This window comes from Nicotiana tabacum, chromosome 21, assembly GCF_000715075.1.
Source record: "Nicotiana tabacum cultivar K326 chromosome 21, ASM71507v2, whole genome shotgun sequence".
In the NCBI taxonomy this organism is placed as follows: domain Eukaryota; kingdom Viridiplantae; phylum Streptophyta; class Magnoliopsida; order Solanales; family Solanaceae; genus Nicotiana; species Nicotiana tabacum.
Genome location: NC_134100.1, coordinates 75,275,895 through 75,347,983, shown reverse-complemented (window position 1 = coordinate 75,347,983; position 72,089 = coordinate 75,275,895). Strand labels below are relative to the sequence as shown.

At 36.0% G+C, this 72,089-nt stretch overlaps 3 protein-coding genes and 1 non-coding gene across 11 annotated transcripts; 2 read left to right on the top strand and 2 right to left on the bottom strand.

Annotated features, from left to right (window-relative positions):
• Nucleotides 1-16,358: 16,358 nt before the first annotated feature.
• LOC142175645 (small nucleolar RNA R71) lies at nt 16,359-16,465 on the bottom strand. Its single transcript, XR_012704740.1, has one exon. It is a non-coding gene; the product is annotated as a small nucleolar RNA R71 (small nucleolar RNA).
• Nucleotides 16,466-20,311: 3,846 nt separating this feature from the next.
• LOC107770726 (putative disease resistance protein At1g59780) lies at nt 20,312-41,698 on the top strand. Of its 5 annotated transcripts, none has more exons than XM_075241553.1 (4): nt 20,312-22,368; nt 26,982-27,195; nt 27,530-30,062; nt 41,426-41,698. In XM_075241553.1, the coding sequence occupies exons 1-3, from the start codon at nt 21,011-21,013 to the stop codon at nt 30,023-30,025; spliced, it is 4,068 nt and encodes a 1,355-aa protein (XP_075097654.1). In that variant the 5' UTR covers nt 20,312-21,010; the 3' UTR covers nt 30,026-30,062; nt 41,426-41,698. The 5 variants fall into 5 exon arrangements, with proteins under 5 accessions (XP_075097654.1, XP_075097656.1, XP_075097655.1 ...); XM_075241555.1 differs by lacking the exon at nt 41,426-41,698 and adding an exon at nt 40,044-40,061; XM_075241554.1 differs by lacking the exon at nt 41,426-41,698 and adding an exon at nt 30,448-38,751.
• Nucleotides 41,699-42,475: 777 nt separating this feature from the next.
• Nucleotides 42,476-55,397, top strand: LOC107770723 (putative E3 ubiquitin-protein ligase ZFP1). Of its 2 annotated transcripts, none has more exons than XM_016590053.2 (7): nt 42,476-42,628; nt 42,881-42,974; nt 48,468-49,333; nt 49,763-50,130; nt 50,257-50,358; nt 50,541-50,708; nt 54,887-55,397. In XM_016590053.2, the coding sequence occupies exons 3-7, from the start codon at nt 48,514-48,516 to the stop codon at nt 55,031-55,033; spliced, it is 1,605 nt and encodes a 534-aa protein (XP_016445539.1). In that variant the 5' UTR covers nt 42,476-42,628; nt 42,881-42,974; nt 48,468-48,513; the 3' UTR covers nt 55,034-55,397. The 2 variants fall into 2 exon arrangements, with proteins under 2 accessions (XP_016445539.1, XP_016445540.1); XM_016590054.2 differs by having other exon boundaries at nt 48,468-49,276; nt 54,887-55,271.
• A 10,410-nt stretch (nt 55,398-65,807) lies between these two features.
• On the bottom strand, nt 65,808-69,174 carry LOC107770722 (ras-related protein Rab11B). Of its 3 annotated transcripts, none has more exons than XM_016590051.2 (3): nt 68,717-69,174; nt 66,302-66,750; nt 65,808-66,007 (listed from the first exon to the last, which is right to left on the bottom strand). In XM_016590051.2, the coding sequence occupies exons 1-2, from the start codon at nt 68,938-68,940 to the stop codon at nt 66,321-66,323; spliced, it is 654 nt and encodes a 217-aa protein (XP_016445537.1). In that variant the 5' UTR covers nt 68,941-69,174; the 3' UTR covers nt 65,808-66,007; nt 66,302-66,320.
• Nucleotides 69,175-72,089: the final 2,915 nt, after the last annotated feature.

The following is a 72,089-nucleotide window of genomic DNA, read 5'->3' as shown; positions in this document are numbered from 1 at the left end:
CAAGTCAAGCCTCACATCCACGCCCACTTTCCCTGGCTCAGCGCTGAACTTACACTCCAGGTATTCCGTCTTCGTCCTGCTCAGCTTGAAATCCTTAGACTCAAGAGCATGTCTCCAAACCTCCAGCCTCTCATTAACACCGGCTCGCGACTCCTCAATTAGAACTATGTCATCGGCGAATAGCATGCACCATGGCACATCCCCTTGAATATGGTGTGTTAACGCGTCCATCACCAGGGAGAATAAGAACGGACTGAGCGCAGAACCTTGGTGTAGCCCCATTACAACAGGAAAATGCTCAGAGTCGCATCCTACTGTCCTAACCCGAGTCTTAATCCCATCATACATGTCCTTAATCGCCATAATGTAGGGAACCGACACACCTTTTGCCTCCAGACATCTCCAGAGAATTTCTCTAGGAACCTTGTCATACGCTTTCTCTAGGTCAATAAACACCATGTGTAGATCCTTCTTCTTCTCTCTGTATAGTTCCACCAACCTTCTAACAAGGTGTATAGCTTCTGTAGTCGAACGACCCGGCATGAATCCGAACTGGTTGTCGGATACAGACACCGTCATCCTCACCCTCGCTTCAACTACCCTCTCCCACACTTTCATGGTATGACTCAGTAATTTGATACCCCTATAATTGTTACAACTCCGGATATCCCCTTTGTTCTTATACAATGGAACCACCGTACTCCACCTCCACTCATCCGGCATCCTTTCCCCCTTAAAAATAATATTAAACAACCTAGTCAACCACTCCAAACCTGCTCTCCCTACACACTTCCAAAATTCCACCGGAATCCCATCTGGCCCGGTCGCTCTGCCCCTACTCATCTTACGCATAGCTCCCACGACCTCCTCAACCTCGATACGCCTGCAGTACCCAAAGTCACGGTGACTCTCGGAATGCTCCAATTCGCCTAGCACAATATCTCGATCCCCTTCTTCATTCAGAAGTTTATGAAAGTAAGTCTGCCATCTCCTCTTAATCTGGGCATCTTCCATCAATACTCTACCATCTTCGTCCTTGATGCATCTCACTTGATCCAAATCCCGAGCCTTCCTCTCTCTCAACTTGGCCAGCCGAAATAACTTCTTCTCTCCACCTTTTTCCCCCAATTCCTCGTACATACGACCATAAGCTGCAGTCTTAGCCTCTGTGACCGCCAGCTTAGCCTCCTTCCTAGTTGCCTTATACCTATCCATGCACACTCGCCTCTCCTCCTCACCTATGCTCCCCACTAACTTCAGGTACGCCGCCTTCTTTGCTTCCACTTTACCTTGGACCACTTCATTCCACCACCAGTCTCCTTTGTGCCCACCCGAGACGCCCGTCGATACCCCTAACACCTCTCTCGCAACCTCCCTAATACAGTCTGCTGTCGTTGACCACATAGTGCTCGCGTCACCACTGCTCCTCCAAGCTCCCATAACCGACAACCCCCCCTCCAACGCTTGGGCTTTATCCTTAGTTAAGGCTCCCCACCTGATTCTCGGTCTTCCTCGAGTAGACCTTTTCCTCCTCTTTAACATAATACCAACGTCCATCACCAAGAGCCTATGCTGCGTCGCGAGTATCTCACCCGGAATCACCTTGAAATCCTTGCACAACCCTCTGTCACACCTCCTGAGGAGGAGATAGTCAATCTGGGTCTTCGCCACCGCATTTTGAAAAGTAACCAAATGCCCCTCCCTCTTCTGAAAGCTAGAGTTCGCAATTTGGTCCAAAACTAAGATAAAAGAAAAAGAATATCAAAAAGAATATCAAGTTTGGGTGGTGTATTTGTAGTCTCACGGCAAAGTCCACTATTGCCACGCGACTATTTAAAAAACTTCCACTCCTTCCGTTCCCATAGTCAAATCCCCAACTTCAAGTCTTGGATTTCTTTTTTTGGATTCATTATTTATTAGTCATCCAACTATTTAAAATTATCTACTAATGTTACTTTTTAGTTTGTAAGAGTAAAATCACTTAACTATGTCTATAATACTCAGAAAGTTACTCAACTAAATTTCTTAATCTTTTAATTGCCAAATAACTATTTTACCCTCTAAATTATCAACTTTTGTCTTCTCTTTATTTTATTTTAACTTTTTAATATTATGATTGTTTTCTATTTTTAATTTATATTATGAACTTACCTATAGAATAAATAAATTTTATTTATAAATTAAAAAATAAAAATAGTATTTAAGAATATATAATGCTGGAATAATAAAATATTGAGCATAGTAAAAATAAATTAGTTAAATAATTTATTCGTAATAATAATTTTGATATTAACAAAAAAACTCAAAAATCTATTTAAATTTTGAGAATGAAAGAAAATTTTTTTTTTTATAATATAGATTCCATGCACTTAATAAAAATAATTATTTAAAATAAAGGTAATTTCATAACATACATTATATATTCTTAAATATTATACTCAATTATCTTATTATTTCGACATTATATATGCTAGAAAATTAATTTTTTATTGTTTATGTTATAAATAAAATTTATTTGTTTTCCATGTAAGACCATAATGTAGATTACAACAACAACAACCTAGTATAATCCCATTAGTGGGGTCTGGGGAGGGTAGTGTGTACGCAGACCTTACCCCTACCCTGAGGTAGAGAGGTTGTTTCCGATAGACCCTCGACTCCCTCCCTCCAAGAACTCCCCACCTTACTCTTGGGGTGACTCGAACTCACAACCTCTTGGTTGGAAGTGGAGGGCGCTCACCACTAGAGCAACCCATCATAATGTAGTTAAAAAAAAGAAAAATATTATAATATTTAAAAAGTAAAAAACAAAAGAAGGTAAAAATTGATAATTTAGAGGGTAAAATAGGTATTTGACAATCAAGAGTTTGAGAAATCTGGTTGATTGACCTTCTAAGTGCTATAGACATAGTTAAGTGACTTTTCTGTTACAAATGAAAGAAATATGACTTTACTAGATAATTTCGGACAGTTGAGTGACTATTAAGTATTGCACTCTCCAAGAAAGCAAAGGGAACTTTGTTTGTGTGTGTCCCGGAGGAAATAAAAAGCTTTCTTCTATTTATCTTCGTTACTAATTTCTCGTGAATAATACTAATATATATAACAAAAAAAATAAAAATAATATATATATATATATATATATATATATATATATATATATATATATATATATATATATTGATGGTGGTTAGAAATTCGTATTTTAGACGTAGTTTACACTCTAATTACTGCATTCTATGTGTGTTTGAGCTTAAATGATGGTGATTGACACTTATTACGTGTTTTATGCATTGCAGAAAATGATTTCGAGTTAAAAAGATAAATTGGAGCTAAGTCAAATAATTTGGAGCTTTGAAGTCAAAGTAAAAGCCAAAGAATAAAACTGGGATCGCATCCGGGGCTCGTGAACCTGCGTTGCATACGAAAGTTGGAAGGAAGTGCATGGGCCGGAGAAAAATGCACTAGTGCATCACATAAGGCGTGGCATTAAGCGTCGAATTAGTACAAAAGTTCGTTAGAAGTTTGAAAAGTTCAGAGACTTGGAGTTTTTGGGTTTGACAAAAAAATACACTAATACGACACAGAGCGCGTGGCATAGTGTGACGCATTGGTACAAAAGTCTGTCAGACAAGCGGAGTTCAGAGAGTTTGCAACTTAATAAATTACACTAATGCGACACATGAAGTGTAAAAAGTTTATAGGTTTTTCCACTTCGACTAAAAGAGAGTGGCTTCGTCGATATTCGTTCCTACATGATATAAATACACTAGAAACATATTTTTTGAAGAGAGTTTGACCTTGGAAACTTTGGGAGAGTATTGGAGGCTACAAGGCACAGGATTTCATTATCTTTCCGTCAATTTAATACAGGAGTTTGGATTGTAACGTTGGATTGTTGTTTGTCTCACTCTTAATTATATTTGTGGTGACTTTCTCCATAATTATGAAGTAGTTTACCTTAGGGTTTGACATGATTTGGTGACTTGGTTGTTGTCTTTGGATTTGATTACTATTTAATTTCTTGAATTTAATGAAGGAGCTTTAGTAGAGTTGTGATTTTATTCTTTATAAAGTTTAATCGAAAGAGGAACATCTTATTGAATATCATTGCAGAGTATGCCTTAGTTTATTTTGATGATTATTTGAAGTAATCGAGAGAGTTTTTTGAGTTACTGTTTAAATTAAGATTGAGAAATATTCACGAGAAGTTTCTCTTTTATCAGTCCTACCAGTAGATTCTTTCACGTTTGTGAGAATCGATAGAATCTCAAGAGTAAAATATAACAGTATCACATCCAGAATAACAATCTTGCACCTATCATGTCAAAACCCTTATTTCTCACATTGATAAGAAACCAACTCTCCTAATCTCTAGTTATTTGCAGTTAGTTGTCAATTGTTTTACCTTTAGTAGTTAATCGTAGTTCGTAATAATTCCAAATCAAGTTTTGATCATCCTGAATAACAGTTAAACCATAAATTATTAGAGCATTGTTTAAATTCAATCTATATAGAGATAATAATTTAACAATACTATCTTTGGCTAGCGAGCATCAATCTCGTGTTGTGTTTGCGCTCGCCAAATTTTAGCGTTATTGCCGGGGATTGACAATCAATAGTGTTCAAAATAATTTTTGGTGCTAATTCAGGAAGCTATTTGTCACGACCCCAATTTCCCTCTGTAGGATGCCGTAATGGCATCTAGTCTATAAGAATAGGTAAGCCTAACAAAACATGCAGAATATAACATAAATGACAATAACTCTCAAATACTCAACAATTAAATATAAAAAAACTCCACGACTCGGTATATACAACTTCCCAAAACCCGGAAAATACAAGTCACAAGCTATGTAAGATGAAACTGAACATCCCTATACATCAAAATCTATAAAAGGATAAGAAAATAAAATAGTCTAGGTAGAGGGGGACTCCGAGGCCTGCGAACGCTGGCAGGTATACCTTGAAGTCTCTGCAGCTGAGCTCTCGCTAATGCCTGGGCTAGTAGGAGGTACCTGGATCTACACAAAAGGATTTGAAAAACTATAGCGTGAGTTCATCACAACGGTACCCAGCAAGTGCCAAGCCTAACCTCGGCAGAGTAGTGACGAGGTCAGATCAAGGCCCTACTAGAATAAATAAGAAATATTGTACAAGTGTATGGCAGTGTAGTAATGATAGAAATAAAATTGAAGCAACAAATAACATATCAAGGTTAGCTACCTTGAACAAAAGCAAATAATGCAATACGGAGAAAACAAGGAATGATATACTAAGAAAACAAAACAACCAAACACAAGTGAGGCAATAGAGAAATACCAACAAGAGTCACTACTGAGGTACTGCCTCGTAGTCTCAAATTTCAAGAATAATTCACAATCTTTCCTTATATCACCGTGGGAGCATTGCATTTAGTTTTGAAAATTATTTTTCCCGAAATAGCATCCTGCGTTTTAGCACACCTTATGACATCGCGTGGCTTCTAGTAGTTCCCCTACTAGCCACACGTATCAAGCCCACCTTATCTCACCGCATGCGTTTCAACCCCAAAACCGTATACCAATGCATGAGTATCAATATCACAACATATTACAAATCGCACCTCAAGTGCCCAATGTTACAATTTGCCAAAAAACCAACAACAATAGTATTTTCACAACAAGCGACCCGTGGCTAAATCACAATATGCACAAGAGTAACAACATTGACAAACGGAAGTGAATAACTCAACAAGAATAGTATTTGACCACTTAACACTTGGACTCAATGTGAATCACGATCTTTATAACTCGATGCCTCTTTCAACGACAAGATATTCTAAGAATAACAACTTCAAGTAAATAATTCAACGGTTATATAATGAATATAGAATAAAGGAAACAAGAACTTCAACTAAACATGTAGAGCAATCAACAAGTAAGAGATAAGGTAAGTAGAGCATGTGAAAATTGATTAATGATGATGAAGATAACATGTTAAAATAACTCAATTAAGGCATGAAAGGAGTCTATATAGCTAAACCGGTATATTTCGATATTTAGCCTGTGTACTCACTCGTCACCTTGTGTACACGACTTTCACACATCACATTAATCACAAACAACACCAATCCTAAGGGGTAATTCCACCACACAGTATTAGGTAAGATACTTACCTCAAAACACGCTAACTCAATTCACTAGTAGGCATTTCCCTGGATTATACAACACCGAATGGATCAAATCTATCCAAAACAACTTCATACCATAAATTTAAACTATATGAAGCTATTTCGAACAATAAAGTTATGATCTTTGCAAAGAAATAAAAAGTCAACTCAAAAGGTCAACTCGGGCTCGCATTTCAGAACCAGACCAAAATTATGAAATACGAACACTCATTCGACAACGAGTCCAACCATACAAGAATTACTCAAATCCGACCTCAAACCACCTTTCAAATCCCCAAATTTTAGCCTAAGAAGTTTTTACAATTTTTCCTCAAATTTCTAACTCATATCACTAATTAAATGATGAAATAAAAAATAGATTTGCATAATTTAACCAAAACCTAGTTATGATTTCTTACCCCAACGATTTTCGTACAAATATTTCAAAATATCACCACAAACCGAGCTCTTTAGGTCCAAAAATGGATTACGAAACTCAAACCCTTGAATACCCCCTTTCTGCCCAGCGATCCTCGCTTTTGCGGGCCTGGGGTCGTATCTGCGACGCCGCACCTGTGAAAAATCCATCGCAGGTGCTGTTCCAATTTAACTCAGGAGATTCCGCTTCTGCAGCCAAATCATGCACCTGCGTGTCCGCTACTGCGGAGAATATGCACATCTGCGCTCTCGCGCCTGCGGAAGGGTTCCGCTGCTTGGCCAGCCATTTCCTCACTCGCTCCTGCGAGTCCGATTCTGTGAGACTTTGACCGCATCTGCGGTCCCAGCTGGGTAAGGCCACAATTCTCTTCTGTGGCTCAAGGGCCGCTCCTGCAGTACTGCACCTGCGGCCCAAAGTACGCAGGTACGATTGCACCAGACACAACCCAGCTTCAGCAATCACACAAATCCAAATTTGATTTGGATTCAATCCGAATCACACCCGGGGCCCCCGGGACCCCCTCCGAATGTACCAACCAGTTCCAAAATAAATAACGGACCTACTCGAGGCCAAAAAACACATCAAACAGCATTGATTCTATGAATCGCAACCCAATTCAACCCTATGAAACTATGAACTTCTGAATTCCAAAACAAATGTTGATTCATACGAAAACAACTCCGATTGACTTCAAACTTTGCACACAAGTTATAAATGACATGATGGACCTATTCCAACACCCAGAATCAGAATCTGACTCCAATATCAATAAAGTCAACCCCCGGTCAAACTTTCCCATTTTCCAAACCTTAAATTTTCTAACTTTCGCCAATTCACGTCGTAATTACCTACGGACCTCCAAATCAACATCCGGACACGCTCCTAAGTTCAAAATCACCATACATAGCTATTAGACTGTCAAAATTCCATTCCGGAGTCGTCTACTCAAAAGTTAAACTACGGTCAACTCTAACAACTTAAGACTCTAACTTAGGGACTATGTGTCCCATTTCACTCCGAAACTCACCCGAAACCAAAACCAAACACCCCGACAAGTCACAAAACCACAATATAACTTAGAGGAGGGAATAAATAGGGATTAGGGCTAAAATACTCAAAACGACCAGCCGGGTCGCTACATCTTCCCCCCTAAAAACACACACTCGTCCTCGAACGAGTATAGAGACATACCTAAAGTGGTGAAAAGATAAGGATAATGGCTACGCATATCATGCTCGGTCTCCCAAGTCACCTCCTCGACTAGTTGACCCCTCCACCGAAACTTCACTAAAGCAATATTCTTCGATCTCAACTTTCGAACCTGTCTATCCAAAATGGCCTCCGGCTCCTCAACAAAAGACAACATATGAGACGGATTACCGTAATACTTCCGGAGCATAGAAACATAGAATACTGGATGAACTACAACTAGACTAGGTGGTAGTGAAAGCTTGTTGGCCACCTCTCCAGTCCTCTCAAGAATATCAAAAGGTCTGATATACCTAGGGCTCAACTTGCCCATCTTTACAAACATCATAACACCCTTCATGGATGAAACTCGGAACAAGACCCGCTTCCCAACCATGAACGCAACGTTGCGAGCCTTCCGATTCGCATAACTCTTCTGTCTAGATTGGGTTGTGCGAAGCCAATCTTTAATCCATTTAACCTTTTTTCTAAAGCATCCTGAACCAAGTCTGTGCCCAATAGCCTAGCCTCACCTGGCTCGAACCAACCCACTGGATACCGACACCGCCTCCCATACAAGGCCTTAAATGGAGCCATATGAATGCTCAACTGGTAGCTGTTGTTGTAGGCAAACTCCGCAAGTGGCAAGACCTGATCACAAGAACCCCCCAAACTTTATTACACATACGCGAAGTATATCCTCCAATATCTGAATAGTGTGTTCGGACTGTTCATCCTTCTGAGGGTGGAATGATGTACTCAACTCAACCCCTGTGCCCAACTCATGTTGTACAACCTTCCAAAATTGTGATGTGAACTACGTATCCCGATTAGATATGATGTATACTGGCACACCATGAAGTTGAACAATCTCACGAATATAGACCTGAGTCAGCTGCTCTGAAGAATAAGTTGTCACCACTGGAATGAAATGAGCCGACATGGCCAACCTATCCACAATCACCCATACTACATAGAACTTCTTCTAAGTTCATGGGAGACCAACAACAAAATCCATAGTAACCCGCTCCAATATCCACTCTTGAATCTCTAGCCTATGAAGCAATCCACCTGGCCACTGATGCTCATAGTTCACATGTTGGCAATTTAGGCATCGAGATACATACCCCACTATGTCCTTCTTCATTCTCCTCTACCAATAGTGTTTCCTCAAGTCCTGATACATCTTGGCGGCACCCGGATGAATCAAGTACCGTGAACTGTGGGCCTCCTAAAGAATCAACTCAGGCAAACCATCTACATTGGTCACACACAACTTGCCTTGCATCTGTTACACAACGTCATCTCCAATATTGACCTCATTGGCATCGTTGTGCTGAATCGTGTTCTTGAGGACAAGAAAATAGGGGTCGTCATACTGACGCTCTCTAATACGATCATAAAGAGAAGACTGGAAAATCACACAAGCCAAAACTTGACTTGACTCCGAAACATCCAATCTAACAAACTGGTTGGCCAAAGCTCAAACATCCAATGCTAATGGCCTCTCCGCTGCCAGTAGATATGCTAAACTGCCCAAGCTCTCTGCCTTACGACTCAAGGAATTGGACACCATATTGTCCTTCCCGGGATGATATAGAATAGTGATATCATAGTCCTTAAGTAAGTCTAACAACCTCTACTGCCGCAAGTTAAGATCCTTCTGTTTGAACAGATATTGCAGACTCCGGTGGTCGGTATAGACCTCACAAGGGACACCGTACAAATAGTGCCGCCAAATCTTCAAGGCATGAACAATAAGTACTAACTTGAGGTCATGGACATGATAGTTCTTCGCATGCACCTTCAGATGTCTAGGCGCATAGGAAATCACCCTACCCACTTGCATTAACATCGTGTCGAGGCCAACACGCGATGCATTACAATACACCGTGTAAGACCCCGAACTCGTAGGCAACACAAACACTCAGGTTGTAGTTAAAGCATTCTTGAGCTTTTGAAAGATCTCCTCACACTCCTCGGTCCATCTGAACGCAACACCCTTCTGGGTCAATCTGGTCATAGGAGCAACATTGGATGAGAAACCCTCTATGAAACGACGGTAATACCCTGCCAAACCAAGAAAAGTCCAAATCTCAATAGCCGAAGACAGCCTGGGCCAACTTTGCATTGCTTCAATCTTATTCGGATCAACCTTGATCTCCTCACTCGACACTACATGACCCAAAAATGCCACCGAATCAAGCTAGAATTCACACTTTGAAAATTTTCCATACAACTTCTTTTTTCTCAAGGTCTGAAGCAAGGTCCTCAGGTGCTGCTCATGATCCTCTCGGCTCTGGGAGTACACCAAGAAATTGTCTATAAACACAATGACGAATAAATCAAGATAGGGTTGCAATACACTGTTCATCAAGTGCATGAATGTTGCTGGGGCGTTGGTCAGCCCAAATGACATCACAAGGAACTCGTATTGACCATACTGAGTCCTGAAGGCAGTCTTCGGAATATCTGACTCCCAAATCTTCAACTGAAGATAGCCTGACTGCAAATCAATCTTTGAGAATACTCTGGCACCCTAAAGCTGATCAAATAGGTCATAAATGCGTGGAAATAAATACATGTTCTTCATTGTAACCTTGTTCAACTGTCGAAAATCAATACACATGCGCATAAAACCATCTTTCTTTTTTACAAACAAGACTGGAGCACCCCAAGGTGATACACTGGCCCGAATGAAGCCCTTATCAAGTAAATCTTGTTATTGCTTCTTTAATTCCTTCAACTCCGCTGGGGCCATACGATATGGTGGAATAGAAATGGGTTGAGTTCCCGGTAACAAATTAATACCAAAAGCAATATCCATGTAGAGCGGCATGCCCGGAAGATGCAGTGAAAATACATCTGGATAATCCTTCACTACTGGAACTGACTCAACGGTAGGAGTATCAACATTAACATATCTCACAAAGGCTTGATATGCCTCACATCCCTTACCAACCATCCGATGTGCCTTAAGGAATGATACCACCCTGTTAAGAACATAATCCAAAGTACCCCTCCACTCCAACCACGTCAAACCTGGAATGGCCAACGTCACCGTCTTGGCATGACAATCAAGAATAGCATGATAGGGCGACAACCAGTCCATGCCTAAAATAACATCAAAATCTTTCATACTAAGCAACAATAGGTCAACTCTAATCTCAAAACCACCAAGAACCACTAAACACGACTGATACACACAGTCAACAATAATGAAATCCCCCATAGGCGTGGACACATAAAATTCACGGGATATACCCAAATACGGAGCAAAGTAAGACGATACATAAGATAAGTAGAACCTGGATCAAATAAGACTGATGCATCTCTTTCACAAACCATAATAATACTTATGATAACTTAGTCTGATGCAACCACCTTTGTCCTAGTAGGAAGAGCATAACATTTGGCTTGGCCTCCCCCTCTAGGGCGACCTCTACCCAGCCGACCTCCACCTCTAGCTGACTGTGTAGGTGGAGTGGCATCTGGTGTGGTAACCACGGCCCGAGGATCCCGCAGAATACGTTGGGCATGAGTAGTCTATCGAGGTGAACCCCTCCTGAGTCTAGGGAAGTCCCTCACCATGTGACGAGTGTCACCACACTCAAAACAAGCTCTTAGAGGATGTGGCTTCTGAAACTGGCTCGGGCCTGGTCAACTAGACTGACCGCTGAAAGTACCCTATGCAGGTGGTGCACTAGATAGTGGCGGTGCATAATGGGCGACCTGAGACCTCGGAGTGGACGGAACACCCCTAGAATCTGGGAGTGCTAAATGAAGAGGACGACTCACATAGCCTCTACCATGATGGGTTGCAACTGGGGCACGAGCACCACTATGTGTGCCAGAATCTAGAGGCCTCTTGGCCTCCCTCTCCTCTCTCCCAGGTCCATATAACCTCCAATTTACGAGCAATCTCCACAGCCTGCTGGTATGAGATGTCAGTCTCCAACCCTCGAGCCATGCTAAATCTAATACTAGGGTTGAGCCCCTTGATAGATCAACGAACTCGCTCTCTGACAGCGAAAACTAATGTTGTTGCATGTTTGGAAAACTCGCTGAACTGGACTACATACTCTGATATGGTCATAGAACCCTAGCGTAACTCCCTAAGACTCTAGGGAATAAACTCTCTCATTAACATCTCTGAGAACTAAGCCTAGGTGAGTGAAGCTACCTCGGCCACGCTACCCAACTCATAAGCTTGCCACCACTGATAAGCCACTCCCTTAAGCTGAAACGTAGTGAAAGCAACCCCACTCGACTCCACAATACCCATAGTATGGAGGATACGGTGGCACTCCTCAAGAAAACCTTGTGCGTCCTCTGAAGCCAAATCGCTGAAAGTAGGAGCTTTTCCCCCTCAAAAGTTGCTGCCCTAACCTCGGGCTGAACTGGAACAACCGACTGCACTGGTATGACTTATGGGACCTGGTCAACCTAGACCCGCTGTGCTAGGGTACGGGCATCAGGAGTCTGTACTCCTCCCCCAACCTGAGATGTGGCAGGAGCAAGTGGAATCAACCCCGCTTGAGCTAAAGTGCCAAACATGCTCAAAACGTGGGTGAGAGTCTCTTGAAGTGCAGGGGTAGTAACAGGCGTCTCACGTGCATGCCCTCTAACTGGAGCTATCGGTTTCTCCACTGAAGAAGCTCGGGCCGTGCTTTGGCTACACCATATGCCCGTCCTCGGCCTCTGCCTCTGCCCCAGCCCCTACATCTCATTGCTCTAGCAGGGGCGTAGGTATCTGATCATCCGATCCAGCTGTGTGTGTCCTCACCATCTATGAGAGAATAGAAAGATAGAGATTTAGAATTTCGAAGTCAACAAATTCGCACGATAAGAAATCAAATAAGTGAAGCTTTTCCTAACAGTTCCATAGCCTCCCAAAGATAAGTACAGATGTCTCTGTACCGATATGTGAGACTCTACTAAACTTGTTTGTAATTCATAGCACCTATGAATCTAGAGCTCCGATACCAACTTGTCATGACCCCAATTTCCCTCTGTAGGATGTCGTGATGGAACCTAGTCTATAAAACTAGGTAAGTCTAACAAAACATGCAGAATATAGCAGAAATCACAAATAACTCTCAAATACTCAATAATTTAATATAAAGAAACTCTGCGACTCAGTATATACAACTTCCCAAAACCTGGCGAATACACTTCACAAGCTCTATAAGATGAAACTAAACATCCCTATACATCAGAGTCTATAAAAGTATAAGGAAATAAAATAGTCTAGGTAGAGGGAAACTTCGAGTCCTGCGGACGCCGGCAAGTATACCTTGAAGTCTCCGTAGCTAAGCTTTGGCTAATGCGTGGGTAGCTGAAGGTAACTGGATCTAAACAAAATGATGTACAGAAGTGTGGCATGAGTACCTCACAACGGTACCCAATAAGTGCCAAGCCTAATTTCGGTAGCGTAGTGACGAGGTCAGGTCAAGGCCCTACTGGAATAAATAAGAAAAACTGTACAAGTGTATGGCAGTGTAGTAATGAAAGCAATGAAATTGAAGAAACAAATAACATATCAAGGTTAGCTACACGGAACTAAAGCAAATAATGCAACACGGAGAAAATAAGGGGTGATTTGCCAAGGAAACAAAATAACCAAACACAAGTGAAGCAACAGAGAAATACCAACAAGAGTCACTACCGAGGTACCGCCTCGTAGTCTCAAATCACAAGAATAATACACAATATTTTCTTATATCACCACGGGAGCCTTGCATTTAGTTTTGAAAATTATTTTTCCCAAAATAGCATCGCGCGTTTTAGCCCACCTTATCAAACCGCGTGACTTCTAGTAGTTTTCCTACTATCCACGCGTATCAATCCCACCTTATCTCACCGCAGGCATTTCAACCCCAAAATCTTATACCACTGCATGTGTATCAATATCATAAAGTATCACAAATCGCACCTCAAGTGCCCAATATCACAACTTGCCAAGAAACCAACAACAATAGTATTTTCACAACAAGTGGCCCGTGGCTAAATCACAATATGCACAAGAGTAACAACAATGACAACCGAAAGTGAATAACTCAACAAGAATAGTATTTCACCACTTAACACTTGGCCTCAATGTGAATCACGGCCTTTATAACTCAATGCCTCTTTCAACAACAAGATATTCCAAGGATAACAACTACAAATAAAGAATTCAACGGTTACATAATAAATATGGAATAAAGGAAACAAGAACTTCAACTAAACATGTAGAGCAATTAACAAGTAAGAGATAAGATGAGTAGATCATGTTAAAATAGACTAATGATGATGAAGATAACATGTTAAGATAACTCAATTAAGGCGTGAAAGGAATCTACATAGCTAAAATCGGTAAATTTCCACATTTAGCCCGTGTACACACTCATCACTTTGCATACATGGCTTTCCCATATCACTATTAACGCAAACCAATACCAATCCTAAGGGGTAATTTCCCCCCACAAAGTTAGGAAAAATACTTACCTCAAAACATACTAACTCAATCCACTAGTAGGCCTTTCTCTCTATTATCCAGCTCCGAACGGCTCGAATCCAGTCAAAATAACATCATACCATAAATATAAACTATGTGAAGCTATTTCGAACAATAAAGTTATGATCGTTGCAAAGAAATAAAAAGTCAACTCAAAAACTCAACTCGGGCCAGCGTCTCGGAACCCCACCAAAATTATAAAATCCGAACAACGAGTCCAACCATACAAGAACTACTCAAATCAAACCTCAAATCGCCTTTCAAATCCCTAAGTTTTAGGCTAAGAAGTTTTCACAATATTTCTCCAAATTTCCAACTCAAATCCCTAATTAAATGATGGAATTAACAATAGATTCATGTAATTTAACCAAAGCAGAGTTAGGATTTCTTACCTCAATGATTTCCTTGCAAATATCCCAAAACATCTCCAGAAACTGAGCTCTCTAGGTCCGAAAATGGATTATGAAACTCAAACCCTCGAAAACTCCTTTTCTGCCCAGCGATCCTCGCTTCTATGGGCCTGGGGTAGCACCTGCGACGCCACACCTATGAAAAATCCATCGCAGGTACGGTTCTAACATAACTTAGGAGATTCCGATTTTGCGGCCAAATCGTGCACCTGCACGTCCGCTCGTGCAGAGAATATGCACTGTCGCTCCTGCGGAAGGGTTCCGCTTTTGCGACCCTAGGCTTGGCCAACCATTTTTGCTTCTGCGCTTCCTCACTCTCTCCTACGAGTCTGCTTCTGCGCGATTCTGCCAAAAATCACATCAAACAACATTGATTCTATGAATCGCAAACCAATTCAAGCCTATGAAACTATGAATTTCCGACTTCAAAAACAAATGTCAATTCATACGAAAACAACTCTGATTGACTTTAAACTTTGCACACAAGTCATAAATGACATGATAGACCTATTCCAACACCCGGAATAGGAATCCGACCCCGATATCAATAAAGTCAACTCCCGGTCAAACTTACCCATCTTCCAATCCTTAAATTTTATAACTTTCGTCAATTCACGTCGAAACAACCTACGGACCTCCAAATCAACATCCGGACATGCTCTAAAGTCAAAAATTACCATACGGAGCTATTGAGAGTGTCAAAACGCCATTCTAGATTTGCTACTCAAAAGTCAAACTACGGTCAACTCTAACAACTTAAGCCTCTAACTTAGGGACTATGTGTCCCATTTCACTCTGAAACTCACCCGAGACCAAAACCAAACACCCCCAACAAGTCACATAACCACAATATAACTTAGAGGAGGCTATAAATAGGGGATCAGGACTAAAATACTCAAAATGATCTACTGGGTAGTTACACTATTTTATTTTATTCTTCACAGGCTTTCTCTTCCGTGTGCAAGCAAAATGTTGAATTCTCTGGTGTATGACTCGATCTTATTCAAAAGAATTGATTCCATACAATCCAGAGGTAGAAAATATTCTGCAACAGTTGAGGAAAGAGAAAGAACTCACCGAAAAGTTCTTGGGGCAACCTTCAACCCAAGAACATATGGCTAATAACGGTGACGACAGAGTAGACTTAGTTGCAAGAGAGGCAAAACAACAAGAAGCTACACGGATAGAAGTTGAGGTAGCCCGTAGAGTTGCTGATGAGACTATTGAAGATGGTGGGGGTCGAAGATTCAATCTAAATCGACCCTTGGTTGAAGATCAATTCGAAAATATGGGACCCAGTCCTAGTAGAGCATTGGGTGATTATGCCATACCAATCTACAATAGGGGACTGTCCAGTGTCAGACCTCCACCCGTAGCAGCAAATAATTTTGAGTTGAAGCAAGGTTTGCTTCAAACTATCCAGAACAACTGTGTTTTCAGAGGTAAGGTGAATGAAGATCCTAACACTCACTTGATGGATTTTGAGGAAATCATGAACACCTTCCAGAACAACGGAGTGTCAAAAGATGCAGTTTACTTAAGGGAATTCCTTTTTTACTGAAGGATGACGTAAAACATTGGCTTCAAAGTTTACCAATTGGTTCGAACAGGACATGGGAAGATATGACTAAAGAGTTCCTTGACAAATATTTCTCAGCTGCAAAAATAATGAATTTCAGAAGGGAAATTCACAACTTCTGCCAGAAGGACACTGAAACAATTTTTGAGGCTTGGGAAAGATTCAAGGAGATAATGAGAAACTGTCACCATAATGGGATTGAATTGTGGATGGAACTCCAGGACTTTTGGGATAGACTGACACCTTCCTCACGACGAACTCTGAGTACTGCAGTTAGAGGTTCTTTAATGAAAAAGACTCCTCAGGAGATTGTTATAATTCTTGATGAGCTCTCTGAAGATGCTAACCAATGGTCTGCTGAGAGTAATGATAGAAGAAAATTAGCTGGGGTTCAGGAGGTAGACTCGAACATATCAGTGCAAGCCCAGCTAGACACCATGGCTAAAAAAATAAGAAAGTTAACATTGGACAAGGTATAGAGTGACCCGCAAGCAACATGTGACTTTTGAGGAATGAGACACTCTACACATGAGTGTCAAGCTTTAGCTTAAGTAGTAAATATTTTTAACTCCATGTGGATCATGCACATGGGTCTTTCTTGGAGTTCACCAGGTGGTAGTGCAAACGATGGCAACACTGCTGCAAATCCAGACCCTAGGGACAGGGAGCTCCAGGTTTTCAAAATCAACAGAGGTAGAAATATCATCCTCCACAGCCTAATCAGTCTAGTATGGAAGATCTGATGAATGCCTTTATTATTAAGACAAATAAGAGGCTTGAAACCCATGGCGCAACTATCAAAGAACATGGCACGACCATTCGAAATTGGAAAGACAGGTGAGGCAACTAGCTAATATATTGTCTGAGAGGGTTCCATTAACTCTCCTTGTTGATACTGAAAGAAATCCAAAAAATACAATAAATGCAGTGTCTTTGAGGAGTGGGCATGTATTGGAGGATCCCAAGGACAAACAAAAGGATGAGCTGATTGAAAGACAGGTGGAGATTGTGGAGGAGCAGAAAAATGACAACATTCAAGAAGGTGCAGGGATGGTAGATGATGGTCTGGTGAAAAAGGGGAAGACTAGAGCTCAAAAGAAGAAGAAAGATGATAATGCAATAAATGAGGAGATTGAAGAAAGTAAATATATGCATGCTCTACCTTTCCCAGAGAAGCAGAGAAGAGAGAAGTTGGACAAACAATTCAGGCACTTTCAAGAAGTGCTCAAGCGGGTGCATGTGAATATGCCTTTCACATAAATGCTTTCACAGATGCCAGCTTATGCTAAATGTTTTAAGGATATATTGTCCAAAAGGCGGAAAGTGGAAGAGACATCGGTTATCAAGCTCACAAAGCATTCTAGTGCCATTCTGCAAAACAAGCTCTCTCAAAAGTGTTAAAATCGAGGGAGTTTTACTATACCTTGCTCTTTAGGAAGTACTAAGTTTGGAAAATCTTTGTGTGATTCAGGTGCTTCTATTAATCTTATTCCTCTATCTATTTTCAGGAAATTAGAGAGATAGATTAGAGAAATCAGGTCGATACTTGTGTCCTTGCAACTGGCGGATCAGACCATAATCATACTTGAAGGAATAGTGGAGGATGTGCTATTTTGGGAGGGCAAATTTGTTTTCATTGTGATGAACATATAAGATAATAGGGAGGTCTCTCTGATTCTAGGGAGACCCTTCTTGGCTACTGGCAGAGCAATTCTAGAAATTCAAGCAAGGCAGCTCATGCTCAGAGTTGGGAAAGACATGGTGGTCTTTAGAGATATAACATGCGGATGTAACTATCATGACTGTACAGTATGACTACGGCTAAGGCAAATAGCTCAATATGGCGAAAATAGCCCTATCATGTCTCAAACAATTGAACAGGTAGCCTAGGCATGATTTTTAGAATGAATAATATCCCACGTAGTCAAATAAATGGAGCAAACATGATAGTAACACAAGGAATATAATAGCCTAAGAACTACCCGTATCATGAATATCTCGATGCACGTACCCGCGCCCGTAACCTAGCACATGTGTCACCCCAATACATCTCTTATAACATAGTTCCGAGGGTTAAATAACCTCAAATCTAATTTTAGATATGTTACTTATCTCGAACAAGCCAAATCCAATATTGAGCAAGCCAAACAATACTATAAAAATACCATCTCGCGCGTATCAACCTCCGAAAGGCTCGAAACTAGCCAAAGTAACTCAAAAATATTAAATAATGCCATAGGAGATAAACCCAATCGATAAAGGTCTAATCTTTAATAAAAAAACTCAAAGTCAACCAAAAGGTTAAAATCGAGCCCGCAACTTGGAACCCGACAAAATTCACAAAATCCAATAACTCATTCAATTACGAGTCCAACCATACTAATTTCACTCAGATTCGACTCCGAATCGATGTTCAAAATTCAAACAATCACTTTAAGAAAGTTTACACAAAAACCCCACAATTTATCTTTAAAATTCATAATCCAAATGCCAAAATCAAAGATAGATTAATGAAATATAGTCAAAACCGAGTAGAAAATACTTACCCCAATTTATGTGGTGAAAATTACTTTTACAATCACTCAATCCGAGCTCTCCAACTCAAAATGCGTTAAAATGAACAAAAACCTCGATATTTATGCTTCTGCCCAGTACTTTCGCATTTGCGGACAAAATACTGCACTTGCGGCCTCGCATTTGCGATCACAAATGCCGCATCTGCGACTACATCTTAAAGGACCTAGACCGCACCTGCGCAAATATTTTCCGCACCTACGACTCTGCATAAGCGCATGCACAACCCTCCGCAGAAGCGATCCAAACCTCGCAGAAGCCCTTACGCATTTGCACTTAACCCTCCGCAGAAGCGGAACTCACCAAAGCACCTCCTCTTCGCAGAAGCGACCATTTCATCGCATAAACGCGTCCGCACCTGCGGCCAAATATACGCAGGTGCGAAGAACCAGCACCAGAACTGCCAACATGACCAAATTAATCTGAAATTCGTCCCAAAGACACCTCGAGCCCCTTCAGGACCCCATCCAAACATGCCAACAAGTCCCAAAACATAACACGGACCTACTCGAGGCCTCAAATCACGCATAACAACATCAAAACCACGAATCGCACCTCAAATCAAACTTAATGAACTTTTGAACTTTCAACTACTAAAACTCGTGCCGAACTATATCAAATCAACCCGCAATGACCTCAAACTTTGTACACAAGTCCCAAATGACATAACGAAGCTGTTTTAATTCCTGAAATCATAATCCGAACACGATATCATCAAAGTCAAATCCTGATCAAACCTTCGAATTTTCCAAAAATTCAAATTGCCAACTTTCGCCAATTAACACCAAAACCTTCAAGAAACATCTAAATGCAAATCCGGGCATACGGCAAAGTCCAAAATCACCATCCGGACCTAATAAAATTATCAAAACTCCGATCTGGGATCAAATACACAAATACACAAAAGTCAAACTTGATCAACTCTTCCAACTTAAAGCTTTCTAGTTGAGAATCATTCTTCCAAATCAATCCCGAATCACCTGAAAATCAAAATCGACGATTCACACAAGTCATAATACATCATAATAAGCTACTCAAGGTTTCAAACCGCTGAACTGAACGCAAATGCTCAAAACGACCGGTTGAGTCGTTCAAGATTTTGTTAGTTCAAATAAATCTAATTGATTTTATATTATAGAGCAAGGTTAGGTTTTTCAGATTGAATTAAATTGACGGTTTGTTTTCAAATGTTGTAATGGATCGCACATTTAGAATCAAAGTTTTCTTGTTTCAATGAGTTGATTTAAGGTAATTTACACTTCATGTTGATTGGTTATAATAAGGATAGCGACTTGATTCAAGTTGTGAATAAAATATATAACGTCTAATTATTAGTTTAATTGCGGTTGGTGTGTCTGATCATAAGTGAGTTTACAGTTGACTAATTGGATTGTAATGGGTAGGCTTTTGGGTAAATGAAGACCAACATCCTGGTATTTTCCTGGCATCTCTATCAATTGTCCCGCGTTGACAAAGTGTGATAACTAGCAGTTGTGGAGGCTGGTTCTCTTCTCCTTCTCTTCGAATTCCTCTACCCTTCTATTTAAGAAGTAGATTCTCCGCCGTACTCATTAACTAAGAAAAGAGAACATAATTCTCTCTCTTCACACATTAACTAAAGTGGGAGAAGAGATTTTCTTTTTCTCTCATGTCTAAAATGTTTTAAGGACGCAATCCCCTTCCATTTCCCAAAATTTTATTATTTGGTGAGCTTAAAAATTGCCAAGACTCACAATGCGCAATGTAAATATTACGGCGGTACTTTGCAGCTCATATGTAGCCCCAGGAGAGACGACCCAAGTAGCTCAATTACTCTGTGTGGTTTAGCTTTAATCAACTAAAAGAAGAAACATGGCATCTTCTCTTGTGATGATATTGGCAGACCTGGTTGTTAAAGAATCAGAACTAATTACAGGAATAGAGGAGGAGGTGGAATGGATAGAAAGGGAACTCAGACTAATGGAAACTGTTCTGGAATCTGTTCGGGCCAGGGACGAACAGGACCCTTGTGCTATAGAGTGGGAAAAGGAGACTGAAGAAGTGGCTCGGAGAGCTGAGGATCTAATCGCAACTTACACAAAGAGATTTCAAAAACAAGGCACAATAGACTTGAGAAGAAAGTACAGACTGGCCATAGAGACGCGGACTGGCCATAGAGCTAAAAGAGCTCATGACTCAGATCCATAGTGTTTCTGAGAAGGGGAAGAAGATTATTATCAGAAATAGTGCTGATAAGGATCAGGATGGACAAATCACGGTCGTAACGGAAACGCTGGCTACTGAAAGAGGGTGCAGATCCAACAACACTGTCGCTTCTGCGATGGAGCAGCTCAATACTGTATTGAGTCAAAAATGGCTTCTTGATGCAAGAGATCTTAAGGTGATTAAGTCCGTGAGAGATGAACTAACTCCTTTGCAGGATCTTCTAGATGAAGTGGAAGGATTAGAAGATCAACAGTTATACCAAGTTTGGGTGCACCAGATAGAAGGTGTTTTTCAGTTGGTTTATGAAACCTTTGCATCCCGGGGCGTGAAACAGGGCAATGGTTTTAGATCTCTTATTGCGCCATTATACAACGTACCTCTATCTCGGCTAGATCAGAAAATTCTGAAGATCAGGAAGCAAATCTCTGAAATATGCAGAAGATACCATACATATGAAATTGGTGAATTCAGAGGAAGGGAGACATGGAGGAGGGTGTTTGTCCCCAAACTAATAAGTCCGGATATTTATACCTCAGTGTCTGCAGTTTCCTCAACCAAAGATATAACAGAGTGGCTTAGAGTGGAGATGGAGCTAATGAAGTATTTCATTGAACATGCCCAAATTAGAGAAGATTCAGACGAGAGACATAAGGTTTGGTTCCGGCAAATGGAAGAAATCTATCCTGATCTTGAGGCTAAGGCTGTTTTTGCTCAAGGAATCATAGAAGAAAGGGGTAATTTATTCAATCCACTGAGTTGGATAAGGTTTGAAAATAGAGTTAAGAAAATACAAAAACAGATTTATTACATGTCGAACAGGAAAATAGCATACGATATCAGCAGCAGCATCATGCAACAAGCAGCTAGTACTGTTATCCCGCAACCACCACCCCCGGACATACTTCCAGGAGATGATGAAGAGCACACTTTGAGAGAATCAAATCCAAGGCGACCCCAGTGGTGGTCGCTGTTTTGTTTAACATGGAGAAGCTTAATTATTAGTTGCTCTAGATATAGTCTTTCTGAATTAGAGCGCACCTTCTTTAGTGAGTGCTGGTTTTGTTTTATCCCATGCAGCACTCCCATTTTGCTGTATTTGATCATCTGTAGAAGTATTCTTTCTACCATTGGCAACACTTCAGACCTACGGCATTCAGTTGAAAGAGAGTTGCAGCTAATGGATGCTTTGCTAAAAGATATTCGGACAATGATGGAGCTGGATGCAAGGCTAAATATTTGGGCGGAGGAAGTGCAAGCTGTCGTCGAAGAAGCACGTCATGTTTTAGAGCAGGGAGCTGGTCCAGCCATTCTCCTCCATAAAAGGTTCGACTTCTCCAACTTAGCCATCATTCTCTTCAAAGTTCAACCCCATTTGAAACTTGTTGCACTGTTTAGTCCCACTACGGCATACTTCCCTTTCTATTTTTTCTAAAAAAGAAGGGTTACCACCCTAAAATCCCCCTAAAAGGATCCTCAAAACCCCTTAGAACTATATTGTACTTCATATTAAAAATTCCCCATCGCATTTTTGGAGGTGCGTCTAGTACACGCTCCTAATTATCTAAAAATACGTGTCATGTAGCACTACACGTGGCTATTTAACTCAGCCTAAGACCCGCCTAAACTATTACTTTTTTGTCAATTACCTACTTAAACTATTGTTGTCGCCAAAACCCCCTTAACTATATTTTCCTATATATTAAAACCCCATGTTGAACTTTTAAAGGTGCACCTGTCTAACTATATTAACTTATAGTTTGTACAATTATTTTATATATATTTACTCACAACGTATTACTCTCGGATGATTGATTAATTTGAGGAGTTTTGGCCAAAAATAATATTTAATGTACTGTGTTAATTTTAGGTTTAATTATGATTGTGCTTTATGTTAAACTCCAATTGAATAAGTCCTTATTTATATTCACGTTGTAGTACAATAAAAACATAAATAAAGGCATATAGTGTTGCATTTCTTAAAAATCATCTTATATTACATAAAAAAAATTTTATACAAAATAAAATTTCGCAAACAAAAAATCAATTTGCCAACAATTATATTCTCTAATTCCAGATTACATAAAGAACGTTCAAGAAATTCAACTTTATTCTACAAGGTGTTGAGTTAAATAAGAAGATTTAAATTGATATTCTTTCAACACTACGTGTAAGACATGAAGGAAGACTAAAACAAGAAAGAGAATAAATCATTTAAGAGGAAACAAGAGAGGGAGAATTTTTTTTAGAGGAAACTCATATGGAGAATTGAAAAAAAAATGTTAAAAAATAAAGAAGAAAGGTGAAAAAATAAAGAAGAAAGGTGAAAAAATGAGGAAGAAAGATGGATATAACTGAAATAAGGAGAACATTTATTAAAAAAAAATTAAAAGAGGGTTAGGCTAAATAGCCATTATTTTCTGTCATGTGAGCCATTTTTATGGCTTTTTCCCGACACGCGCTGCCAAGAAAGTATTTACATATGTTATGTCAGGTCAGCAGCAAGGGTTTTTTAATATGAAGTTCAATATAGTTCAGGGGGATTTATGGACACCGAATAATTTAAATTGAAAACTGACAAAAATATGATAGTTTAAGGAGGTTTTAGGATATAACATCTTGTTTATATTTAGAAACAATTTAACTTTAGATAAAATGATTTATAACCATAAAATATTTATAATATTTTTAGACCACAAAATCTCAAAATTCTTGCTTTCTTTGTTAAACTCCACGCAATACCACATAAAATATGATGAAGGGAGTATTAATCCTTTGAATTTTCCTTTAAAAGCTTATATATTCCAGCTATATCAGTGCCTAGATTTGAAAATACACTTTCTGCGTCTTCTTTTTAGCACATTTACAAAGAACTAGTTGTTGAACACGTTACGTGTGTTCCATGTCGATCAGTATATACTTGTTAGAACAGTAATATCAAAATATCATGTTACCCTATAAATATGTCCCAACATAGTAAGTAGTTAGTAGAAAATGAACTTGTCTAATAGGCCAAAGAAAGATCTACCTGTCGCTTGCAAGTGTTGCTAAGTGAAATATCGAAATAAAAAAGCACAACTTTTATGAGAAAAGAGAATTTCCAACAGAAACAAGAGAAATAGGATAATGTAATTAGACACCTTGCTATTCATTCTTATAAGATGTAATAAGAATGTGAAAAGGATATCCAAAAATACTACTATTACCACAAAAGCTAAAAGGAACAAACAGCAATCAAATGTAATAATTCATATATATAGGGCAAAAGAGAAGAAGAAATCAATAGAAGCATAGGCTTGCAACTTGCAAAAAAGAAGAAATAAAATACAAGTAAAGGCTCTGCAACTAATTTAAGAAAAAAAAAACTATATCATGCCTCCACTTGCTTATGTAAACTAAGATTCCCCGATTTATGATTTTGAAACTCTATTTTCGAAGGTGGGATCATGTCTCATGTTTTATCTTCCACTACAGTGTCAATGGAGTACTATTCAGTGTCCCAATATAGTTTGCAAGATTATCAATTTATCATGATCCTTCGTTTAATGACATTCAATAAACCAGTTGGCCATTCCAAGCCCGCCCTACCCGTGCTTTTCCAAAATTCCACCGGAATCTCGTTTGGTCCTGTCGCTTTTTTCTGCTCATCTTACTCATAGCCCCTCTATCTCCTCAACTTTTATACGCCTACAATACCCAAAGTTCCGACGACTCTTGGAATGTTCTAAGTCACCCAACACAATGTTTCTATCCCCTCTTCGTTTTATGAAAGTAAGTCTGTCATCTCCGACGAATAAGTGCCTCGTCCAACAATACTCTATCGTCCTCGTCCTTTATGAACTTCACTTGGTCCAGATCACGGGCTTTCCTCTCACGCGCCTTGGCTAGCCTGTACAACTTCTTATCCCATCCCTTGCCTCCAAGTTCTTCATACATGCGTTCAAACGCGACTTTCTTAGCCGCAGTTACTACTAATTCCGCTTCCTTCTTGGCCACCTTATACCTCTCCTTGTTCGTCCTCTTCTTCTCCTCGTCCCCGCTCTCCAAAAGCTTCAAATATGCCGCCTTCTTGGCTTCCACTTTACCTTGAACCTCAGCGCTCTACCACCAATCTCTTTTGCGGCCACCGGGGATCCCTTCGATACCCTCCAATACCTCCCTAGCATCCTCCCTAATGCAATTCGTTATCACGGTCCACATACTTCAGGTCAAGCATGTGAGAAGTTAATTAATTTAATTGCTTGAAATTGCTGTCTATTGGCCACGTGGCAGTCCTATTGACTTACGTCGAAAGTTCTTCTCTAAATTCATTCGAGTCATTTGAAGCTCTATCACAAACCCTTCTGCCAGGTTAATTCTTCTTTTTGTAAAAAAAAATGAATAAAATGATAAAGGCCGCAGGAAATGATAGAACAAACGACAAACCTAAAACAATAAATAGCAGAGGTGTAAAGCTAAAGGCAGTAAGGCATCTTAGCTTCCTTCATTCGTCGATTTTTACTCCTAGTTTCACTTGCACAGTGCCCACTTTGCCTGCATATTCTTGCAAGTTGCAAACCCTTACATTTTCTATCTAAAGTAACCTCCCAAGTCCAAATACATTAAACATGATATTGCTTCTCCTTTTCCTTCTCCTCTTTCAACACTGCTTCTATTAATTTACTCCATTCTAAGAATATTGTCAGCAAACCCACAAAATCTTTATACTCTCTTTTCTATAAGTGGGACGAAATGAGCTTTGAAGACCTTGAATCAGGGAGGTCTTTTTATGTTCAAGGAGGAGAAGGATCATGGGAACGACAAGTGAAACTATTACGATCCAAAATCCCATCAAGCAATCGTGATAATGTTTGCTTGGCAAGCCAACATTTCAATAATGACAAGAAATACTGAACTAATATTAAACAGCATAATATCATAAATAAGGGGGAAACTCAGAAATAACATAATAAGTCAAAGACAACGCTACCGGCTAATAAGTCCTGGGAGGTTGTTAGTTAGTTACAACCTCCCAGGACTGGTGTTACTGAGTACATGAGCGTCTAAGAGTACTAAATACAACATCTGAAAAGAAATACAATATTGTTTGATACAATGATACAATAACAGAATAAAGGTGACTCCAGAGTATATGCGAACGGAGATGCAACACTATCTTGAGTCTCTTCAGTTGTCCAAGCTATTGGCTTCTCTGAATATCGCTGGGACCAATACCAGGATTTGCACAAGAAGTGTAAAAGTATAGTATGAGTACAACCGATCCAATGTACTTAGTAAGTGTCGAGTCTAACCCCGACGAGATAATGACGTGGCTAGGACATGATACCTATTGTATAAACATGTGCAGTTAATAAGCAAAGAAAATAACAAGGGAACAACAAGAGTAATGGCAGGGGAAATAACAGGAAAAATAAAGAGACATTGCATGGAATAATGATATAATCAACTATGTGAAATAACGACCGTGAGTTCTTTAACACAATCAAGCCTTTTGGTAGAGAAGTATTTTCTTCCGATTAAAGAAAAATAAGTTTACGAGGAAAATATTTTTTAAAATATTTAAGTCAACTAAACATGAGAAAATTAAAAAATATTTTCCATAAAACGTTTTCCTTCGTACCAAACACACCCTTAATACAATTAGATAGGTGAATGAAATTAACGTCATATAAGATTAAGCTGGTAAGCTTGAAAAGTCAAATCAATTTTAACAACTGAGCTGATTACAAAATTTTAACTCCCTAGCTCTGTCCCTTTCTGCTATTGATTAATACATTTTTGTTTCTTTAATTATCTAGATTGGGGAGATGACCGAAGCCTGAATACTCTGTTAGAGTTCAGAAGTTTCAAGTCTTTATGTTGTGTTTATATTAGAGTACTTCTGAAGAAAGTTTTGAAGTAATGCGCTTTGGTCGTTGCTTTTCTTTCGACATGAACAGATACCGATTTGCAAAGAAGCTTTCATGGATCATGAATCGGATTGACCAGGTCCATGAATGGAAGATGACATATGACATAACCATCAAAGGAAGAAAAGGCTCAGGTGCTGTCATCCAAGAGCGAGAACCATACCCTTCGGGTTTTCTCTCGAGCAAAATTCAATCAATCAAAAGAGAGATGAATCTGATGCAAGCTTTAATGGAAGATGTTAAGGTGATATCATACTTTCAAGCTTTTCACATTTCTACCAAGTCACATAAAACCTTTTAAACTTTGAAAATGACAGGAAGAAATTTGCCTGTACGTAGTTTCAAGAAATTCTTGCACTATGTTTCACATTACATTGGTTTTAAGAAATTATTGCACTTTTTCTACTTCTTGCAAACTTTCGAAACAAGAATAATCTTTAATTTTGTGTTTTTGGTCCTAACATTCCTGCTGCTTATCCGATAAACAGGGGTTGTAATGTAGCTACCTTTTGTTGTATTTTCAAATTATCTCCACTTAACTAATTTTGTGAAGTTTATAATCACTTTGAGCCATTCAGATGATGGATAGAGTGGATGCCAAAGTGCAAGTTTGGGTGGAAGAAATTAGCGGCATTGCTTTAGAAGTCAAGAATTTGATTGATTTGTACTGCAAAGAGAATAAGCTGGTCATTGCATTTATCGATGCATTTAATGTGTCAGATCTAAAGTGGATAGCGCATGTTAATCGACTGAAGAAAAAGATTCAGAGGCTCCATAATAGAAGGCTCGACTACGGAATTGAACATATAGCTGGAACTCCTCCTTACTTTGTTGAGGAAATAAAGGCAAGGCTGCTTATGAACTGTCAAGACCTCTGCATCTTTCCAATTTTAGGTGTAAAGGATAATGATAAGGCAAAACTTCAACAACTACTCAATGACGATTACACCATCATCTGTCATTTTGATGTTCGCGTGTATATAAGGATGCCTCAAGAATTAAATGTCATTGCTATCCTGAAAGAAATGGCAAATCAAGTTATCGAGCAATTACAGCCAGCGGAACATAATAATGATCAGGGCAGTATAGTCGAAGATCAAGAAGGAATGTCATGGTCTGTGCCCAAACTGCAAGATGCTTTACACAAAGACAAATGGTCAAGGCATGAGGTAATAGCTCAAGCACTTAAAGAACTTTTATACCCCATAAGATACCTCGTTGTCTTCCATGATATTCAGATCATTCGTGGAATCTGGAGTGACCTTCGACAAGCTTTTCCAAACGCTTCCAGTGGCAGCCGTGTTGTACTTTTCACTGCACATGAAGCAGTTGAGAACACCTCGGAGCTTCTTAGCCTCTATCACAACTCAGAGCTGAATGATACGGCCGATCCAAGGAACGAGGAGATAGATGAAATTAGCAACTTCCCACTACAAGCACCTATCAGAGTAAGAGACTCCAGCAGAGAAAGAGCTATGTCAAAGTGGGAGAAGGTACTAGAACGGCTAAACCGTAAAACACCTCATTTAGAAGCTGCAGATGTGATTTACGGAAAGGTCCCTGGGTATCTGAGGCAATGCCTATATTGCTTCCTACTATTTCCAAAAGATTTTAAAATCCCTGCCAGGAGACTAATCGCGCTGTGGGTAGCAGAAGGCATAGCGAAGCAAAAGAGGGGTGAAGAGGAGTCAGCTGAGGACATTGCTGAAAGCTATCTGAATGAACTGATTGACCAAAATGTGGTGCAAGCCACAAAGACAAAGCTCAATGGAAAAGTAAAAGTGTGTCAGCTCCGCGATGGCACACGAAAGTGGCTAGAAAAAGTTGTGGAGGCAAATTTTTTCAAAGATTCTGCAGGTAGGATTTGTCGACTCGTTGATCATCTCCATGAAGATGACGTAACTCATCGTCAAATCCATGGCAATGATCATCCCATTTCTTCAAATTCATTCCGGCGTCTATATGGAAATGTCCTATCTTTCTTGTCATTTGATACACAAGAAGGAAGTAAACCAGGAGAGAATATCGGATGCTTCCTCAGTAAATGCATTTCAAATCGGTGCTTTCGGTCCCTGCGGGTACTTGACCTGGAGAAAGTATTCAGACCCCAGTTGCCAAGGGAACTATCGGCACTCAGTTGCTTAAGATATCTAGGGCTAAGGTGGACTTACCTAGAAGAACTCCCGAGCAGCATAAGCAAAATGTTAAACCTCCAACTGCTGGATTTGAAACACACCTACATAAGCGCTCTGCCAGAATCAATATGGAAAATGCATTATCTTCGACATTTATACATGAGTGAAACCTATAGAAGCAAATTCCCTAGTGTGCCAAAGCGAATCGCTCTTAGTGAGCTGCAGACATTGTGGGGTGCTTTCATAGATGAAGATAGTCCAGTGCTAGAGGGGCTTAACACCCTGAAAGAAGTTAAAAAATTGGGTTTGTCTTGTAGGGCCATGACATCTCAACAACTCATGAATTCACAACTGGAGGCTGTTGGTGACTGGATTTTGGAACTGAAACAACTTGAATCTTTAAGATTGAAATCATTTGATGAGCATGGCAATCCTTCCACTCTTTATCTGAAACCATTGTCAAGCCTAACAAGTCTTTCGACCATCTATTTACTCGGAAAGCTCAAGTATCCATCAGTTATTTCCGGATTTCCCACAAATCTCATCGACCTAACATTGTCTGCTTCAGAATTACAGGATGACCCGATGCCTGCATTAGAGAACCTTCGCAAACTGATCATTCTAAGGTTTTACTCTAAATCTTCGACATGTAAGAGCATGCATTGCTCTTCAGGTGGTTTTCCTGAGCTTCGGTTTCTTCAACTCTGGCTATTAGAACAACTTGAAACCCTGAAAATTGTAAAAGGAGCAATGCCTAATCTCGAAAGCTTGGAAATTAGATCATGCACAAGATTAGAAATGCTTCCTTCTCAGTTGCAACATATGCCAGCTCTCAAGAGGTTGAAGTTGTCACCACAGGAATTCCAAAATAAGATCAAAGAAAATCAAAGGCAGCTTTGGAGTAACCTTGAGCATTTGGTGGAAGATCCTTTCGAATGATTTGATGCATACTGTGGATAATTATCTGGCTTTCCAAGTACGTTTCATTCCTTCCCTTCTTTTATTTGTCCTCTTGTCATTTTTCTTTTTTTAGTTTTGGGTAGAAATGGGAAGTGCGATTAGGGGCGGACCTAGAGCATTGGCTACAGGTTTTCGAGAATCCAGTAATTTTTGTGTAGACCTGTATTTATATTAAGAAATTTACTAAATATTTATAAATATCTAACTGTGAACCCAGATATTATTACATATTAATTTGAAATTCCGGTAGGAACACATAAGCTTCAAATCCTGGATCCGCCTCTGAGTGCGATCTATTTTTTTTCCTGCATCTCGAAGCGATATTAATTTCAGACTTCTAACTTAACTACTATTGACATCTTTCGGCAGTTCTTTTCAGCTATCTTGGTTGTTTCTTGCAGCAGCTAGCATTGATGATAAAAGAACTAGTAACAATTTACGTCCCTTCTCTGCCACTGCAAAATTGTCACAGTTTGAATTATTTCTCTTCTGTAATAGAGTTCCCCATTTTCCCGGGTGTATCTTTCTTTCTTTCCTATGATTGGAAATCATTAAGCAAAACCCATTTAATAGAGCCAAATTTGTTCCGCGGATTTATTTGAATCAACGGGATGCTTATTTATGGACTCTTTTTTGTTGGTGCCACGCCACCCGTTCCTTCGCTAAAATCCCTACTATGTACATAATATCTCTGTGAAGCAACGTATATATGGATAGAGTGGCACCCCAAAAGTCATAAAGTGGAAGCAAGTGCCATTGGTTCACCCTTCTCTTCGAAGACTTTCCTTTGCCTCATGAATGCAAGTTCGATTCCCTGTTGGAACAACTGTTTTGATTTTTCCTTTTTTTACTTATTAAGATTTCCTTTATTTTCAGTTGAGCCCTACGGCCTCACCTCATTTCCTTCTTTTTTGTTCTTTCCCACCTTTTCTTTCTTTTATTACTTGCTAAGTCTCTCTTCTTCCTTTTTCACTTTCAATCCTCATTTTGTTTCTATCATTATACCTTACTTTATGAATAATTATTTTCTATAGGTAATTTGAATTGATTTTAATTAGCATATAATTTCTTTATTTTTAATGAAACGATATTAATTTATATATTGAAATATAATTTGAGCAATATCTTCTACTGAATTTTGAAAAATAATTAAATGGCTTGATTGATAGTCGTTTTGAGTCGAATATCATAGGTTCAATGTTGAAGTTTTTCTTTGAAAATATTTGTCGTATAACTCAACAATTAAGATGAAAAAATAAATAAAGAATAATACAAGTAAATTAATCTAGTCAAACAAAGAATATATAGTGTAGTTAAACTACTCTTTAAGCAAATATTTATATTGGAGGTGCTCTTTAATCAAAATGTTATTTTTCTTTTGAATTTTTATTTAGAATGTGTTTAAATTAAGCGTTAAAAATTTGAACTAAAATCTAACTTATTTGCTTTGTGAATGAAAGGCCTATTCAAATTAACCAAAAACTAACTGAATCGACCCATTATTCCTAATATGTCTTTGTAGCTATTGACATGTATATTGTATGCATAACATGGTGGCACCCGCAACCTTCGAATCCTGGATCCGCCTCTGCTTGTCATGCATGGCCATTTCTTTGAACAATAGGCTCTAATATGTGTTGCATTATTTTTTTCATTATGTTTATAAGAGCATTGTACATAATTTGAACAGAGGTGGTGTTATTGTTTACCTGTAAAACGGTATAATTGAATTTGTAACGTGATTTATAGACACGTGAATTAATTTGATCCAACAATATGAAATAAATAAGAATGAAATCAAGAACCTAAAAATAACTTAAAGAAATACAAGCCTGCTAGTATAAAGAGCTTCTCTGAAAGCAGTAGTATGAACAATCTTAAGAACAAAAGAAAGCAAGTAATTTTCTAGTTTGAGAGCAGAATATAGCTTTTGTATACAGAATGTTTCGTGTCCTACAATGGATAACAGTTTCCCTATTTAGAGCTATATCTAAGGAGACAAGATCTCCAAATCAAGCTCCTCCTGAATGAGATACCCGATATCAATTCTTCAAATCTTTGTTATAGGCTACTCTTTTCCTAAGTCCAAAATTCGATCTGTTAGCCATCCAAAACTCGCCCGAGGCCCCCGGGACCTCAACTAAATACACCAACAAGTCCTAAAACATCATACGAACTTAGTCGAAATCTCAAATCACATCAAACAATGCTAAAACCACGAATCATACCCCAATTTGAACCTAATAAAACTAAAAAATTCTAATCAAGTACGATTGACCTCAAATCTTTCACACAAGTCATACATGACATAACAGACCTTTCAGAATTTTCAAAACTGGATTCCGAGCCCGATATCAATAAAGTCAACTCCCGGTCAAACTTCCAAACTTTCCATTTCTAACTTTTCGCCATTTCAAGCCAAAATTAACTACAGACTTCCAAATAAATATCCGGACACACTCATAAGTCCAAAATCACCATACAGAACTATTGGAACCATCAAAACTCCATTCCGGATTCGTTTGCACAAAAGTCAAACTTCGGCCAATCCTTTTCATTTAAGCTTCCAATATGAAATTTCTTCATCTGAACTAATCCCGAAACACCTGAAAACCAAATCCGATAATACACACTGTTCATAATACATTATATGAAGCTATTCAAGACTTCAAATAGTTGAAAGAAGCGTAACTACTCAAAGCGATCAGTCGGGTCCTTACACTAAAATACGATACTATAGCCTGTGATCAACACCCCACACTTAAACCATTGCTTTTCCTCGAGCAATCAAACTATACTTCACATAGAACGCGACCTATTTTCAACAACTATCATAACTCATCACACCAAGAATATTTAAAACAGATTAAGTACAACACCGTAACATCCTAGCCTCAAAATTTGACTCAAAAGCACCATGTATTTTTATAACTTGCTCACTTACTCTAACACATAGGTCAACGACATTACCTTTCCTTCGTGAATCAAGTACCCTCATACAACAATAGAGAGTAGTTCTACACACAATAAAATTTAAGAACAATCAGGAACTCAAGATAAAAAGAATTCACTCACTCTCAGAAACAACATTCATATGCCACAAAAGACATACCATAGGCTTGCCCGTAATGTACTATTCTACTAATTGAGCTCATTCAGTCAAGGATCAAGTAGAATTTTAATTGGTTGTAATGTAGGCTACGGAATGAGTAGGATACATTTAGATATAAGAGTGATTACACCTCCCTAAGCACTTTAATACATACAATTTACCATTCAACACCCGACACTTATGTCTAACCAAAACTCCACCTTCACATCAATATACATTAACTCCCCACTTCTTTAAGCACAATTATATCAAGAGTCATCATTATCAAGGAACAGTTTTTTACAATTATACACTTATTATTATTTTTTATTTTTCTTTTCTTATTCAATTCAAGTGGCTCTTACTTTTTCAAAACAGTGCACCTTCTTCCTTATTTCATTAGTTCTACTCAAAAGCCAAACCAATTACCCCACACTTCAACTTTTACAAAGCTCATAACAAATTCAAGTGCTCACGAGAGGTAAAAGGTTCAAATAGATGGTCAATTCAAACAAATGGGTAGCGCTTGTAATGTGGTTGCCAAAGAAACAGGATTACAGGCTCAACGAGGTTAACTAAGATACATAACAATTAGATGGGTAATAACATATAACTGGCTCAACAAAGAAATGCCTAAATCACTTTCAAGACTGAACAAAACTACCATTTCGCTTTGCAAACACACGGGGCAAGTTCTAGACATCAAATGTAATGCACAGAATAACACAAAACCTCACACACACACCTGGCACATAACTAACTCAGGATCGGACTCATCACGATACTCTAGTCAAAGCAGTTAAGCAAAGTTAAAATTCTACATTGTAAGGTACTTATACAAGAGTCAAAAACTGAGCCTAAGCGTCACAACTAAAACACTCACTATTCTCAAGGCATAAAAAAGTCATGAGGCATTGCTTTAAATTCACATCATAGCACAAGGTTTCCTACTCTTAAAAAAATAAAATTAACTACACCCGGTTCAAACAAAATCTTTGAAAAATCGCGGCACAAAAAAAAACCAAGGGAGAATTGTTACACTACCTAACAAAAGAAAATCTTTTTGTCTTTTTCTTTCAACTTTAATCCCTCAAGAAACCCGTCGAATGATATCCATCATCGGGAGAAATCAAAAAAATTTCAATTTTCCAACTACTACAACTAACAAAACTAACATATATGCATACAAAATACAATTGTCAACACCCCACACTTTAAGTTGTGGCATGTCCCCATGACACACAATTAAAAAGTAAGAGGTAAAGGAAATTTTCCTGAATTTTCTTCTTTTCCGAGAACTTATGAACTCCACCCCTAATTCTGAATTCATTCCTCGTTTTTGCTCCTTGGGATTCTTTGTGGAGCTCATTAAGCCCAATTGTTCTGAGGATACCCGCAAGACCCGCTCTTTTCTTTCTTTCTTGTCCTCATCTTGAGCGGTGACTTGCTCGTTCATGATAATCATTAACTTGTTTCTACATTCTTTCACATGATCTATACATGCATATTCCTATAAATCCTAAAGAATAAAATTCACATGATCAATGTTAGAATAAGAAACACAAAGAAAAAAGGTCATGTGAATATTCCTGTGGCATGTCCAAGACAATTTATTTATCATTCTCTTTTACTAAAGGTTGCAAAGGTGGATGGGGGTTTGAACTCTTCCTCCATTGCTTCACAATCAACCAAAACCTTATTTTCAATCATCTCAGTTGAATCATAGTCCTCCTGCATAGTGAAAAACTCTCTTTGTAGATGCTCATTCTCTTGGGTAAACTCATTCTCACATGACATCTCCTCCATATATTCACTATCACAATGTAATAAGCTTTCTGAAAGTATATTTACTATTTGACTCACTTGCGTTGTTAGGTTCTTAATGGATTCATCAATTTGTATAAATCCTTCTTGATTTTGTGTAAATCTTTCTTCAACACTATTCATGAACTTATACATAAGCTCTTCCAAACTACCATTCTCCTCTTGAGGTGGTTGTCTCACTTTGCTTTCATTCCAGTCATAATACGGGTATTCATTCCAACCAGAGTCATAATTGTGCCCATATGAATCTTCATACCTATACGAACTAGAAACAGAGTAAGACTGCTCAAGATACGAACTATAGGAAGAATACATACCCGCTTGACAGTCAACCCATAGATAATTTTCACCGCATTTAAAACACATAGCAGACCGCTGATAATGTTTAGCTGCTAACTCTTCAATCGTTTTCTTAGGTTGGTTGTACTCCATCTTTACAGCATTTAGAGTTCAAAATCTACAGTATCTTCTCTAACTTGTTAGGTACTATAAAACAAATCTTGAAAAGAAGTTAACTAATAAAGAAAATAAAATAGAAAAGGAAAAGAAAAGAAAAGAAAGAAAGAAAAAAAAAATTAAAACCTAATTCCTGAATTAGCACCAAAAACTATTTCAAATACTATTGATTGCCAATCCCCGACAACGACGTCAAAATTTGAAGAGCACAAAACACACACTTAAACTCTGCTCGCTAGTTAAATATAGTTTAGTATAATATCGTATCCACATGGATTGAATTTAAACAATTTTCTCGTAATTTCTTGCTTAATTGCTATCCAAAATGATCAATAATTGAGAAGTATATGATTTCTAACTAAAATTACTAAGAGTCCTAAGCTATTGACTAGTGATAATCGAAACAAGGAATAAGCAAAGAAGGTTAAATGGGAGAAAATAGGGATTGATAGGATAGGTGCAAGATAATTATTTGGGATCTAACTCTAGATAATTCACTTATAATGTTCAAGTGAGTCTCTCGAATTCACTCAATTATTAGTTCAAACGTTTAGCAAAAACTCCTCTCTCGATTAAGTCTTAACCTCACGAGATGAACCAATTTAAGCACATGAAGATATACAAGAATGCGTAGTGGATTGGTCTTTAGGAGAACCTCTCTCGATTATCCTCCTAACTAGGTTTAATAAATGATTCAACTAGCCTTTTTCGATTACTAAGAAGAATTAATGAACTCAACCAACAATTTAATGTAAAGATATTACAAGTTATACCTCTCTCGATTACATGATCAAGTGAATATAGATGCAACAGTTAAATCATTCAAAACGCTTCAATACACAAAACTAGAGTTATAATCCACAAACAGTCATCAATACACCATATCCATCAAACTCTAAAGGGAACTACTCCATAGATATGGAGCAATTCATCATAAATATAATTAAAGTATAGAAAAACATAAATTCAATCCAAACTCGGATCTTAAGTGAGGAAAAAATAATGAAATCCTTGTGCTTGTATTCTTCCAACTCCTCCTTAGCCTCCTTAGATCGAATATGTATCAAAAATCCCGAAAATAATATTTTTTCATGTATTTATAGCAAGTAGGGTCGGGCCCAGACGAAATCATCTTCTCCTAGCTGAAATAGGAAAATTACTCTGTAAAAATTACACAGGCGAGTCGCATGGGGCGACGCGCCATGCAGGGCATTAGTGGGAAAATCCAGAGAGTTGGTTGTGACAGGAGCATGAATTTTGCACAGCCGCGGCGCGCCACGTACCGCACTAGTGCACTTTTCTCAGAGTACGGATTTTTCTTGCGTTTTGACGTCCAAACTTGGTCCTCGACCTCCGAACACGATCCCTGCTTAATCCCTTGGGCTTTTACTCAGACTTCAAAGCTCCAAATTACTCAAATTTATTCCATAACATCTACATAGCTCAGAATCACTCCTACAAGGCATAAAACACATAATAAGTACAAAACACTAGCGATTAAAGCTCAAACACAATAAAAGTGCAGTAAATTAGAGTGCAATAAGCGACTAAAATATGAGATTATAGCCTACCATCAAGGCCTGTGTGGTTGTAGTCCAAAGTCGCTGAGTTGGTAACCAATACATTTAGATTGATCTTATAAACAATAAATGAACATTTACGTATAGCATACGAGATTTATAATTTCACCTAAATCTTTCATTTTATAAAAGATAAAAATGGAGCAATTCTGGTAATATTTAGTAATTAAGCTCTTAAAGAACTAACTTTTGAGTTTGAATTAAGCCATATGTCTTTTTTATTATTAGGTTTAATGTGCTTGGCATTTGAACCTTTGCATGTTTTAGGTCCTTGAGCTCGTGAAGTTTGCTAATCCCTTGCACGGGTACCACCCAGCACTAGGGATATTCAAGTTAATTGAATAATCAATCCAAACCGAAAATCGAACTAGATCACATTTCTTTTGTTTGATTCGGTTTTACTCTTTTAAAAAGGACAATCATTGGTGTAGTTGATTTTATTTAACGAACTAGTTTTAGGATACGCGCGATGCGCGTGTACTCTATATCAATGTGTATAAAATTATAAAAAATATAATCCCTTGAAAATAAAATTTTTAAAAATATAAGCTCTTGAAAATGACGAATATTGATCCTATTTAGTCAATAAGTAGCGAATGGCCTAGCTAAGCATGAAAATAACCAAGAATCTTGAAAGATTAGTGTTCTATTATGTATCCCCTTCTTTTATTTTAATTTCGAGTCAAAATGATCGTCTAGATACTTAATATAGACATGTCAACTACAAAAAGAAAAAAAAATAGTGATGGACCAATTATGTAGCTAAATAATATAAAAAATTCGCTAACCATATTCAATGACTGAATTAGTGACAGATTATAAAAATATCCTATTAACTACACGATGAATTTTATAACTAATTCCTATTTTGTGAAGTCAAATTCTGTAATAAACTTTCTTAATAATAATATTAGTTTCTTTTTTACCAAAATAATAATAATTTAGGTACTTTTGTAATTAATTATGGAAATTAATTTTTATCACAAATTAATAATTCTTGTTTTTTCCAACAATAATTACTATTTTAAAACCTAAAGCCGCCGTAAATTTTAAGAACAAAAACACATGGATTGAACAACCAAGCTTCTAAAAATATACGTCGTGGAGTTTCCTGAGAAAAGGTCCTCCTACTTTTTGGAAAAGAAACTTTCCTCCTGCTTTTTTTGTATTCTTTAGTGTCTTAATATTTTGTATCCGAGAAGATATCAAACACTAAATTATAATTTCTTTTAAACTTCTTTAATTTAGAACTCCAAAATATTAGGAATCTTTTTGATTTTACAATTTTATCCAATGTAAAATATATTTTTAAAGGGTAAATAAGGCGAACGACATTTCGCTAAGGGCCTTCGTGCTTAAAACCTTCAAAATGCCAACTTTCCACAATAAGTGCCGTAATGCTCCTGGGCGACCCAATACTCAACTCGAACATACGCCTAAGTCCGAAATTACCATACAAACCTATTGGAACCTTCAAATCCCGATTCCGAGGCCGTTTACTCAAAATTCAACCTTAGTCGATTCTTCCAACTTAAAACTTCCAAATTAGAATTTTCTTTCCAAGTCAACTCCGAACTTCCCAAAATTCAATTCCGACCATACGTACAAGTCATAATACCTGAAGTAAAGCTACTCGAGGCCTCAAACCGCCGAACGACGCGCTAGAGCTCAAAACGACCGATCGGGTCGTTACACGTAAAAGAAAAAAGTATAAATTTCTAAAAGTTATGATTGTTGATCTTGTTTAGTTAACTCGGTAAAGGAATAAACTTCCACAAAAATCTTTAGTTTATCTCCGTCAATATATTAAACTTAAATTTGTACCGATATAAATAAATAATCTTTTAGAAACTTGTTATATAAGAAATACTAAATGATTTTAAAGTACAATCTTATACTAAATAATCTCAATTAAATAACTATTTTGTATAGTGTGAACTCTATTTTAAAAGGGTAAATAAGGCGAACGACATTTCGCTAAGGGCCTTCGTGCTTTTAATATAGTATAGATATAGACAGATCAAAAGAAAATCAAACCAAACCGATAAATTTTATAATTATTTACAAATAGCATTTTAATTTTTATGCATAATTATAAATAATTTATATATTTCGTCCACAATTTTATTTTTCTTATTGATGTGACCACTAATTGGCTATTGGCCTTTAGAGTTGAAGCACTTTTCTTTTAGAAAAATACACTCAATCCAAATAGGCAAATATGGCTATGGCTCAATTCTATATATTTTTAGCATCTGCAAGGAATAATCGATTTCATGTTGGGTGATGACTAAAGCGATTTGCTTTTTACCTGTTCATATGCTCCATTCTTGTTCATATTAGCTTCTTCCTGATATTATGAGTTTCTTTGTTGTGTATTTTTTCAAGAAACATGTATAGTTGAGGAGCCTATCTTAGACTTCATTTTGTTTATATCCAATAGCTTCAAATAATGAGACAATCCTTACATCTTGTATTGAAGTAGATTCTTTTCTTTATTGTAATCAAATTTCTAACTAATGTTAGATTTTTAAGTTATTAGTAAAGATAAACTAAAGAACTGACAGTAACTAAATCAATAAATTTGTACTATATTGCTTTGATTTAGTTTTAATAATTTAAAAGCTAATTAAATTAATTTGGTTTTCAAAGGGAGGTGTAAAGTACTGTTGCTTGCCCTTTTTTTGTGGTTTCTTACAGTATGTCATAGATGAATATTGCCAAAACTCTAAAGCAATTAATGCGAGCAATTATTCTTGTCATATGTTTTATACGCATTAAACAACTCATTTTCAATAAGTTATACATTTGTTTTCATGCAGTGTACTCTTCTCTTTAATCAGACACATACTCTGAACCTAACACACTACACATTAGTCGTTTAATTAATTGTATAAGGTATCTATTGAATTATTTGTGAATTGGAGAAATAAACAATGTAAATATTTATTACTAGTTAAAGAGAAGGAATACGTAGCATCAAGGGAGAGGTTGTGCAATGATTAAAATTTTATTTGTTTTTATTTTATAATAACACTTTTAACAGATTTAAACTTGGAGACCACGTGGGAAAAGAGCTGTGCAATCTACCGTGCAAAGCCGCAATAAACCTCTTCCCATTACAGCAAATCGCAATCTTGTAAAGCACTTTAATTAGTTATACCGAAAATTATGGTGGATTAATATGATTCTTTTATCTTAGTTAGAGTTTTTGGATTTGAGTTTTAGGAATAACGAAATTTCTTAGTGGAAAGTGTTTCCATTTTACCGAGCTTTACACATCGCAAATTTAATGAATTAGTCGAAATCCCAACCCATAATGGAAAACCAAAAAAAAAAAAAAAAAAAAAATTTAGCAATGGAAGCTTCAAAGAATTATGGGTATATTGGTTGTTTAGTTGATCCAACATGGTCTTCTTTGAAATCCTATTCACATTGAATTTGGTAGTAATAGTAGTTAACCATTTTTTGCGTGATAATTGGTACTATGATTCGATCTGCTTTTCCAATTGATTACTCTTTACATGCCAAAAAGATACATAAACTAATGCACCCCCATAATTCGATGCTTTAATTCATTTCAACTGATAACCAGTTCATTCTCCATCTTTCACATTTGAGATATTTTTTGATCCCCGCAATTATAGTGACAAATCCAACAATGAGTTTGCGTGTTTGATAATACTTTAAATCGAACTTTTTTTATGTGTGTAGAAAAGATAAATATAAATAGAGTTCTCATTTTGTATTTTTGAACTTAGAGTCTAAAATTCTAAATCTGTCACGATTCCAAAAACTCACAACTTACAAAAGTCTTACAAGTTGATACTAAGCATATTTACAAGTTGTACAACCTAAGATGAATGATGCTTTTCCAAATTAACAAAATGCACTTTGCTTTGGTCGTTCAAGGAACTAATTAAACAGCTTCAAACAAAATATTGACCCTAGTTTGGCGTAAAAAATAATGGGAATGTATATACAAGGGTGGTAGTATTATCATCATAATTTCATAATTCGAATTATATAAATAGCTGGTATTGTAGCTTTATCCCATGGCCATTAAGTACTCAATTGCAAATATAACCATTTTATTTACTATCTATTTCTTAAATTGTTGGATTATTTTTATTCTGTCATTGTGCATATGTCGTCTTTGATCATTCAATCATCTGCTTTTCCATATTTAACAATAACAAAAGAACCAAATTGATTATTTGCTGATTAGTATTGCGTTTTGATATATTACTTTCTTTTTCATTCAAGTTATCCAAAATTTAGTGCTTACAATTCTCATTAGAAATAATTTCCTGATGAATATATATATATATATATGAACTTTATCTACTGTACGAATTATTGAACTTCTAGCTATATAGAACAATATGCATAACTTAATTGTGTTTTTGTGTTTTTCATTTTTTCTAGTTTTGGGAATATACCTTTTGTGATGGTTCAAAATAAGAATATACCTGGACGACGGTTATGTAAATTGCAAAGAAAGGGAAATCACACGAGCAGTTAGCTAGCAGTGCAAGCATCGGACCTACTCTTTGTGTGGCAGAAAGCATTTTGCTCACTTCACCTCCTCAACTAAGCTAGTATATTTTTAAATGCATTTGCAATCTTTTTTCATCATATGTATCGAATTATTCTGTCTATCAATATTTAAGTCGATGAAAAGAAAGTTAAATTTTTTAATTTATGATGGAATTTAAGATTTACACCTATTTTGTTGACCATTAGGCTAGCCTTGAGTGCTTCACCGGTAAAAATAATTTAAATATTATAATTCCAATCATAATTTTACAAGTTCAAATTTTACGATGTAGCAACTTTTTACTAATAAATTCATCAAATTTCTCCATTAGATTTTTAATATATATTATACACGTATGTATAGAGTTAATGGAAATAAAGATATTTCAGCACTCAAAAAATGTTCTTTATTGGTTAAACTGTCAGCATTATAAGCCAAATTATTAATTCGTTAAATAATAAACATAATGTCAAGCCAGTCAATTTGTAGGTGTTAATCGAGTTTTGTAGTCTACCTTTCCATTTTTCACGTGATTTTAAGTGCACCATTAGACATGAAAAAATACTTTGGTATTTTAATTCATATCTTGAGTAATTGTGAAGAGTGAATTTTAGCTTTTGAACTTCAAGTAAACATTACTCATAGTTTGATTTCTTGGTATATATTATGTGAAAAATTAGTTTCTCGTCACGACTCTTCATGTTTTATATTCTTCTTCTAAGTAAATAAAAGTTTATGTCTAAATGCACTTCTAAATACACTTTATCAATTTTAATTTCTAAGGGATCGTGTGATTACTGGGATTCAAATAATAATTTTAGCATAGAATTTGAGATTGTAATAGCGATATAAACATTATAATAGTATTGAATTTTACATGAGCGCAATTACTCAAATACCCTCGAATGTCTTATCTTGTTAAGGATGACAACATAAATTACTAAAAGAAATAACGTGGCCAATTAATATTAATATGAGAATCAAACAGCCAATTAGCAGTTAACCGTAAATAATTTTACTTTCTCTATTGAAACCTCTCTTCTCCATTCTCCCTCTGGGATCTATCGATCGCCTTGATCAACCTCAATTTGGTTAGTTTTCGTAACCCATTTGATTAAAAGTTTTAGTTATTATCTTTAATTACATGAAATTTTCAAATTGGTAGTGTATAGTTATTTCTTTGTTTTCTTCTTTTTAACATGCAAAGGGTCCAATAGGAAGCAAATATTTTGTGGGGTTTTGTTAAAATTTCAATTTGCTGATTGTTGATCACCATTTTGATATCTAATCCAAATTTTGGGGTTTTATTGTTTTTAATTTTTAATTTTTATTTATTTATGTAGGGGTCTCCCACTGCAGTTAATTTATCTGAAATTTCTGTTAGTTATAATTAAAGGCCACAACTGGGAAAGAAGTCGATATTTGGATGACAAAAAGGTCAGGCTTCGATTTGCCATATTTTTTCTTTTTTCATCCATGAATTGCATGTGATTGTGTATAAGTTGTATGTTACATTGACCTTAACAATGCTAAAAGATTATGTTTTCTATGTTTCTATTTGGATGTATGCCCGCATTACTTGGTTTTTCTGTGATGGGGTTTGGCAATAATCAAGGTCTTGTGATTTATTATTTGTTTATATACATTCCTTAACTAAGTTGGTTTGGAGACTTTTGAATAATTCATGTAGTTTCTGGGTAGTGTTTTTTGACTAGCAATTGAAGCAGTTGATTAAAATCTGTGTAATTTGTCTTTCCCACTCCTCTAGTAGCTAAACATAAGAAGGGAAGCCTAGTGTACTAAGCTTCCACCATTTGTGGGATCTGAGGAAGGGTTGGACCACATTTGGTCTTATGCATGCAGCCTTAGTTGCATGCTTGAACTTGTGCCCTCGTGGTCACACGACAACTTTTACTGTTGCGCCAAGGCTTCCCTTCCTCTAGTAGCCACACATGAGATGATTTAATCCTGAAGTCCTAATGTAGGGTTTGGCTGTTTTTCTAAACTAAATTCAAGATTTTATCCAGGTGTGTTCCTTATATAAAAAAAGTATCCGGGGTTATTTGGGTGTACGTTGATGTATTAGGTTTTAAGAAATTGGGTTTCTTTTGATTTGGTTAGATCTCTGCCTTGGCTACTCCTTGTCCTAAAGGTTCTTTAAGTTACTTAAAGTAGGTTCAGAAGCGAGAGTATGTTTGACTGCGTGTTCTAGCTCTATGACGGTTGATAGGTGTTTCCTAAAGAAATGTACCATGTATAGGTGACAAACAACTCCTCCTATCTTGTCTAAGAGAAATATTCATTCTAATCTTGTGAAGATTATGTCCTAGATTGCCTGCTGCTTTGCATCAGATAGGAGAGCAATTAATTATTTTGTGCTCTCTATTCTTTCTCTTTATATCTCCATTATTTTTTCTGTCCATGACTTTCTCTAAACATTGTTATTTTGTTACTCCACAAGAAATGCAAAGCCAAACTCGCAAAGTTAGCTAGCTGGACTTTTGGACTGGTGATCATAACTGAAAACCAGCCTGTGCATAGTGGTTGCAATTCAAGAGTGCTGATATGGCATCTCTCTTAGACCAGAATGGCTATTATCTTTTTTGTCATTTTTCTCTCATTTTACCTAAACAACCTCTTTCTTTTGTTTCATGATTAATGCTAGAATGGGAAACACTAGGATGTTTAGAATGTGAAAGGTTGGGGCATTTACCATAACTGACCATTATGTATAACAGTTATATGGGAAAATAAGTAGAATACAACAACTTTTAATCGTGCCAATGGTTTATGAAGGACAACCCCTTGAAAGATATATATAAACCGGGTAATAACTGGCAAGAAGACAAGATGTAGGTCAGGCTGGATTGGAAGGTATTATAAAGCCAACTGCAAAGATGGCTGATGCTGGCGTCCGAGTGAGGCTGCCGGGAAACCTGAAAGATCTGTGGTGGGAGGATTCATGAGTTTCAGACGAAGAAATAAAAAGGCTAATTCAAGGAAAGAACGGAAGCAAGAGAATAGATAACAGTTCGGGCTTTGGTGCAGGAAGCATAGTATCATACCGTGACAGATGTTTGCTAGGGATGGTGGAGTAGTGGATAGCTCTTCTTGGTTGGCATCAGTGGTTTCGACATTGGGATTTGAGAGGGAGGAAAGTAGGGTTGGTTGGGGTGGAGGTGGGTAAGTTCTATCGTTCAAAGTATTTTCTTAAAGCTGGTAAGTGTATATGCGTAGAGAAATGAAAGATCTTGATATTTTTGGACTAATCTGTGGTAGATTTCATCAGGTACTTTCTCATTTGCTCCAACATATTGATAGTTGATACCAAATCCCAGTCTACATCAATGTATCTACTACATTGCAAATAAGAAAGATTTTAGTCGATAGTTTTCAGTGGTTGATATCACTGTAATGAACGAATGTGTTTTTATTCAATGGTAAAAAGTACTTTGGAGTTAAAACAGAAAATGAAAAATATCGCTAACAAATAAAGTCGATTACGTTAGATGTTTATTAATATATCAAAATTCATGTTAAAGGAGAAAATATTTATTTATAACAACAAATTGTATTTTCACTATTTGGGGTTTAGTGCAAAGATTAATATTGTGATGTCTGGTTCTTGATTTGCTCCATCTATGGATAACTAGAAATGAATTTTCTGGGTTTGGTGTTTAGCGCGGAGATAGAGATTAGTACCGTGATTTACCCATTTTATATTGTTTTCATTTGGATGGTAAAAAGAACAAAACATAAAAAGGTTACTAATAATTTATGCACGGGTATTCACATGATTGACTGTGTTTTTATATCCTTATACATTTGATTTTCAGTTTTTTCATGTGTATGTATTAAGAGTATAGCATTCATTGATTTTGGTATTATAAATTTTTTATTCCCTTCTATAGCACAAAATTTACAAAAAGATATATATCTAATCGCACGAAGCGCGAGCAAATTAACTAGTAAGATATATTTGAGTTTTACACAAGTGGCATCAGTTGGATGCTACTCATCTTTAACCATGAGTCTTCTGTCAATCATCACATATTAAATTGTATTTTTTGGGTTTTTAAAACTGGAATAAGTATCTCTGCAAGATGGGTCTTCTCTTTTTTGGTTTCTAATTGGACCTGTTATCTACTATTTGGAATTGATTCTTATTGTTAGTTAAACGGTTGTGATTATATACCAAGTTCTCATCTTCATCTCTATGATTCTCGCTTTTTTCTCTTTGTGTGAATTTTTTCTGTTCATGTGAAAAGGAATTTCTATTTGGCAATATGTGAGGATAGAAGTTTCTTTTGCATTCTATGATAGCTTTCATTAAGGACACATGGCCTATGTAGGTACTCATTTTACTTACCAAAAATAAAAATAAAAATGAAAATAAGGACACATGGACTGTTGTAGATAACGAGACTTTTATATGCTTTTTTAAATGGCTATAGGAAAATTACTGGGAAGGAATGTTAATTCAGAACAGAGTTGGCTTTTCGACAACTGTGAGAGTGTGAAGCTTTATTTGGTTTGTCAAATTGGTCAGAAGTTTCAAATCTGAAAGATATATCCAAAAAAGAAAAATTGGTGTTCTTTCTGTGTGCCTTTATTTAATATATCAGGAAGCTACAAGGAAGGAGACCTCAGCATTTTAACGCATATTTGGATACATAAATGTGGAAATGGTTACAAGGGAAAGAGGTTTGGTTATTACTTGCTAAAAGTAGGAGTTTGCATCTATGTTGTATGATCAGGCAGAAGACACCGATGTAATTTTACATTACTTTTCTTCATCTTCCGTTTGGTTGAAACAGACGGAAACGTGGTTTGAGCAAAGAATGCGTCTTAAAAAATTAGCTAATTCCTTTTTATTAAGGTTATACAGATGATATATCTTTACTAGTTCTAGTAAATTGAAGTTGTCTGTGAGTCACTGTTTGATGTTATTACTCTTTGGCCATGGATGCATGGGTTGCTGATAAGTCCTCATCTCTGTTTAAGGATGACAATAATTACTATTACCTAGGAGTTGGTTGAGTAGTTATTGCTGATTTCTAAAATCACTTTGTTGTTTGGAGGTAAAGCTATGACATGTAATTGGCAACTCGTTTTGATTTCATGAATGTGGGCAATTATGTGTATCACTTAAGTAGAGTGTAACAATATCAATTATTTTAATCCAGTTCACAGTTATGAATATTTAGGAGATCTGAGTGGTTCAGAACTGTTGGTTATGAGTTCTTTTCGTTTTTGTTAAAAGGTTATGTGTTCTATTATTTCGATTATGTAAGAGTTTATGAATACATATAAGATCCGTACTCTAATTTTGGTAGAACAGTGACTAGTGGAATCTTTGGTATGCTAGCTGCAAATGGGTTCTAGTTGGTTTGATTTCACAAGGGTGCTTTTGGTTGAAAACTGCAGAAGACTCCGTTCTGCTAAAGCCATGTTGTGACTCAATAAAATCGAAAATATTTGGCCCTCTAATGCTTTTCTATTGCAACAGAAAAGACTCCATTGTGCTAAACTGCTAATGAATTAAAACCCTACTGCCAAGTGCTACCAAACATCAACGGCTTCTCCTTTCCAATCTGTTTTATTTGTTTAGTCGTACTTTACTTATGGCGACTTTAAGACATCATCATATTTATGGTGTATATCGGTTTCCTCCATCAGTGAAACCCACGCCCTCCACCTTAACCCCTTAATGTAACTTCTACATTAGCATCCTTCTGAGTTCATTGTTTTCTGGGGCATTGGGCATTGTGTAACAGCCCTGCCTGAATATCTACCACCAGAATGGAGATCTCTATATCTTCGGTGAAATGGCTGCTCTCTGCTAGAACTGATGTTCTTCTTGATTTTTGGGACGGGTGAAGTTAGGAAGATTGTTTATCTTCATCTTTGTGCTTCTGCTACATAAAGTGATCTCTCTATCGCAGCCTGTTTGCTCAATCTGAAGATGAATGATGGGTCCAATAGTTTTCTATGCAATTTGGTTTGCCATCTTGAAGATATACCCTTCATGAGTAGTGTATTTGGCAATAATAGGTTGAGGTATTACTGATAAAAATATGAAAATTTATTGGTTGACGTGTTTGTTTTCTGAATCAGGAAGAAGAGCTTGCTAAGTCTCCGCATGCCATATTTATTCGGTTCATTGTATTGTTTCTATTTCTATACGGTTTGGTTGCTTTTATTGCATAAAACTACTATAGAAAAAACACAATCAGCTATGTGGCTACCCAGTGTGATCCCATGATTGGGGTCTGGGGAGCATGTAGAAAGGCTTTTTCCGATAGACCCTCGGCTCAAGAAAAGCGTTTTCAAAACAGGTTTAAAAAATACAAGAGTGAAAAGCTATGATAAAAATACCGAAGAAACGAAAAGTATTGACAACAAAAATAGTAAAGATAACCAGAGAAAAAAAACAATACTAGTAATAAAATTTAAGAATAAGATAATAATAGAATAATAATACTAAAATTGATAAGGAGAAGAGGGAACAAACTAGAATCATATTCTCTCACAAAATAACAGAGAAATCGCTCGATTACCTACTAATCTTCTACCCTAATCCTCGACCTCCATGCTCTCCTATCTAGGGTCATTAGTGTTATATTGAGCTGATGATGTGTTAGCCGAGCTCAATTTTCTGAATCGAAGATGTGGATCCTAAATATCTTGAATAAGAACGGCTAAGTTTTAGAGTCAATATTGAACTTCACTTACTGAGATGAACTTAGAGAAAGATATTGAAATAATAAGCATCCACGGATCTAAATGTCAGTGTTCTAAAGAAATGGTTATCACACAACTTTCTAAATAAATGATTTTCAGTTGGCCATCTATGAAGTTTACGCAGTGCTTTAGTCAATGATATTACTACAATGCAGTACGTCTGATAGCTTGTTCTCCTCCAAGCAGGCATCACCCAAAAAAATTGTAAACCACCAAGATAGGCCAAAGGAGTATGTCACACGGTAATCATATATTTAATTTGGAAGCAGATCAGCAGGGTCAAGAGTTCTTTCATTCTGAGCCTTGCATATTTTATGGGAGCTTAGCGGCTTTACCACAGCCTAATGTTCACACAGTAATACCAGCTCCTGGAAATGCTGGTAATATCTATTTGCACCATGTATCAGACCATCAGCATGGGGTGACACAGTACAATGCGGTTCAACATCAGCATCCAGCCACCAATCTTGACCTTGCCATTTCTGCTTCATCAAATCACTACAATCCCTACATGGCTGTTCCATCCGCTTCTAGAGATTTCCCCATTCCAATAAATCATGGGCCACATGATCAGCGTCAATCAAGCTCTCACAACATCCTTGGAATGAATTCAGACAGCTATGGAAGGAACAATCATTACATGGATGATATCAGAGGCTCATTTAAGAGAAAGAATGCTGAAGGAATCCCTGCGAATCTTCAATATCATCATGCTTTGGCGGGCTCCAGTTCTTCTGTTGGTCCAGTGATTACAAGGGCACACGAATCTGATGTTTTAATGGATGCTGCATCATTTACACCCCCAGATTATGGAGGCAATTCATCATCATTCATTGAAGATGGAGCACCGAGAAGTATGAGTAACAGATCTGGTGCTAGTGGTCCAGATAACGTCGCAGCACATAACAATAATCATCTATTTCAAGGAAACTATGTAGGTCAAGCCCATCAGTTGCTTGGCAATCCTTGGTTGGACGTGCAGTTTAACAGCAATGGTAGTGAGACTCAAACTTGGGCCTGGAATCATGCTGCTCCTTTGCCCTATGTACCTGGTAGTTTATGGTCATTTTTTAGTTGAGATTTAGGGATCTATTTTCCCTAGGTTTACTGTTGCTAATCTTCTCCTTGTTTAAAGTTTTGTTTTCTTATGTGCTACTGGCATACCATCCAGCTGAACAATGAATCTATTAGATTCCTTCCTTATAAAAAAAAAAAAAATTCTTTTAGCTTCTTTTGGCCTGGAAAAATCCATAGGAAAACACGTCTTATTTTCTTTTTGCCTTTGCTGATTCTAATTGCTAAAAGTTGACTCTGATAAATGATTGCATGTGTCCCACCTTTTTCTATATCTCCTCCAGTAACGTCCTCTCTCCCCCCCCCCCCCCCACACACAAAAAAAAAGAAAAAAAAAAGAGAAATTGATGTCACTTGGAACCTCAGGAACTGATTACATCTGTTTTGCTTTTCTCTATTACTCGTAGATGCTGGAAACATGGGTGTGCAAGGTTATCAAATAACATCCAGCAATGGAGGTTTAAATTGTTTTCAACATCCACCCATTCCTCAAGGGCACCCAAGCCTTCATCATCTGCCACCTAATTTTCAAGGAATGAGAGGACAGACTATTACCTTCCCTCCGCAAATGACAGCATCCTCACGCAGACACCTACCAAATAATTCGTCCAACATCACCACTAACTTACTGCAAGGCGCTGTAGAGGCAGGGCCAAGATATATGCCCTCACTACCAACTGGCATTGGGTTGTACAGACCTCATCGAAGGGCTATCATGCTTGAACGGAATACTAGACATCGGAACCTTCCTAACATGAGAGTTCTGCCAGAAGATGTAAACCTTTTATCTGTTTGACCATGTCCCATCACTTCCTTTGTCATATTATTGCCTATTTTGATGCATCTGAAATTATGGGATTGAATGCTAGTGGGATTATCTTTTCTTGGTTGTTATATGTAGGGAGTGGCAATGCTGGATATTCCAGTCTACCGTGAAGTTAATAACCTCCCCATTGATCAGCACAGAGATATGCGCTTGGACATAGATCACATGTCCTATGAGGTGAGGAATAGGTTTGTCGATTAGATGTACTGTCTAACATTTGTTGTGATGGTTGATGAGTATATGCTAATTCTCTACTTTATTTTTATGTTAGTTACTAGTTCGGTATTATTCTCTGCTCCGCAATTAGTTTGCATAACATCTAATAATTAAATTTCTGCAACTTTAAAATTCTTTACCAGGAGCTTCTTGCACTGGGGGAGCAGATTGGCAATGTAACAACTGGATTGTCAGATGAAATAATCATTAGCCATTTGAAAATAAGAACATTTTCGTCCCCTGCGATTCCCTGCCTTCTGGAAACTGCTGCATGTGTGGATCACGAAACTGATTTCTGTGTCATATGCCAGGTATTAGTGCTTATTTATACTTTGAGTAGAGTAGGTTTGCCTATGACATTTGCAGGGATTACCGTTGGGATGGCTCTGCTGCCTCATTTGTTTTTTTTAAGATTAAGACGTCTGAATCTGAATGCTCATCTGGATATCAAGATGTGTATTAAGATTGAGATGTCTGAATTTGAAGTCTGAATACACATCTGAATACACATCTGAATGTTAAGATGTGTATTAAGATTTGAATACTAAATGATTAAGACTGTTTGTTTTTTCAATATTTGAATGAATAAAATTTATCTTTATTTAAAAATTAATAAATATAAAATTTAAATAAAATACTAATTTACTTAATATTTTATCAACAAATTATTTTTTAAAATAAATATATGGTAGTTGATAGTAGTGATGACTAACGGTGATGTTTGTTGATGCCGACTAGAGGCGGTGGTTGATAGTGGTGGCTCGAGGTAGTAGCTAGTATTGATTGGTGGAGACTGGTTGAGAATGGTGGGCAGTGGTAGTTGATAATGGTGGTGGTGGTGGTTGAGGAAAGTGGTGGTAGTTCATAATGGTGGTACTGGCTGTTATGGTTAATAATGGTGGTGGTAGTTGAGGTGGGTGGGTGGATGGTTATGGTTGAGGATGATGATGGTGATGGCGGTGGTAGTTGATAATTGTGGGAGTGGTGAGTGGTGGTAGTCAATAATGGTGAGGTGGTGATCGGTGGTAGTCAATAATGATGATGGTGAGTATTATACTTGATGATAGTGGTAGTCGGTGGTGGTGGTTGAGTATGGAGGTGGTGGGTGGTACACGGTGGTAGTTGATAGGGAAAATGGCCAAATATACCTCTCTACTTTCGGATATTGTCTACATTTAACTTTCGTTATACTATACGGACAAATTTACCCCTACCGTTATACTATTCGGTCATATTTCCCCTATTATTAACAAACTTTTAAAAATTACTCCTCAATCCTTCAGGTGACCTAGAATCAGTGTTTTAAAAGGCGTGGGCGTTTTACATATGCCTCAGCGGGGCGTAAGCCCCATAGGTATTTAATTTTTAATATTTTATAAAATAATATAATGACAATTAATATTTATAAACAGGTAAAATTGCATAAAAATTGAAGAAAACTATATATATGTGTGCTCCATCCCCACAAAAAAACTAATCAAAACAATCTATTATACGTTACTTACAAGCACAAGTAATTTGAGTCTAAAAGAATAAAGTTTTCTATATAGAGGAACAAAAAGGATGATTAACCTGCAATTTGAACTTTGAATTTGCTGCTATGAAGAAAAATGTAGTTCTCTTTGTATTTGTAAAAAAAATTAAATATTCATTGCTTTTGGAAGATATTAGCAGACTAGCGGACAAGATAAAAATTTGAGAAAATCATGAATTAGGGCTTAAATCAATAAAAAAGGTCTTTACTTTTAAATTTAATACTTTTGAGCTCCTTTTTAAACCTTTTGAGTAATTACCAAACTCACTTGTGAGAATTTGGGTATTTTATGAAGGAATAATTCAACAAATTTTGTTTTAATTTGAAAAAGTCTCTGGGGCTTACTCCTTACTAAAAAAACGCGCCCCGAACGCCCGGGTGTACGCCCCGAACGCCCGGGCGTACGCCCCGAACGCCCGGGAGTACGCCCCAAATTGCGGGGAGTACGCCTCTTGAGACTTTCGCCCCACACCATCGCCCCGGGGCGTTTTTGGTACGCCTCACCCCGGGGCTCGCCTCAGAAACGTCTTTTAAAACAGAGCCCAGAATCTCCCAAATCATTTTAATTAAGTCTTTTATTCTTCTTCTTGATCCACTATTTTTGAAATAATTGGCAATTTACCTGCTTTCTTAATTGGAAAAAAAATAAGAGATAGAAATATTAAAATAATACAACAGTTCGTAAAGAAAGTATAGTAAATTGAAGAATCTAAATTACGTAGCTTGTCAAATTTCAAAAGTATTTACAACACCTCAACTTTAATGAATTCGGTGCACCAAAGGTATGGAGACTTTGCAAGTATTAGTGATAGAAGTTGAAGTTCCTTGAAGACTTTACATTGTTGAATTCAACTTTGCTTTAATAAAATGCCTATGTATTGTGCACTCTTAAGTTAGTCGATCGAACTCTACACTAACCAGACAATAACAAAATATATTTGAATATACATGTACATACATGATGAGTAGCTACATATAATACACAATAAATAGACCCACTAAATTCTACGTTGTGTATATGGTTGAAAAATAATAAATTTTTTAAACCAATTCCAAACCCGTTATCACAAGAGAAGTTGGTGCATTGGTAATTAAAAATATCCATGAATAATTTGTATAGTCTAGTACCTTTAGCATTCACATTAATAGTAATTTCTGAAAATAGTGGAGCAAGAAGAACAACAAGTGACTTAAATAAAAGGAAATTGGGAGATTTTTGATTACCTAATAGATCAAGGGGTGATTTTTAAAAGTTTGCTGATGGTAAAGATAAATTCGGCCGGATAGTATAACGGTAGGGGTAAATTTGGCCGGATAGTATAACTGAGGTTAAATATGGATAATATCTGAAAGTAGAGGGGTATATTTGGCCCTTTTCCCTAGTTGATAATGGTGAGCAGTGGCGATAATTAATTGTGAATGTGGATAGTAACATCTTAATGAAATTAAGTCTCTGTTATGGATCTTAAAAATTCAGACCTATTCAGACCCATTAAGTGAAGTAAAAAAAACAAACACACTTAATGTGTGAGATCTGAATAATTAAGATTCAGACTTTAAAAAGTGCAAACAAATGAGGCCCTCCTTTTCTCCGATCATTTTATTTTAGGTCCTGTTTAAGCACACTAACCAAGACAAAGCGTTAATCTCTTGCACAGACAACCAGATTAGTAGGTTCTAATTTGTTGTGAACTTCAACTCCATTGTAGACAAAGTGTTAATCTCTTGCACATACAACCAGATTAGTAGGTTCTAATTTGTTATGTTCAACTCCATTCTAAATCAACTTCCTAGGAAATGTTCTTATATCTCTTAGTTTATGTTCTTATAGTTATTCTTGTTTTCACTCTCATAATCATTAATCTTCTATTCACCATTTTTTGTAATGTAAGTAGTCGCTTCTAAATCCTATTTTAAAAGCATTACCCCTCCAATTCCCCCCAAAAAAATTTACCTATCTCTTATTTTCTCTCTCATTCCGACCTTGGTTTATTATTTTTTAAAGTTAATTTATAAAGCTAGAATCTGAAGGGGAGCCTTGGCGTAACTGGTAAAATTGTTGCCATGTGACCCGGAGGTCACGGGTTCAAGCCGTGAAAACAACCTCTTGCAGAAATGCAGGGTAAGGCTGCGTACAATAGACCCTTGTGGTCCGGTTCGGCCCTTTCCGGACCCCGCGCATAGCGGGAGTTTAGTGCACCGAGCTGCCCTTTTTTATAAAGTTGGAAACTAATGGCAAGATTACTAGTTACTAATTTAGGATTAGAAAAATATTGAACACATCTAATTAGAAAAACCACGGTTAAAGAAATTTCGCTTGATGCTTCATTTGGTAACTAAGTCGAGTGGGTGAGAAATTTTATTAATTAGAAATATGAAGTTAGCACCACTGTCTCCTTATAATGCTTTATCTTCCTCCTAGTAAAGAAAATAATGATTTTGCAAATCCATCCACATGGAAAACTTTTTTGCGCTTGGAATTGATTTTGTCTTCTTTTCCTATATTTTCTTGTAACTCTAGAAGTGACAGTATAGAATATTTTGAAGAAAGAATAGGTTGATATCCAATTATAAGAACCAAGTGTAGTTGCAAGATTATGCTTAGAAAACTTATACTAGGATCTTAGGTCGTATCTATGTAAGAAAGAGCTTACACTGTCAGCTGAATTGTTGACAACAGTTTACTAGAGGATGCTTTGGATTCCTTCCTAAGTCTTTATAAGCTTGCTTACCATCTCAGTTGGATGACATCATTAATTTTTGGATTTCCACCAGCCAAATTGTTGCTATGTTTCTTTTCCATAGAATGCTGTGTATCGTATTATGTTGTCTTGGATTTGTAATGCATGATTATTATCCAATTATGTGCTATTAATTCTTTGCTGTGCTTCCCTGTGGAGCTACATTTCTTTGCTTTTCCTTTCTTTTTGAGTATCTTTATATCTCTGCTTTCAGGCTGATTACGATGACCAAGAAAAGATAGGAACTCTTGATTGTGGGCATGAATATCATGCAGAATGTGTAAAGAAGTGGTTGGTCGTGAAGAACACTTGTCCCATCTGTAAATCCACAGGATTGTCAATAGCAGGAAAGAAATTGTGAATACAGGGAGTTGGTTGGTGGATGAATAATTTGGAAGAGTGGGACATTTTGCTTCTCTTGCTAAATATTTATTCTCTAACAAGAGGAAACGTTCGTGAACCTGTATTATATATATATATGTTGTATATACTTGGCTAGATTTGAGTAGATGTCTGTATATACTTGAGTAGATGTCCAAAGAATGTACATGGTGACCTTAATTTTGTCACCTGAATTTGTACAGACCCCTTAATTTTGCTGAACCGTGCATAATTGTGAATTTGTACAGACATGTAACATTTTTTTGGTTCGACCGCGCATGATTATTGTATCCTTTATGGATTAATGTGATGCGTTGTGTATGATGGAGATATCCAGATTTAAATGGTGGATTCAAGTTAGCAGATTTGTACATGTTTGCCTATGATTTTTGTTAGCAATGGGTTCTCTGGAAGCAGTTTCGTGCATAGCCTAGCATAGTTCTGATATGGTGCAATTGTTTATACATAGCTAATAATTTCTGAAAATTTGTGAATATCCGCACGGAAAGGGATCAAAAGTGCACATTTTAAGTAATGGAACGTTTCATGTGTTTAATCAAATATTACAAGGATTACAATCAGACTTTTACAATACCTGAGAGACCAAAAATTCGTTGAGTTTGTTTAGTCGGTTAAAAACTAATTAAATACTACCCTGTTTCAAAAATATTTGACACTATTTTCTTATTAGTGTGTTTCAAAAAGATTGATTTCAATATTTTCTTAATATGGAGTATTTATAGCTATACAAATGCTTAATAGGAAGTATTTTAAAATTTAAACCACAAGTTTCAAAAGTTTTACACTCATACAAATGATATGACTAATGAAAGATTTAAAACCATGTATCTCAAAAAGTTTTCCCTTATTTATTAAAGTTTGTGCCAAGTCAAACTATGCCAATTTTTTTGTATAGTTCATAGTTAGAAGTTTTACCTCATATAGCAAAGGTATACACTCTATTTATCATAAACCAAAATTATTTTAAAATATTATTTTCTATAGCTACCTTTTATATTTTATAGCAAAATAGGTATTTATGGTATATACTAACATTGAGATATGAAATACGCTATTTATATTTTTCCTCTCTTTCTTTCAATTAACACAAGATTCTCTCCGAGATTTTTTCTTCTTTCTCTCTTCCTTTTCTCTTTCTTTCAATTAACACACGATTCTCTCTCAAAATCCCAATAAAATTTTTCTTCTTTCTCTGTCTCTTTCTCCTCTCCCTTCGAGCAAAATACCTGCTTAGTTTTATATGCCGAATATTGTAATGGATTTGTACTGCTTAGTTTTTACGCTGGATATTTGCAATGGATTTGTACTACAATATTAGAAAGAAAGAGACTGCGGCTTTCTTCTACGCCGGATATTACAATGGATTCCTCTACACGGACACTGCAATATTTTTTACGCCGGAGAAGATTTGAGGGCTGGGGTTTTTGTTCGTCTCCATTTTTAGTTTTAATACAATGTATACAATATTTTGCTTGGCCAAAAAATGCCATCTCCGGTGAACTTTCTTTCCTTCTTTGCTATTTAATCACATACAATGATACAAACACATTGTATTATGTACAAATTCACTCAAATACATTATATTTTCATATAAATACACTATTTTTTTACATATATATATGTATTTCGAAGGTTTATATTTTTTTAATACAGCTGAATACACTTGTATTCATACATGAATACAAGATATAAATATTGAAATACACTGAATACAAACATTAAAATAGAACAGAAAATAACAGTGAATACATTTAATTTTAAAATACAGTAAAATACACTGAATACAAATAGAAATACAGTGAATACAACCAATAAAATATATTGAATACAACAGTAATAACATATATTAGGACTGACTAAAATACTGTTAATACAAATTCATTTGAATATACTGAATATAAAATATCGAATACAGTAAATACAAACATTAAATCTAATGAATGCAACAGTAAAAAAATATTGAAACACACTAAATACAACAGTTATATACAACTAAAAAATTATTCTAATTAATTGGATTGATAATGAGGCATGCTAGAATTGATTTTGTTGAGTTATATTAGGAATGTATCACGCTAATTGATATTATTTCCGTTATTAGATAACTGGACATACCTATTTTTAAGGTGATTGTCATTACTGTATTCATGAATACATGACGCTAATACATGTGAATACATGCGCGTACAGCTGGACTGCTATGATTTTAGGCATTTTTTGTTAGCGCGAATACATGTGAATACATGCGCGTACAACTGGACTGTTCTGATTTTAGTCGTTTTTTGTTGTTGTATTCATGAATACAGCAGCGCGAATACATGTGAATACATGCGCGTACAGCTGGACTGCCATGATTTTAGGCATTTTTTGCTGCTGTATTCATGAATACATCACCGCGAATACAACGAATACACTACCATAACAACTGAATAGTAGCTATAGGAAGTAATTATGTATATGATAGCTATAGGAAGTTAATAGCCATTAAACATTAGTGGTTTCTGAAAACTCCTCTTCATAGTTTAGCAATTTGTTAAGAGATCATTTCAGATACCTCTCCCGGGGTTTATAATATTATTTTTACCTTCCTGTTTTTATTCCTTTATTTTTAATGAAAATTCTTTTAATTGTTATAAATAGAATTGTATTTAAGGTGAATGCCTATCTTTTAGAGAGCTTTTAAAGTTTGTTACTTTGTGGCTAATTCACTTTTCTCCTATAAATAGAGGGGTTTTATCCATTATAATTCATCCCAAATCAATAAGAACTCTCTCTCTACATTTCTCTGCAATACCTTTCTTCTTCTTTTATTGTTTTATAACATGTTATCAACACGAGACTCTTTGCATGAGCCTCTTGTGTGAATGCATTGATATTCCTATACTAGGCATCTGTTGTGGTCACCAGACTTTTGGATAAGTGCAGGTACTTAACTTGTACATAATATTAAGCATAATGATTGTCAATTATTACATGAACTTACTTCAGGAATAAATTCTGGATTTAAGGTAAGTATTTTACTTTATTTTTCTCTTTAAAATTCTAATTTGATTTTAAATACTAGCATGGACAATAAGTTTTAATTATAACTCTAATAGAGTTTGTGAGAAATTATAACCACACGAAGTGATAAAATTTTTATATCTTGCTATGATCAAATTCATGTATGATTATGAGCACAAGAAGTGGAAACCCGTCCCATTGAATTTATTTCATTCTCGTTCCCTTAAGAGAATGTGGTAGCAATATGTAATAAGTCTGAAAGAAGATAAAATTATTACCGTGAAGTATCAATGGATGTGCACGTGACAATAGATAAAATTATAATCATCATCATTGTGGTAATGAGAACAATAAGTATTTTCAAAATAATCCTTCACTATGTGAAAGTAATATTTATCATTGATTTGACATGAGATTTTGTAAAGCACATATAGATGATTATGGTTCATTCATGATGTGAATATGACAACATGTGATTTATGAATACATATTTATTTTTGGAAGAATATGAACGTGCTAGTGGTAGTGAATATGTCATTCACCTCTAGAAAGAGGTTTGAGATGAAATAAGAAAATAATTTTATTATTATGGCATGAATGGTCATTGATCACATACCTATGGTGATTATGCCAAAATACTATGGCAATGTGATTATTACAGGGTAAAAGTAATGGAATCAACATATCTTGCCTATAATGATTTTGACCATAACCATAATGGTGGAACTCTCTTTGAAAGATATATTTACCATATGGATATTGATGAATATGTGGTAGTACAAAATTAATTGAGAGCTCTGGAAGAGCCAGTTATTACTATTTTGGGGAAATAAAATTGATTATCAATAATGTGTTGTGTCGTAGTAAGTCTCAAAGAAACTTGTTTAGTTTCTAAAGTATTCACGAAAGTGGTTAGTTATATTGAGATTATAAATAAAGAAAAAATTTAATATCTTCTATTACTACAACTTGTAGCGGGGTAATATGTATGTGAAAAGTTACCCGCCTTATTCTCCAGTTTGTACTACACAAATAAAAGAATGTCACAATAAAGTAGAAATTTATTGATATAAAAATCCATATCATAATAAACTTGAAGTTTATTGATAATTGTACATGTCATGGTGTAAACCTGAAGTTTATCAATATTGATAATTTATTCAGTTGGCATAATTAATTTTGCAATGTTAATTTAAGTATGATGTGCAAGAATAAAAGAGAAATTCACATGGGTAAATATTAAAGAACTAGAAAGTTCTTTACGAATTCTCTTATGTTGCTTGTTCTTATTAATTAATAGACCAACTAAAATTGGGATTGAATCCCATGAATGCCGGAAATATCAAAGGTGAATATGGGCTCATTCACCTGCCATGTATACTACATAAGATGCATTTATGAGATGGTTACATATGTGATTATTATTAAGCCACAACCTTGCGAAGTAACTTGCTCAATAATTTAATTTAGAGCATAATTTTCAGAATTTCTATTCAAGACAATTCATCTTGATAAGTTGGTTTAATCACAGTTAGTTTAGCAAAATAATATGTTAACTGCCTCCACTTAATAGCCAAGCAATTGCTTATGAGAACAAAGTTATCTATATCAATTTGATATACGCTATATACGAAAGTATATTACATTCTACCCTCATAAGTGGTTCAGGGTGAGGAACCAAATAATTTCATCTTATTATTATTGATGTGCGGTGTATATTTTGATTAACATCATAACACACAAAAAATAGATTTTCAAAGTTGAGGAAGCAAGTTAGTTTTTCTAACATGAGGGGGAGACAGGATAAACACTTGAGAAAAAGTTACGTGGAATGAATTATCATCTACATCCTCGAATAAAATAATATGAACTTGAAATTCATAAAAAAATAATTCATCTGTAATATATTGCAAAGCATACTAGACGCATTTGTTGACCTAAAGAAAGTAACTATATTCTCACTGCAAATGTTCTTATTAGAATAAGTCCTAGAAGGACAAAATCTATGGTACACTTAAAGTGTATAGACAAATCGGTTTCAAATAAAATTCTTGATAAAGAAGATGAGCAAATAATCATAATAAGGAGGCAAGTGATCTGGAAGATCACATGACATAACACTTCATAAAGTCTTAGGAGAAGCTCAGGTACCTGAAAATATGAATGAAGAGATCTTTATGTCATATCTTTATGAAAAAAAAAATGGTTGGAACCAATATAAAATGTTCGTCGAGTACATCTATGCTAATGATAAATATATACGAGGATCTTAAGTCCGGAGAAACAATTCAAGTAGAATTGGTTTCATATGAAAGATATATAGTTTTGGACTTGCAGTTCAAACACTTGAAAGTATAAAGTCAATGGTGTGTGCAATTACTTTTATCTATCTTATATATCTAGCATGGCATGAAAACTTGATATGCATCTAAAGTCTATTTATATGGCTTATATGACTTAACTTATATGACAATCCCTGAAGGATTTAAATCGCTTAAAGCATATAAAGTTCTTGGTCCTTAAGTACCATTTCCTAAGTGTAATTTTTGTACATATGCATTTTTCTATAACCATAAGGATGATAATGTGATAATGAGAATTCTTACCTCTATGAAGATATTGAAAATACCATTCCACGACATTATATGAAGACATTACATATCTATCAAGAATGATGATTTTAAGGTGTAACATATTCTTCAAGTTAATATGGATGATTTGTTTATCAAATCTCTACCAACCATCTTTTGAGGATGATGCACAAGATTAGAATGCGAAGGCTCAAAGATGTGAATTGATTGTCTCATCAAGGGGAGTTAATACGTGTTGTACTCTTTTTTTTAAATAAGGTTTTGTTCCACTGGGTTTTTCTTGCAAGGTTTTTAACAAGGCAACCAAAAGACGTATTGTTAGATATATAAACTCTTTATCCTTCACTAGAATTTTTTCCCACCAGGTTTTATTTTAGTTAAGATTTTAACGAGGCACATTATCTCTTGAATAGACATTCAAGTGGGAGTGTTATAGTTTGTTACTTTATGGCTAAGTCTTTTAGAGAGATTTTAGAGTTTGTTACTTTATGGCTAAGTCACTTTTTCCCTATAAATAGAGGGGTTTTATTCCATTGTAATTCACCCCAAATTAATAAGAACTCTCTTTCTACTTTTCTCTGCAATATTCTTATTCTTCTTTTATTGTTTTATAACATTAATATAAAAAAGTTACTACAATTTAACTAATTTGCACTTGCTAATATATTCTTTTGTTTAATTAAAAAGAAATCCAATATCAACAAAGGATAGAAATATGCATGAAATGCACGGTTACTATTTCCAAATCAAATTAAGAATTCCGATATAAATTGTGTGTCATTTTTTCGTTCCTCGAGATTCAAACTAGGTAAATTTTGATCATTTTAAAATATATTGTGCCATCATATTTACATGAGAAGAATGTTCACTTGTAATAATTTTCATATAGCTTTTAAATATCTAAATTTTAATTTTATATTATTGAGTTGATGTAATCCAATTTAACTTCGAAATTAGTCAAAATTGACTCTCGAAAGTGAAAAGTGACACTGCTTTTGGGACGGAGGAAGTGTAGTAAGTAATTTTTCTATCCAATAAGAAATCCAATATCAAAATGGAACAGGAGTTAGGAACATATTTGTAAAGCACCGTAAAATTTGGTAGATTTAAATATTTTATGATTCGCTAATGATTTATTTGGTCATTGTTTTGCATGCTAGGACTAATATCGGATGAGAAAAATATTATACATGCATGGTGTTATTTATACGAAAGTTTGGAAGTTGTCGAGTTGGAAACTATGCAATGGATTAAAGTTTCAAATAAGTTTGTACAAGATCCGACTTCAAACAAGCACAATTCCGAAGATATGAAGAGTTATTTGGTATACAACCTATCAAATGAAAGATCTAGGAGTCTAGTTTTCAACGCATTAAAATTGTTTATTATTTGGATATTCCTACGATAAGTTATAGTCTTTTTACTAAAGGGTAACAGAACCGCCGTGAAGCTACGCAAAGCATACTTAGCCGAGGCACCATCCTACGCACCTTGCATAGGTAATTCCAATAGCTTGCCAAAAGAAGAAATAGAAGGGCCTGGCCATGTGTAGCCTATGCACCAACGCTACGCAGGAGACTAACAAGCTAGGCAAGCGTTCAGATCATTTTTTTTAAGGGGCTGAAATGTGGGTTCAGAGAGGGGAGAAATTTAAAAATAGCCAGATTTATAAGTGGTAATTGAAAAATAGCCATATTTTCAAAAGTAATATAAATTTAGTTACTTTTCATGTAAAGATAAATCTGAACGAAAATACTGTTCAAAATCCGGAAAATATTCCACTATAATATACTGGAGTTCCAGTATAATATACTGGAACTCCAGCATATTATACTGGAAGTTCATACACAGATGCTCCAATCTCCAGTATATTATGTTAGAACTTTTCGCGTGTTGGAGTTCCAGCATAATATACTGGAAGTTCATACACAAGTGCATCAATCTTCAGTATATTATGCTGGACCGGTCCGTGTTGCAGCAAAATAGTGACTATTTTTCAATGACTTTGCAAACGGTGACTATTTTTGAATTATCAGTTCGAAAACTGGCTAGACCGTGCTATTTTTACTTTAGAGAGAAAAAGAGTTACGTAGTTCTTGGATTTGGTCTTTAATCCTAGAGAAAACTCCGGCTGAAGGGTCTGTCGGGCGAATACAATCAAACATAATCCAATTCTGATGCAAAAATTCAAATTCAAAACAGTATTTTATGAATTAAAATTTTTATACAAAAAATTGAATATCTTAAAGTTAAAAGGTATAAAACATTTACAAAAAGGAAAAGAAAATTTTAATTTATACTGATATTGACCCTTGAGTTTGAATAATCCGAAGCGTATAAAAATATTTTTGATTTTTTATTGAGTGGGTAAAAATTGAGATCACTAGATAATAAAAACCTGAAAAAATATTGACTTAGCCTTGATTAAAACATAATAGCCACTCTGACATGGTAGTTTAGGCTTATTTTTTAAATTATATTGCGTTAAAGGAAATATTACAAGTAGAAGATAAAATTGTAATCGATATACCTAATAAGATAACAAGACTTGATTTTTTTCTAATGCTTATATTCTTTATAGAATAAAATATACTATAACAATTGCATCCGAGGAAAGAAGTTTTTCCAAATTAAAATTGATAAAATTTTGTATAGGATCAATGATGTCTCACGGGAAGCTAACTGGATCAGATTAACAGTATTATCAATTGAAAAAGAATTATTAGAATAACTCAATTATAAGAAAATTATTAATAAAATTTTGCTTTAGGCCACCAATAATGTTGAGCCGCTCCTGAAGTTTAATGATCTTTTTAGGCTGATTCCAACTCTCCAACAGTTATATTAACAAGATTAGACCTTGGGAACGTTAGATTCTTGCTTGAATCTTCATTTTGGACGAACGACAAGAAATTTAAAATTCAAGATTTGGCTACCATGAGGTAATTTATTCACCCCATACTTGAATATGTTTATGGATTAAATATGTGGAAGGTGTTGTGAAATAGAAAATAATATTTGTATGAAGAATCACACTATTACTTGAAATGGGTATTTTGAGCTAGGGTTTATAATCAAGAAGATGGTGAATAATATCGGGTTAAGGTAAACGATGAAATTGGGTTTTTCTAATGAATGGATTGAGTTCTTTAACATCTTAAATGGAGGAATTATGGTCGCTATTAGGGGTGTACATGGACCGGGTTGGTTCGGATTTTATCAAAACCAAATCAAACCCATTATATCGGTTTTGATTGGTTCGGTTTTGTCGGATTTTCCCTATTTTTTGGGGTTTTGTTTACATAAATATTATTTTAATCTTGCATTATTAAAGTTATAGATAAAATTTTGATAAGTGAATATATGTTTACTAAAAATTTTAAAAAAAAATAAACATATGATCTATTAAAGTGATCTTATGGGAGAATTTGTTTTAGTAACACATAATAGTTTATTTTCTTTGTCGTCTACCAATAATTTTTGGTTGATGTACGCTTTCAGGGTTAACCAAATTTAATAATTAAACATAAAATTCAATATGATACCTAAATAATGATATGTTCTATGTAATTTTAGATTATCGAAATATCACTTCAAATTCGAAAAACAAATAATAAATCTTGGCATATGAATATGAAAGAACAAAGAGATGATAGACGCATTTCAATAACACATAATAAGAAAGTGATACAATCTATAATTTAAAATAAATAAAAATGAATGCACTTTATAGTTCTATTAAATATTATATCCCATGAGAGGATGTCAAATATTTCTAGACATCTTTTAAATAAAATTCTATACAAAGTCTTAAAATTATATATAAAAAATTACTATATATTTATATGTCGGTTTGGTTCGGATTTTTTTACTCAATACCAAACCAAATCAAACCAAACTTAGTCGAGTTTTTTAATCGATTTGGTTTGACTTTTCGGTTTGGTGCGGTTTTCCGTTTCGGTTTGTACACCCGAGAGAATCTTATTGATGATGAGTATGTATTGTAACTTGAAGATTAACTCTTGTTGAGTCATTTGTGATACATGAAGCTATAGTTAGCTAGAAGGACATGTTGAGCCGAACTTTTACATAGAATTATTTCTCCAAAATTCCAAGTCTTCCAATACATGTCTATATGTCTAAGAGTATATGAAATGTTAATGTATGGGACAAGTAATCATGCATTACTCCTCTGTTTTGAAATGAAACTACTCGAACTTTATGTTTTACAAGGTGTTGTGACTATAAGTGTTTCTAAGATTTCAAATAAACATGATAATACAATTTTCAAATGAAAATGACTACGATTATAAATGTTTCAAGCCTTAAATGAAAATGAACATGGTGTTCATGCTTTCTCATGAATATGAATATGACTTCATAGCTTTCAAATGATAAATGCAAATGAATAAATGAAAAGAAATTTTTATGGCTATTGAGCCTAATCTAAAGATTATGTTAAAGGGCCAAAGGTGCCGATTTTTTTATGAAAGGGCAAAAGGTGCCAAAAGATATAAAAATATTTTGAGAGTCTTATTATGTAACGAGAAGGCATTGGTCGAAAGGGGCCAATACCCAAAGCTACACGTGCTGGTGTAGGACTATGATCGTACCATTGTCTTGGACGAATAGATAGTCTCCCTTAGTTGGGAGTAACGAAATTGCTAGCAAACTAACGGTATTGTGGAAAGATGACTTAGCCGATCAGGCCAAGCTCGGACTCCATGCAGTACACATGGTGGTTTAACGAAATGTGGTAACTAATGAACTCCCACCAATGATAATAAGTTTGCTTAAAGCTCAAACTCTTATATGTTTTATGAAATGAAATGGTTATGATTTAATTTGCTAAATGGATATTTTATGCCTTGTTAAATTGATTCATGTTATTTGCATAGTCCTCTCATGTTCTCCCAGGGGGGTTTTCCAAAATGAATAAAGCAAAAGAGAACATAACTGCTTTTAATAATTGATTTCTAATTGGTCGAGGATCCTCCTGTAAGGTGCAAAATCTTGAAGGAGATCAATAAAACAAACTGCCACCTTGATGCCTAAAAACCAGGAAATTTTTCCACAAAGATTCTGCTATAATATATATACAATAAAACAAGAGCTGATTTACTGTATGAAGAAATACAGTAAAAACTAAGTAATATATGTATAACCTTGATTTACTTCTCAAAATACAATACAAATGATGTCATTTTCCCAGCCTCAAATAATACTGCATCAAAATTCTTCTCCTGTAAGATAAAATGGCAACTAATCAAACAATCCAAGAAATATTACTTCTTTAGATAATCTCTCTGCAAAAGGTTTTAGGAGCCCTTCAACATGTCCTACATTAGCATGTAGAAATCTCTTTAGTAACAAACACTGCAATGAATTGTATGAAAAAGATGCAAGATGCAAAGAGCCAAAGACCAAAACAAAGTAGTGTACAAACTAAAGGTAAGTTAATGAAACAATACAAGATGTCGAATAAAGTGATTAAAGACATCATCCTGCGGATAAGGATGAACATAATGCTACATGTCCTAAGAGATTCAAAACTGAATGCAACTAAGGAGGAGCATTTGCTGGTTGCAGTAAGCATTTGGAAGTATAGGCACAGAATCGCAGTCATCACTCACTGATTTCTTAATCTTTTGCTTAGACGGAGCAGCAACCAACTTTTTTCACAGCTGAAACATCATCCTTGCCAACATTAATAGTTTGCCCCTTTGGCAATGCAGCAGGATCATCCCCAACTTCTAGCGCTTTACGACAGACCACCTTGTATATCTCAGTCAATACTTCTGTAAAGGCATTCTCAACATTCAACGACTCGAGTGCTGAAGTTTCCATAAAGAAGGTACTCTCTCTTTCAGCAAACGCCTTGGCATCCTCTGTCGAGACAGCACGCAAATGACGTAAATCAGCCTTGTTCCCAACAAGCATTATGACAATATTTTGGTCCGTATGGTCTCGAAGCTCTTTTAACCATCTCTCCACATTTTCAAATGTGACATGTCGAGTGATATCGTACACTACTAATGCACCAACAGCCCCTCTGTAGTATGCACTTGTAATTGCACGGTACCTGTTTCCCCAAAACAGGAAAAGAAAGTTCTAATTAGTCTCCACTAATCTAATAAGATGCCAATTTAACCACACCAAAGAGAACAGAACAGAGTTCAAACCAAAGATTGAACAGGGTTCAAACATAAATTTTCATACTTAAAATCAAACCCTAAAATGAACTTATCAGGAATTAGGCTAGCTGGCAGAAGAAAGTCACAGGTTGAACGATAAAAAAGCAAAGAAGGAAAGCAAGCAAGATAAGGCTAACCTAAGAGAATCACAACAAAAGAACTCTAAATTTCCAACAGTGAACCACCCCTTAAAAATGGCATTATAAGGAGATTAATTGTAACAGCTAAGCTGCTGAAGTAGATAACAGTCGACTGTCATGATAGATAAAGTGCAAATGGTACCCATTCTTTAAAAAAGAAGAAAAGTTGCTTGAAAAAGTCAATTAACAATTCAATGAGATGGTGTTAGATAGGAGAATATAGACTAGTAACCATAAATGAAAAGTCCAACTGTTCCAGCTAGCCTGCTAGAAACATAATGGTGACAACCAGCTAAATTTGCTCCATTCTTTAGCTATCCATACTTGAAGTGCTTCTTTTTTTTACTTATAGATAAGATAATATTCATATTTGATACCTTAAAACCTCAAAAAAATTTAGCCTTTGTGATAAAGAAGAATCATGCTTGTATGGAAGTTCACCGTGCAGATGTCACTTTTTTCCCACGCCTAATTTACCATGATAGAAGAAAAATATGTAGAAGGTCATCATTTAGAGAAGTCAAAAGTAAATTCAGGTCAACCAGTGATGACTTAGCACGCAACTACACTTGCCGTTGCCTAAAGGAAACCCATAGTGACTAACTGGAGGCATTGACCCAGAGGGAAAGTCCGTCCCTAATAAGTTGTATACTTGATAGCTAACTACCAAAAGCAACTCTATAATAGCATCGGCAAGACTGTGCAATCCTATTCTTTACATCCTCCTTAGAGAAAGATACTAAAACAAGGTACCACAAAGACAGGGCAAGGAAATAAGAATCAAATCTCAAGGAAAAGAACCTCGTAAAGCCTGGTATTTAAGCGGAGAATGGTAGAGGAGTGGCCCATTATCCACTGAGTTTCGAACTGTGTGATACGGGCTCTCGGGGAATTCTTGGTTATCCCAAAAAAAAAAAAAGGGACCCATAAAAGAAGGAAAAGATCTAGACGAGAACAAACTAAGTAATGTGGTTTATTCCTTAAGAGGCATTCTAGCTTCTATATATATCTCCAATTGAATTTCAAAACTTTCTCTTTTGGCTGTGGAACTACCGATTATTCAAATCTTGCAAAAACTCAAAAAAAGTTACTAACTTTTTTTCTTTCTTTTTGGAACTGTACAAACTAAGTATTTCAAATTCGTAGAAAACCTGAACAACCCCACCTTAGAAAGTCAAATTAGGAACTTTATACACAAAATTCAAGTGAATGAGATCAGTTAATTGGCCTCACTTATAAAATGGGATTACCAGTTTACCACTGTTCATTGATCACACGAGATTCAACCTATTTTTTTTCCTTAGGACCAATCGCAACCTTCAAAACTCGGGATAATAGGCCCGTCCCTCTATCATTCTCCACTAAAATGTCAGGCTTAGTTTGTAGGATGCACTGCTCGAACCAAGATTCAATCTAATTTTTTTTATAACGGTAGTGTCCGGAACAGTTTATGCACAGCCCGACAATTCCATCGGTACCTGCTACCTCCCACCAGCGCAGCTATCGGGTAACACCAAGGCTTGGGCATATGGGAAGAAATTAGCTGGTGTTTGGATTCATTTGACCACTAGGTCACACCCACGGGTGCTAGATTAAAAGTAATATTTGCAGTCAATAAATCCTAGCATGCTGTTTGTTACTAAGGCCAAATCTCTATCACGTGATTAGCATACTATAGCAGTGAAAATTAGATGAAAATGAGAAGAAAAAGAACCTTTCTTGGCCAGCAGTGTCCCAAATCTGGGCCTTAACGATCTTATCATCGACCCGAATGCTACGGGTAGCGAATTCAACGCCGATAGTGGACTTGGATTCAAGATTGAACTCATTTCGCGAAAATCGAGAAAGCAGATTAGATTTGCCGACACCAGAATCCCCAATTAGGACCAACTTGAACAGGTAATCGTAGTCATCCTCAGCTCTGTACCCACCTGCCATTTATATGTTAATCTCTTAATTGCAGTATAAATATACTTACTGATTATGTGGGTGTACTTAAAAAGAGAGAGAGAGAGTTGAGAGTTCAAGAAAGTTGAAGTTTAAAAAGCTGGAGCTGCAACTCCTACTAAGAAGGTAGCAGGTATTAAAGGGTTCATTTGAGGATTGTGACTTGTGTTAGACACAGGAAAAGTGAGAGTTGAGTTGGAGTTTTAAGGTTAAAATGCTAAAATCCTATGTTTCAATGCAAAGTTGAAAGCTTTTTACAGCAGTGAAAATGGAATATGCTGGTCAATTACACCTTCTCTATATTTTCTACAAACATATAAATTGCCAAATCTAACAGACTTTCAAAAATTTCAAAACTATTTAATTTTTCAATTATCACCAAATTCTATGCCCAAACGCCTATAAGCTCTTTAACATTGTATGCATTTAAGTTTATCTAATAAAGTGTAAATGTTTCGTTTGTACTACCAAAATATTTACAAAATTAATTACAATTAAATATGTGGGCACATTGTTAAATGATAACAGGCAAATTAAGGTAAGCAGATGCAAATACAAAGATTTTGGGAAGAGGGTGCACTATTATGGAGAGGTGAATCCAAAATATAAACTTTCCAAATTCAGCGTTAGTTTTTTTTTTTCATATTTGTCTATACTCTTCAATGTGTCAAACTTGAAAATTATGAAAAGAATACACCAAACAAAGAAAAAAAGTACTTAATTAATACGCAAAAAGTGGCAGACATGTCCATATCTTGTGGGTACGCCAAATTCTAGAAAAAATAAGATAGATTCTTATAAGATTTAACTTTGAGTTTCACTAAGAAAGATGCACTTAATAATCATCGCATCATATTATACTTTGAGCTTGGTTGCACATATATATTTAAGTATTTTTTTTAAAATATAATATTTTATATAATCTAGGGAGGGGAGCATGAGTTCACGTGACTCTGGGACCCCTAGATACACCCCTATTAAGGACCCGTTTATCCATGAACCTTTTTTTTCTTTTTCTGGAAAATATTTTTCAAAAATGTGTTTGTCCATGAAATGTAGTAAGTTTTTGGAGATTTTTCGAAAATAATTTTTTCAAAAACCAAAATTTTAAATTCCAAATATCATTTTTCAACTTAACTCCAAAAATTACTTTTTGTCAAAAATTACAATTTTTATGTCCAAACACCTGCTAAATCAAATCGCTAGAAGCCTACAATTGGTTAAACTACACCAATAATGTATACAATGTAAATGCTAAAAGTTTAAATTATACAATAAAAAATTTAAACAATCAATTTATATAAAAACTAAATTGAGGTAAGTGAATGTGCTAAATGCTGGTAGGTAAACGAATTAACATGTCAAACACCCATTATAATAGTAGGTTAAACTATGAGAACAACAACAACAATATATTTCTATAAGTGAGGTGTGGGAAGAGTAGCGTGTACGCAGATTTTACCCTTACCTTGTGCAGGTAGAGAAGTTATTCTCGATAGACCCTCGGCTCATGTAAGCACAATATCAACAATAAAGAAATGCAATACAAAAAATGAACAAGTCAGAGAAAGGAAACATAAGCAATAGCAGGATATTAACAAACTGAAACAAAAGAAATATCAGGTAATAATATGAATCTAAGAATAAGCCACAACTAGAGTAATACTAAAGCTATCGGTATGTAAGGGAAATACGTTTTCCTACTTACTATCCTTCCGCCTTAATTTTCGACCTCCACAACTTCCTATTAAGGTTCATGTCCCCAGTGAGCTGAAGATGTGTCATATCATGCCTAATCACCTCTCTCCAATACTTCTTAAGCCTTCCTACCCCTCCTTAGACCCACCATGTGCAACCTCTCATGCCTCTTTATTGGGGCATCTCGGCATCTCCTCCTAACATGTCGTACCATCTCAACCTCACTTCCCACAACTTATCCTCTATGGAGGATACCCTCACCTTGTCCCGAATATCTTCATTCTTGATCCTGTCTCTCCTAGTATGCCCATACACCCACATTTTTGCTATTTTCTACTTCTAGACATGAAAATTCTTAACTGACCAACACTCCGCCTCATACTATAGTCGGTCTAATCACCACTCTGTAGAACCTACCTTTAACTCTTGGTGGCACATTCTTATTACACAAGACAACGGAAGAAAGCTTCTATTTCATCCATCCTTCTCCAATACAGTGTGTGATATCCTCATTAATCTCCCTGCTACCTTGGATTACTGACTCAAGATACTTAAATTATCCCGCTTGGGAATGACTTGAGTATCAAGCTTCACCTCCATTTTGAAAGTGCAAGAGGGGGTGAATTGAAATTTATTCTTTCTTTTGCGAGGTAGTCGACTACGTTCTAGTCGACTAATATTTTTGAAACTAAGTACAAGAAATGAAATTGCAGAAAGTAAATGATACAGAGTGTTTTTATACTAGTTCGGATTCAGAGTGAATCCTATGTCCAGTCCCCTTGGGTTGCAAGGGTGATCTCTTTCAAATATGATGTGACCTAGTACAGATGGGTTGATGTTGTTATATACCAATAACCTTTTGATCACTTTGTTTTTCTCTCCTATGGTTTATACAATGCTTCACCAATATTATTTTCTCTCTCTCCTCTCTTCTTAGTTACACAAAAAATCTATGACAGACTACAATACTTGTTTGAAGTAGAACAAAGAGATTGATTTTAGTTTGATCAAAGTATATGAATCCATGACGTCTTCTGTAGAATATATATAGTAAGTTGGTTCCCATTCTTCACGGCGTGATAGTGAAATGATTGAGCAGCAACCCAAGGGAGTTGATTTTCAAAATAAATCAAGATGATTTCATTCCAGAAATTGAATGGACTTTTCCTTTCGTTGCTTCCTTGATTTTTTTCTCCTTGTGAGCCGTTGGAGAGAATATTTTCAGAGGATCTTCTATACTGATTGATTGATGACTTTCGCAAATGATTAATTAGAAATATCCAGTTTCCATAGAACGTGCAGTTACAACTTGATTCTTGCCTCCTTGATTTGTGCTTCCAAATCTTCTGTTAGAGTCTTTTTCATTCTCATGACATCCTTTGGGATTAGTTTCCTACAAGTAGAATTAAGTTATTGTTTATCATTAAAATTCAAATCTAACA

Bases quoted from the DNA above. Each gene is read 5' to 3' on its own strand.
- LOC107770726 (XM_075241553.1), top strand. From the start codon at position 21,011: ATGACTCAGATCCATAGTGTTTCTGAGAAGGGGAAGAAGATTATTATC. The intron at 22,369-26,981 runs GTTCGACTTCTC...CGACATGAACAG, and splicing joins GCCATTCTCCTCCATAAAAG to ATACCGATTTGCAAAGAAGC. The intron at 27,196-27,529 runs GTGATATCATAC...TGAGCCATTCAG, and splicing joins CTTTAATGGAAGATGTTAAG to ATGATGGATAGAGTGGATGC.
- LOC107770723 (XM_016590053.2), top strand. From the start codon at position 48,514: ATGTCACACGGTAATCATATATTTAATTTGGAAGCAGATCAGCAGGGT. The intron at 49,334-49,762 runs GTAGTTTATGGT...TATTACTCGTAG, and splicing joins TCCTTTGCCCTATGTACCTG to ATGCTGGAAACATGGGTGTG. The intron at 50,359-50,540 runs GTGAGGAATAGG...ATTCTTTACCAG, and splicing joins TAGATCACATGTCCTATGAG to GAGCTTCTTGCACTGGGGGA.
- LOC107770722 (XM_016590051.2), bottom strand. From the start codon at position 68,940: ATGGCAGGTGGGTACAGAGCTGAGGATGACTACGATTACCTGTTCAAG. The intron at 66,751-68,716 runs GTTCTTTTTCTT...TTGGGGAAACAG, and splicing joins GACACTGCTGGCCAAGAAAG to GTACCGTGCAATTACAAGTG.